At 35.3% G+C, this 72089-nt stretch overlaps 4 annotated features.

Moving 5' to 3' along the window:
* Positions 16101–16630: an enhancer, noted in NCBI's record as "OCT4-NANOG-H3K27ac-H3K4me1 hESC enhancer chr13:56157753-56158282 (GRCh37/hg19 assembly coordinates)". NCBI's record gives its function as "activates a minimal SCP1, AML or CMV promoter by ChIP-STARR-seq in naive and primed H9 embryonic stem cells {active_cell/tissue: H9 hESC(naive and primed)}" and the evidence as "EXISTENCE:reporter gene assay evidence [ECO:0000049][PMID:30033119]".
* Positions 21401–21930: an enhancer, noted in NCBI's record as "OCT4-NANOG-H3K27ac hESC enhancer chr13:56152453-56152982 (GRCh37/hg19 assembly coordinates)". NCBI's record gives its function as "activates a minimal SCP1, AML or CMV promoter by ChIP-STARR-seq in naive H9 embryonic stem cells {active_cell/tissue: H9 hESC(naive)}" and the evidence as "EXISTENCE:reporter gene assay evidence [ECO:0000049][PMID:30033119]".
* Positions 22461–22990: an enhancer, noted in NCBI's record as "H3K27ac-H3K4me1 hESC enhancer chr13:56151393-56151922 (GRCh37/hg19 assembly coordinates)". NCBI's record gives its function as "activates a minimal SCP1, AML or CMV promoter by ChIP-STARR-seq in primed H9 embryonic stem cells {active_cell/tissue: H9 hESC(primed)}" and the evidence as "EXISTENCE:reporter gene assay evidence [ECO:0000049][PMID:30033119]".
* Positions 23521–24050: an enhancer, noted in NCBI's record as "H3K27ac hESC enhancer chr13:56150333-56150862 (GRCh37/hg19 assembly coordinates)". NCBI's record gives its function as "activates a minimal SCP1, AML or CMV promoter by ChIP-STARR-seq in primed H9 embryonic stem cells {active_cell/tissue: H9 hESC(primed)}" and the evidence as "EXISTENCE:reporter gene assay evidence [ECO:0000049][PMID:30033119]".

Here is a 72089-nt window from a genome sequence, read left to right as displayed (position 1 = left end):
CTTTACACACAATTTATTTCAGGTAATATTGCTTTCTAAATTTTTTCAGTCCAGCCAAATCTCAGTCACTTATTTTGAATGAGAAAGCTACAGCACAGAACTAAGAGCAACAGTAACTAGTAACATAATTGATCATAATTTCCAAATTTGTCTACCACTTTTATTCATTTTGACCTTTTGGATAACTAGCAAGGTGAATGGTTATATCTATCCCCCCTCTCTCTCTCTGTCTCTCTCTCTCTCTTTTTTTCTCTCATATATCTATGTAGATATAGAAAAAGATAGATAAAATGAGAGTCTCTAAGAGAAAAGAGATTAATTATGTCTTATTGCTAATATATTTCCTAATAGCCTTCTGCTTTCTCAATATCTGCTTAGTCCAAACATTTAAATGTTCTGATTTACAGCACTACAGAAATTTTGTTTTCCCCTTTATATATTCATTATATATTTTTATTGTAATATATTCTATCATATATTTTCTTTAATATCATTAAGTCTTGTAGGATATTCAATTCAGTTATATTTTTTCTTGCTAGTAGAAATAGAAATAAGACCACCATCAATACACAAATATGTGTTTTATCATTCGTCTTAAATGTACTTAAGATTAGTATGAAAATAAGAACTTATGAGATATATATATACACATATAGTATGTATCTAAACAGACATGCCTTCTTTCTTGTCTTTTCATTCCAAAATAAAATTTAGATGAAAAAAATATTTTCAAAACACAATTTAAATTGTTGTGAGAAAGGCTATCATGTATGTTTAAATTAGGCAAATGAAAATTGAAAACCTAAGTATCAAATATGTTACAAAACTTTATTGAAGTTTAATTGTGTAAGAGATCCATGTCAGATGTATTTATCAACTCATTAAATATGTTTTAATTCTATGCTTATAAATTTAAGAAATAGATTTTCTTTCTCATGTTGGATCCTAGGGGAAATCACAAAGTAATAAGATAGTGTTTGAAGAAAACTTAATTTAAGAAATTAAATTATCAAATACAATAAAGTTCACACAAAGTGACATTTAACCAATACAACATAGTATTTAACATATTATGTGGTTACCATAAATTAATTCTACTCTGATTATTTTATTAATTTATCTTGTTCAGTAAAATAAAAACAACATACCACAGAGCTGCTAAAACCTTTGTCACTGATTAATAAATAATTCCGCTAGGTTGCAATTTTTACATAACCATCTACCTGTTATAAGTATTGCAGTTAGATTTTGTAGGCACATGGGTGCATCATAAGAATTTGGAAAATAAATGGTAACTTTGAAATCTGAAAAGGCATTTATTATTTTGCCCAAGGTATATTCATTTCATTTCTTTTCTGTCCTTTCTGTGTATTCCAAACATATTGTTACAGGAGAAATATTTCTACTTTTTGAAACGTATTTTAATTTAAATATTAGGTTAAACTAAAGGAGAACTCAAAATTGAACTTTTCTTCATTTTCATAAACCAGACATTTAATTTTTAATTTTGACATATGTGTCAAAAATAGCCTTAAGTACTTTAGTTCAACATATATTTATCGAATAACTACTGTGTTTCAAGCAATGTTTTAAACACTGGAGATGCAAAACTTAATGAGCCATATTCTTTACACTGTTGAGAACTAACATCTATGTAAAGAAACAAACACGTAAAGAGATAATTGGAATATGGATATGCTAAGACAATATTTTGCAAAGTAATTTAAAGTACTAGAGTGATGCACAGGTAGGAGAGTATGAATGAAATTAAAGAAGTTGGAAATAATATGAATATGAAGGATGGAAAAAATTCCCTATGACTAGAGTCAGAAGCTAAAGGAAGAATAGGCAGGTAAGATAGTGGAAGATATTCTTTTTAATGATGGAAATTTTTGAAAAGTAGATTGTGGTACTATTAACTTATATAAGCTATGTAAGAGAAATAATAGTGTAGGTGAGAACAGATATTTAAACTTTTGAAAAGTTATTTAATGAATATAACTGAAAAATACCAGAAGTGATACTCAGTTGAAATTTTACTATTGGAAATGTTCTAGGGGGATTAATTTGCCCTAAAAAAATAAATATGAACTCATCAGTGTATGAAGGAGTTTCACATGTCTTTTCCACTTACTTCTCAAAATATGCCTATAAGTTAAGCACCAACCCCTTTATTTGATAGATGAGAATGAATATTTAAAAATTAAACGGTATACCTGAAATCATACACCAGTGTGTTTCAATGAGGCTTTCCCTCCTGGTTTCTGATTCCAATCTTATATTATCCTCACCAAGACCTCTCCAGATACAGAGAGACAATGGATTATTTTATAAAGTTACTGGGATAATTAAAATATTTATTTACTAACACTTTATGATTTTATTTTATTTAAATACATTTACATCTAGAGAGGACCCCAATGTTAGCACATCTCCATGCTGTGGTTGAAGATATGCTAAATATTACTTCATGTTCTGTTGCTAATGGGTAATAGCATGATCCTAGCTACAAAGTTGAGTGAAGTATTTTCTTACCTTTGAGCAAAAAAATATTGTAAGATGTATCAACGCCCTTAGGTATAAAAGCAGGCCCATTTCCTTCAGTTTAAGCCCTAAATATAATCAAGCATTTTAAAAACAAAATAAAATCAAACCACATGAATGTATATGAGCCAGGTTTTCCCCAGAGCCTATGCACACAGCTTCAGTGTCCTTTACATCTGCTTACATCTGTGTTTCCTGTCTCTGGTGAACTGCAAAAATGTAGGAACTCGTGCACATTTAACCTTGGTAGATATGGAAATGTTGAATTGGGGTATGGAGCTACAGGGAAAAGGCAGTCACTATTTTGTCACCATGTAGTGATCTAAAATAATTACCATTGTGATATCAATAGCAGTTTCTTATATAAATGCTATGTTTGAAGCATTTTTATTTTCTCAAATATTATACCCTTATTAGCACATAAAGTTGCCTCTTTGTGTAAAATTTTACTGTTTGTTTTGTTCCTTTAATGAAGTCTCCTGGAAAATTCATTGTTGTTTTGGTAAATTTAAAGTAAGTATTAAGAACAAATTGGAACGATGATTTTAAAAAAGACTCCAAAAAGACAAACTTGATTTTCATTTCTCTAACCTTTGCAGCTCAGGTTTGGGCATTCTTTGATACGTAAATTATTTTTATAAAAAGATGAGCTTCCATTCTTCCTTTCTGCTTTCCTTCCTTCATTTTTTTTTTTTTTAACATTCTTTTGTTTTAAATTCTAAAGCCTCTGTAAGGTTAAATCTCATCAGCTTATTTGGCATATCATGCAAAATATATTATTGCTAGACACACTTTTTGTGTGTATGTCTGAGAAGCCTTCTCTCATAATTAAACTTGTTCTTTAATCTATTTATTATGGCTGTACCTAATTAGTATATAAGAACAGATATAGTGTATTAGTGCAGAGTACTGATACTGTCTTGAAACAACAGAGGGAACCATTTATGAGTACTTTGATTTTTTCATAGACAAAGAAAGAGGAGCAACTTCCAAGGACAGAATAACAAAAGTGAATCTCAGGACTAATATCTTTTGTTAATCAGTGTAGAAGTAAAAAGTCAAACAAATTTTATGATAAAATTTTAACTTGGAAACTAAATAATAAAACAGACTTGACATTGAAAGTGACCTATATTGTATTTAAACTTCTCCACTTCCTAGGACAGTGAACCTTGTGCCAAACAAGTAGACCTTAAGCACAGAATGATCTTATTTTTCACATTATAATATTTTTTACTAATATTATCATTGATTTGACATGCTCTTGGTGACAATACCTAATTTATTTTGAAACTCAAATGACATTAATGGAGAACATAAGAGTTTGATGTTTACCAAAATGGATCATAGGTTAAAACAAAGTTGAGATGTGCTCATTTGAACATACATTGGGACTTTAATTATAGAATGATTATAAAAACTTGAATGCAGTAATATCGTTCTCAGCTGGTTTACTTAGAAGGATGCATATTTTGTATGAAATTCATTAGTCAATGACCTTGAATGTACATAGCTCCAAAAAGGTAGGGGAACTCTGGGATCCTTTTCTGAAATCCCTACATACCATTGTTTTATCACATATTCATCTCTTTCCAAAGAAAAAAGTTAATTTTTCTTTTTCTTTTTAAAATATATAATACATTTTTATTTCTAAAATTAGTTAGAATTAATTAATATAATTGTGTAATTCATCTTTCAAAATTTTAGAATTTTAATTGATTTTCAGAATTTCTGGAATGGTGCTTGATTGATTTTATAAGGTTTGAATCACATTGGTGGATTGTTAAATTATAAATTATATTGGACACATTTACTTATATTTTGAAATTTGAACTATTTTTCTGGTATAAGTATTTTATTCTGAGGCATTATGCTTCAGGGTCAAAACAACGACCTGGTTTCATGTTGTTGAAATAGCAAGGCACAACACAACTCACTTTCAATGGCTATCATTTGTTTTCCATCAGCAAGCTAAGTGGCAACTGTGAGTAATGAAGAGGGGAAAGCGGGTAGAAAGTTTCTTCTCCATGCCTAGACCACCATTCATTCCCAGCTAATGCACTTATGGGTCCCAGCTGATGCATTTATGGGACATGTGTTCTATCATTTTCCCAAAGTCTGCACAAAAAGATGTAGCCACTGCACGGTTCATGCGACAGTCCCCAGGTCAGTTCAGTGCACAGAGAGAGATTCAGATGGTTGACTCTTATATCCTATTTGGAAGCCTGAGTGCTTTGGATAAACCTCGTGTTTTTGATTTACAGTTGCCTCAGCCCTATTATAATTGGTTATACCTAAAGTTGCACAGGACACTTCATTAGTTTTACAATTTAACTATTTTTATTGTTTTTTCATCAATACATTTATGGTCTGGCTAGTACTTTCCGAAATGTTTAAAACTTTAGGCAACAGAAAGTGCTTATCTCTTGGGCAAGGTAGCCACTTGCTGGTATTTGGGAGCACCAAATTTCTTACAGTGGCTTATCAATAATTTAAGCACACTATATATCAAACATACATAATTTTAGCATATATTAAATTATTTTTAAATGCATAATTTGACCTATGATTCTTTGAATTCATGTTTTTCAAAAAGTCACAATAATGCAGAAAATGTAAGTAAAAAGCATTATACTATAAGTTAAAGTAATGCTTGAGGGATGCTTATATTAAGGCTATTTTTCCAAAAGCTTACCCTTTCTGGTTTACTGATTCCAAAAGATTTTAGTTATTCAGACCTTTTCCTTGTAACATCCCAGATTTTAAATTTCCTCATTTCTGTTACTTTGCTGTATTGATGAAACTTCAATTCTCAGAAAATAAATGAATGAATCAATCCTTTCATGTGGGTTTTTTTCTCTCTTACTTTTTTAATGTGGTATATTTATTTTATTTATATAAATCCATAATAGTATGCTTTATATATGTGTTTGGAATAAACATTGAAGTTAATTTTAGCCTGAGCTTTCCATATTTTACAATGAGGATTGATATACTACAGATTAAAAATGATTTCTTTAGCTGTTTTGAACGTTCTTAAATATCTGTGGCTAAAATAGTTTCATTTATTCTAACTCATCAATTGTTCATTTGTCAGATGAACTTTTTCTGCTTGGATTTTTTAATAAACAGTTAATTATTTGATTTTTATGTGTAGGAAGTATATCCTATATGTGCTAAAGTAAATAATTTGTCTCTGTTTTTATCTTTCATCATTTAATCATTTGTAGGTAATTTAATTAGTCTTTTCAATATTGTAACCTTTAATATGAACTAAAATCAACCACAGAGATTATAAAATATGAATAAATATGAGTTTGAGTCATTGATATTAAACTTACTAACAAAAATATTCTGAAACAAAGATTATGAATAAAAGAAGTAACAATGTCTGCTGTTTATTGAGATATCAGTGAGGATAATATTTACTTTTTTCATTTATCAGCTAAGCTATTGTGTAAGAAATCTCTGACAATTCAGACATTTCAAAAAATTAAGGGGGAATAAAACAGGACAATGTCTAATATTTCACTGATACATTCAATGAAGGATACAATATTAAGCTGCATATTTAATATATTTGTGATATATTTATCACCAGTCTGTCAAAGACTCTTCAGTTTATTTAGTTTAAAATGGTACCTCATACATTTGACATGGGAAAATAAAAGCCCTCTCTGAAAAAGAAATTTAACAGCAATAAATAGCAGATGGCCTGCAACCAAAGCAAAAATAGACAAATGGGATCACATCAAGCTAAAAATATATGCACAGCAAAGGAAACAATCAGTAGAGTGAACAGATAACACACACACAGAATGGGAGCTAGAAAACATACAAGAATTAAGAAGTGTGGCAAATAGCTGGAGGATACAAAGACAACGTAAAAAATGTTATATTTTTATCTACAAACAACTGTCACTTTCTAATTCTAAAAAGTAGAAAGTAAAATTTATTTTTAAACAATATATTGAATGTATTCCCAGCAATTTGGGAAGCCGAAGCAGGCAGATCATTTGAAGTCAGGAGTTCGAGATCAACTTGGGCAACATGGTAAAACCCCATCTCTACTAAAAATATAACAATTAGCTGGACATAGTGGTTCACACCTGTAATCCCAGCTACTTGAGAGGTGAGGCAGGAGAATTGCTTGAACCTGGGAGACGGACGTTGCCGTGAGCCAAGATTTTGCCACTGCGCTCCAGCTGAGTGACAGAGTGAGACTCCATCTCAAAAAAAAAAAAGAAAAAGAAAAAGAAAAAAATAAACAATATACTTTTAAAAGCAATTTAAATTATTAAGTACCAGGTGATAAATCTAACAAAAGCATGTAAGACATGAAGAAGAAAGTTATAACATAGATGGATTTTTATTAGAAAAGTGTTGAGTATGTTTACAGATTGAAATACTTCATAGTATAAAGATGTAGTTTCTTCCCCAAATGATTCCATGTGTTCAAACAAATTTTAAAATAATAATAATATTTTTTAAAATGGAACATAAGCTGGTTATAAGTATATTTGGAAATTGGAAAGACTAAGATTAGGCACAATACTCTTGAAGAAAACTTTTAAAGGATTTTCTCCACCACATGTCAGGACCTATGAAGCTTTAGTGTTTAGGACTCCTAGGTACTGCCAGAGTAGAGAAAGAAACTGAAGGAATCAAATAAAGAACTCAGAAACAAGACTACATACTTCTAGGGACAATATGTAAATGAGGTTTGCAAATTAACAAGGAAAGAACAGACATTCTCATGCACAATACTAGGATATTTGGGTAGTAAATAAACAAGAAAGTTGGGATCTTTCTTTCTACAATATACCGTATTTAATTCCAAAGAGAATAAATGCTGAGATTTAAAAGACAACCTATCAAGCTTTAGAGAATAGGAATGATTACTATCTTCATAAACTTAGAGTAAAAATATGTATATATTAAAACAAAATATAAAAATTATTAAGAAAATGATTGCTTTTGACTTTATAAAAATTGAGAATTTTTGCTTATCAAAATTATTAAACACAATTAGAAAAAATATTTTCCACTCTTAAAATCAACAAATGAAAAAAAATTCAGTGTATATAAACTAACTCTACAAATTAATAAGAAAGAAAACAAACTAATCAAAAGAAATTATCAGCAAAATATTGGCATTTTAAAAGAGAAAATACATAGGCACAATTTTAAATGGTATCTAATATCAAACTTAATACAGATTATTAATGACAAAAATGAAAATTGGTAACACCAGTGTTTGTGATAATATGGAACAGAAACAAACTTTATACACTTTTAAGAGAAGAAATGCTGTAACTGATGTGGTGTGATGGTTAATACTGAGTGTCAACTTGATTGGATTGAACGATGCAAAGTATCGATCCTGGGTGTGTCCGTGAGGGTGTTGCCAAACGAGATTAACATTTGAGTCAGTTAATTTGTAGGGAAAGGCAGACCCACCCTAAATCTTGGTGGGCACCATCTAATCAGTTGCCAGCAAGGCTAGAATATAAAGCAGGCAGAAAAACATGAAAGGATTAAACTGACCTAGCCTCCCAGCCTACCTCTTTCTCCTGTACTGGGTGCTTCCTGCCTTGAACATTGGACTCCAAGTTTTTCAGTTCTGGGACTCGGACTGGCTCTACTTGCACCTCAGCTTGCAGACAGCCTATTGTGGGACCTTGTGATTGTATGAGTTAATACTTAATAAACTCCCCTGTTTACTCCTGATTCACTGCTTATAAAAGGCAAGGAGTTTAGTGCATCTATACATAATACCTTGACAATATGTGAAGAACCAAGGAACATAATGAAGCTGGTTAGTTGCTCCTAAGTTCAGTGGACAAAGTGATGAAAGAAATAATAAACTCAGAGATTCTAACTCCCAGCTTCGAAAGCAGACACGGAGCCTCAGATCTGCTAAGATTGCCCTGAGTGAGAGTCTTATCGCTTGTAGAGAAAGAGCTGAAATTGTGGAAAAACAGACACAAGCTCTTATCATATGAGTGGCTGACTTACAATGAAAGGTGCATCCACAGCCATGTCAGGTGTCTACTGTTAAAGTGAGGATATTGATTGGAAAAGAATGGGACCCTGCAATTTGGAATAGGGATGTGTGGGAGGACCCTGATGAAGCCGGGGACACTGAGTTTGAAAACTCTGATGAACATTTTTCACCAGAAGAAACAGCTTCCCCATCCCCAGTAATGGGAACATTCCCTCCCTGACCCATGCTGCCATCAGCCTTTCTACCTTTGTCTGAAGAGATAAACCCTGCACTAAGGCAACAGTAACACCCTCACCTGAGGCAGTTGCCAGGCAAGATAATGTTAATTCTCCTCAGGAGCCACCCCCAAAACCCCTGTTTGCTTCTAGACCTATAACTAGATTAAAATCCTGGCGGGCTCCTAGAGGTGAGGTTGAGAGTATGACCCAAGAGAAGATGTGCAACACTCAAAAATAACTGCTTGAGTTTTCTAATTTATATAAGCAGAAATCTGGAGAATAGGCATGGGAATGAATATTAAGGGTGTGGGATAATTGTGGAAGGAACATAAAGTTGGGTTAGGAATTTATTGATTTGGGTGCACTAGGTAGAGACTCTGCATTTAATCTTGCAGCTCAGGGATTTAAAAAAGATTCTGACAGTTTATTTGCTTGGTTAGCTGAAATAAGGATGAAAAGACAGCCCACTGTGAATGAGTTGGAAATGCCTGATCTCCCTTGGTTTAATGTAGAGGAAGGGATCTAAGGGCTTAGGGAAATTGGGATGCTGGAGTGAATTAGTCACTTAAGACCTACTAGTCCCAGCTGAAAGGGTCCAGAGGATATACCCTTGATCAATGCCTTGCAAAATAGATTTATAAGGGTAGCATCTGCATTTTTGAAGGACCCTGTAATTGCTCTTTTCTGTATGTCAGATCTAACAGTGGAAACCACAGTCACTCAACTACAAAATTTAAATACAATGGGAATAATTGGATCCTGAGGTGGCAGGGGCCAAGTGGCATCACTCAACCATCAAAAGCAAGGTGGCCGTAGCTACAGTAATAGACAGCAGAGGCAAATGGCAATCAGAATAGTCTGAGTCGTATAGCACTCTGGCATTACCTAATTAATCAAAGTGTTTCTAGAAGTGAAATTGATAGGAAGCCTACTGCATTCCTATTTAATTTATATAAGCAGAAAACTTCTAGGTCAAATGGACAAAAGACTAATTTGAATTATTAAAAAAAAACATGGCCAGTCAATAAATTTCCAGACTTGAGCCATTTTACAAACCCAGAACCCCTTAAGTGAAGGGGAAGCCGGCTCACCTTGAAGAAGGACCCCACTACTCTACTGATAATTTATGCAGTGAATCTTTCACCTATCCTTCCCCAAGGAAACCTCCAGCCTTTTATCAGAGTAACTGTGCACTGGGGAAAGGGAAATGATCAGACGTTTCAGGGACTACTGGACACTGGATCTGAGCTGACATTGATTCCAGGGGACACAAAACGTCATTGTGGTCCTCCAGTTGAAGTAGGGGCTTATGGAGGTCAGGTAATTAATGGAATTTTAGCTCAGGTCTGACTTACAGCGGGTCCAGTGGGTCGCTGTACTCATTCTATGGTCATTTCCCCAGGGCCAAAATGCATAATTGGCAGAGACATACTTAGCAGCTAGCAGAACCCCCACATTGGCTCCCTAACTGGTAGGGTAAGGGCTATTATTGGGGGAAAGGTCAAATAGAAGCCATTACATCTGCCTCTACATAGAAAATCAAAAGTAAATCAAAAACAATACCACATCCCTGGAGGGATTGCAGAGATTAGTGCCACCACCAAGGTCTTGAAAGATGAAGGGGTGGTGATTCCCACCATATCCCCATTCAACTACCCCATTTGGCTTGTGCTGAAGACAGATGGATCTTGGAGAATAACAGCAGATTATTGTAAGCTTAACCAAGTGGTGACTCCAATTGTATCTGCTGTACCAGATAGTTTTATTGTTTGAGCAAATCAACAAATCTCCTGGTATCTGGTATTGACTAGGCAAATGCCTTTTTCTCCATTTCTGTCCACAAGGCCCACCAGAAGTAATTTGTGTTCAGCTGGAAAGGTCAGAAGTATACCGTTACTGTCCTACCTCAGGGGTACATCAACTCTCTGACTTTGTGTCATAAGCTTAGTAAGAGAGAGCTTGATCACTTTTCACTTCCCCAAGATTATCACACCAAGGTAATTGACCAATGTAATGGTCCAATACATTGATGACATTATGCTGACTGGATGCAGTGAGCAAGAACTAGGAAATACATTGGACTTATTGGTGTGATATATGCATGCCACAGGATGGGAAAGAAATCAGACTAAAATTCAGGGAACTTCTACCTCAGTAAAATTTCCAATGGTCCAGTGGTGCGGGATCTGTCAAGATATTTATTCTAAGGTAAAGGATAAGTTGCTGCATTTGGCCCCTACTACAACCAAGAAAGAGGCACAATGCCTACTGGGCTTATTTAGATTTTGGAAGCAACACATTCCTCATTTGGGCGTGTTACTCCAGCCCATTTATCAAGTGACCCAAAAGGCTGCCAGTTTTGAGTGGGGTCCAGAACAGGAGAAGGTTCTGTAACAGACTTAGGCTGCTGTGCAAGCTGCTTTGCCATTTGGGCCATATGATACAGCAGATCCAATGGTGCTTGAGGTGTCAATGGCAGATAGGGATGCTGTTTGGAGCCTTTGGCAGGCGCCTACAGGTAAATTAGAGCAAAGGCCTCCAGGATTTTGTAGCAAAGCCCTGCCATCTCCTGCAGATAAGTACTCTCCTTTTGAAAGACAGCTCTTGGCATGTTACTAGGCTTTGGTGTAAACTGAACGTTTGACTATGGGTCAACAAGTCACCATGTAACCTAACTGCCTATCATGAACTGGGTGCTTTCTGACCTATCCAGCCATAAAGTGGGTTGTGCACAGCGGCATTCTATCATCAAATGGAAGTGATGTATACATGATCAGCCTTGAGCAGGTCCTGAAGGTACAGGTAAGTTACATGAGGAAGTGGTCAAATGCCCATGGTCTCTATTCCTGCCATCCTCCTTCTCTCCCCCAGCCAGCATTCATGGCTTTATGGAGAGTTCCCTATTAACAGATGACAGAGGAAGAGAAGACTTGGGCCTGGTTCACATACGGTTCTGCACGTTATGTAGGTACCACCCAAAAGTGGACAGCTGCAGCACTGCAGCCCCTTTCTAGGACATGCCTGAAGGACAGCGCTGAAGGGACATCTTCCCCATAGGAAGAACTTCAGGTTGTATACTTTTCATGGAAGGAGAAACGGAGAGATGTGCGATTATATACTGATTCATGGGCTGTAGCCAATGGTTTAGCTGGATGGTCAAGGACTTGGAAAATGCAGGATTGGAAAATTGGTGACAAAGAAATTTGGGGAAAAGATAAGTGGATGGACCTTTCTGAGTGGTCAAAAACTGTGAAGATATTTGTATTCCATGTAAATGCTCATCAATGGGTGACCTCAGCAGAGGAGTTTACTAATCAAGTGGATAGGATGACCTGTTCTGTGGACACCACTCAGCCTCTTTCCCAAGCCACCCCTGTCATCGCCCGATGGGCCCATGAACAAAGTGGCCATGGTGGCAGTGATGGAGGTTTTGCATGAACTCAGCAACATGGACTTGCACTTACCAAGGCTGACCTGGCTATGGCCACTGCTGAGTGCCCAATTTGACAGCAGCAGAGACCAACACTGAGCCCTCGATGTGGCACCATTCCTCAGGGTGGATAGCCAGCTAGCAGGTCGATTATATTGGATCTCTTCCATCATGGAAAGGACAGAGATTTGTCCTCACTGGAATAGACACTTTCTCTGTATATGGGTTTGCCTATCCTGAATGCAATGCTTCTGCCAATACTGCCATTCATGGACTCACAGAATGCCTTATCCACCATTGCGGTACTCCACACAGCATTGCCTCTAACCAAGGCACTCACTTTACAGCTAAAAAATTGTGGCAGTGGGCTTATGCTCATGGAATTCACTGGTCTTACCATGTTCCCCATCATCCTAAAGCAGCTGGAATGATAGAATGGTGCAATGGCCTTTTGAAGTCACAATTACAATGGCAACTAGGTGACGATACTTTGCAGGCCTGGGGCAAAGTTCTCCAGAAGGCCATGTATGCTCTGAATCACCGTCCCATACATGGTACTGTTTCTCCCATAGCCAGGATTCACGGGTCCAGGAATGAAGGGGTGGAAGGGCACCACTCATAATCACCCCTAGTGATACAATAACAAAATTTTTGCCCCCTGTTACCACGACGTTATGTTCTGCTGGCCTAGAGGTCTTAGTTCCAGAGGGAGAAACGCTGCCACCAGGAGACACAATAATGATTCCATTAGACTGGTGTTAAGATTGCCACCTGGACACTTTGTGCTTCTCCTATTTTTAGTCAATAGGCTAAGGAGAGAGTTATAGTGTGGACAAGGCTGATTGACCCAGACTATCAAGATGAAATCAGTCTATTACTCCACAATGGAGGTAAGGAAGAGTATGGATATAGGAGATCCATTAGGTCATCTCTTAGTATTAACAAGCCCTGTGATTAAGTTCAAGGGGAAACTGCAACAGCCTAATCCAGGCCGGACTACAAATGGCCCAGACCCTTCAGTAATGAAGATTTGGATCACTCCACCAGGGAAAAAACCACGACCTGCTGAGGTGCTTGCTGAAGGCAAAGGGAATACAGAATATGTAGAAGGTAGTCATCCTTACCATCTATGGCAATGTGACTAGCTGCAGAAATAAGTACAGTAATTGTCATGAGTATTTCCTCTTTCTTTTGTTAAAAACATGTTTGTGCATGTATACACTTGCACTAAGAAAATATCTTCATTTTATTTCCTTTTTCCTTTATCATGTGACATAAGATTTATTTACTTCACATCAGCATTTACATATTGTTAACTTTATGTAATAGTATTTGGGTTGGGGATTAATGTGTTTCCGGTTGTACAAAGGATAGTTGTATTATGTTAGATGTAACTACTACCTTATTATTGTCTTTATTTGAAGATTATGTATGATCTCAGGAGATGTGTATGGGTTCAAGTTGACAAAGGATGGACTTGTGATGGTTAATACTGAGTGTCAGCTTGATTGAGGGTTTCTCCCCTTCGTAGACCATATATGATAACTTTCTTATATTGCTATGGCATTTTTACACTGTCATGGCCCTGGTGGGAGTGTCTTTTAGCATGCTAATAAATTACAATTAGCATATAATGAGCAGTGAGGACAACCAGGGGTCACTCTCATTGCCATCTTGGTTTTGGGGTTTTATCCAGCTTCTTTACTGCAACCTGTTTTATCAGCAAGGTCCTTATGACGTGTACCTTGTGCCAACCTCCATGCTGTTCCTGTGACTTAGAATGCCTAACCTCCTGGGAATGCAGCCCAGGAGGTCTCAGCCTCATTTTACCCAGCTCCTATTCATGATGGAGTTGCTCTGGTTCAAACACCTCTGACAATTCCTGCACCCCCAATATATTGTAGAACTATTTATAATACCTAAGATATGGTAACAACCTAAATGTCCATCAAACGATGAAACATTTCTTTTAAAAAGGTGGTATATATACAAACTGGAATACAATTCAAACATAAAAAAGAATAAAATCCTCTCATTCACAGAAACATGGATCAGACTGGAGGACTTATATTAAGCAAAATAGGTCAGGCACAGAAAGACAAATATGCATGTTCTCATTCATACTTGAGAGCAAAACAAAAAACAAAACAAAACAAAAAACCCACTTGTCTTTATTGGAGGTTTTTTGCATATAAATCAATTTTAATTAACCTCAAGTGACTGCTGACTTGTAGATAAAAATAAAAGAGAAGCCCTCTACATGGTCTTGGTTTTATAAATAGGATAATAATTTTTTAAATAACTGTTAATTTAGTAGCTATCAAAATCATTATTCTGCCAAAAAAAAAAGCCTGATGTAATGAATGAAAACTTTTGTAGAACAAGTCTTTCTCTAATGAATAATTTTTTTTTTTTTTTTGAGATGGAATCTCACTCTGTCGGCCAGTCTGGAGTGCAGTAGCATGATCTCAGCTCACTGCAACCTCTGCCTCCTGGGTTCAAGCGATTCTTCTGCCTCCTGAGTAGCTGGGAATACAGGTGTGTGCCACCACACCTGGCTAATTTTTGTATGTTTAGCAGAGACATAGTTTCACCATATGGGCCAGGCTGGTCTCAAACTCCTGACCTCGTGATCTGCCCACCTCAGCCTCCCAAAGTGCTGGGATTACAGGCATGAACCACCACACCTGGCCTTCTAATGAATATTTTTATACAAGAGATCTTAAACACTCTGCAAGGCTTTTTCCTTCCCTCCCTCCCTCCCTTCCTTCCTTTCTTCCTTCCTCCCTCCCTCCTTCCTTTCTCAACTCAGAAGTGTTATCATATAAATAAAATAAATATAAGCAGTGTAATAGTATTATCTTCCACATCTCAAGGTTTAAGCCATTCTTGTAAAAATTAATGATAGAATAAGGCTTATTGTAAGAATCCAAATGTACTTATACAAGTGCTTATTTTCATACCACATCTTAATACATGTGTAGTGTCAAAAATGTTCTTCAGTCACAATCATAATTTTTATTGTAGACAAGAAGGTAATAGATTCTTCCATAGTGTCATATCAATGGCTTTTGAAAACCTAATAAACAGAGCTGGTTTCATCTCCGTGCCCTCTACTATGTTGAAGTAGAAAGATAATATGATTTACTGAAGGTATGCTAGGATGTCTTTGACAATTTTAACAACATTAGATTGTATCAACCAACTTTGATTTTGAGCTTTTTATGTATAAATCTTTTTGGCATGAACTATTCTTTATTTCATAAATATGAGATAAGTTTTAAACATGTACTGACTAAAATGTTACCCGCTCCTTCTTCAAACAAAATTATTGCTGAAAGTTTTTGTTATTCTCATTAGACTTTTTGCTTAATGGCCAAAGCAACCTTACCATTCCCCTCAGCTTGAACAAACTTTACGTTGTTTTTTTTTTTTTTTTTTTTCATGCATCTAGGCTTCTAACCTCTCTTTGCTTACAGTTTTTACTTTAGAAAGCTTGTAATTGTAAATTTTTCCTGTGCCCTTTGAGATATATGTAAATCTTTCTGAAAGCCTCTTGCCAGTTTTATAGCCAAGAATGTCTTTATCAAGGACCGTGGAGCCATTCTTTTGAAATGCAATCTTCATAGAAAATAGTATTCCTATATCTTTGTTTCTGTGGGAGGGAAGAAACCCTAAGTACAGTGAGTGCCTTGCTCCGTGTTCTAAAACCACCTCGTGTTATGAAGATAAGCAAAATATCTGCACATCTGACGTAACAGTCACTTCTTGAATTGACTTTTGTAGAGGAGAATTTCTTCCTGAAGATGTGTCTATGGTAATGACTGGGAAAGGTGCTTTAGCTTTGATTCTGGATGCATGCAGCAGTATAGTCTGTGATTTTTGGCTGTGAACAGCATAGTGGTATCAGTAATCTCTGCAGTGGTTGGCTACATTTTTTAGTGGAAGCTATGGTGAAAATTGTCAGGCCTCTGAGCCCAAGCCAAGCCATCGCATCCCCTGTGACTTGCACGTATATGCCCAGATGGCCTGAAGTAACTGAAGAATCACAAAAGAAGTGAATATGCCCTGCCCCACCTTAACTGATGACATTCCACCACAAAAGAAGTGTAAATGGCCGGTCCTTGCCTTAAGTGATGATATTACCTTGTGAAAGTCCTTTTCCTGGCTCATCCTGGCTCAAAAAGCACCCCCACTGAGCACCTTGCGACCCCCCACTCCTGCCTGCCAGAAAACAACCCCCCTTTGACTGTAATTTTCCTTTACCTACCCAAATCCTATAAAATGGCCCCACCCCTATCTCCCTTTGCTGACTCTCTTTTCGGACTCAGCCCACCTGCACCCAGGTGATTAAAAGCTTTATTGCTCACACAAAGCCTGTTTGGTGGTCTCTTCACATGGACGTGCATGAAATTTGGTGCCGTGACTCAGATCGGGGGACCTCCCTTGGGAGATCAATCCCCTGTCCTCCTGTTGTTTGCTCCATGAGAAAGATCCACCTACGACCTCAGGTCCTCAGACTGACCAGCCCAAGGAACATCTCACCAATTTTAAATCAGGTAAGCGGCCTCTTCTTACTCTCTTCTCCAACCTCTCTCACTGTCCCTCAACCATTTTCTCCTTTCCACTCTTCAATCTCTCCCTTCTCTTAATTTCAATTCCCTTCATTTTCTGGGAGAGACAAAGGAGACACGTTTTATCCGTGGACCCAAAACTCCAGCACCGGTCACGGACTAGGAAGGCAGACTTCCCTTGGTGTTTAATCATTGCAAGGACACCTCTCTGATTATTCATCCACATTTCAAAGGTGTCAGACCACGCAGGGATGCCTGCCGTGGTCCTTCACCCTTAGCGACAAGTCCCGCTTTTCTGGGAAAGGGGCAAGTACCCCAACCCCTTCTCTCCTTGTCTCTACCCCTTCTCTGCTTTTCTGGGGGAGGGGCAAGTACCCCTCAACCCCTTCTCCTTCAACCTTAGTGGCAAGTCCCGCTTTTCTGGGGGAGGGGCAAGTACCCCTCAACCCCTTCTCCTTCACTCTTAGTGGCAAGTCCCACTTTTCTAGAGGAGGGGGCAAGTACCCCAACCTCATATCTCTGTGCTCCAATCCCTTATTTCCATGCCGCGACCCCTTATTTCCGTGCCCCGACCCCTTATTTCCATGCCCCGACCCCTTATTTCCATGCCCCATCCCTTATTTCTATGCCTCAACCTCTTATCTCTGTGCCCCAACCCCTTTTCCCACTTTTCTGGAAGGTAAGAACCCCCAAACCCCTTCCCTCCATTTCTCTACTCTCTCTTTTCTCTAGGCTTGCTTCCTTCACTATAGGCAACTTTCCACCCTCCATTCCTCCTTCTACTCCCTTGGCCTGTGTTCTCAAAAACTTAAAACCTCTTCAACTCACATCTGACCTAAAACCTAAATGCCTTATTTTCTTCTGCAATGCCGCTTGACCCCAGTACAAACTTGACAGTAGTTCCAAATAGCCAGAAAATGGCACTTTGAATTTTTCCATCCTGCAAGATCTAAATAATTCTTGTCATAAAATAGGTAAACGGTCTGAGGTGCCTGACGTCCAGGCATTCTTTTACACATTAGTCACTTCCTAGTCTCTGTGCCCAGTGCAACTCGTCCCAAATCTTCCTTCTTTCCCTCCCACCTGTCCCCTCAGTACCAACCCCAAGCATTGCTGAGTCTTTCTAATCTTCCTTTTCTGCAGACCCATCTGACCTCTCCCTTCCTCCCCAGGCTGCTCCTTGCCAGGCTGAGCTAGGTCCCAATTCTTCCTCAGCCTCTGCTCCTCCATGCTATAATCTTTTTATCACCTCCCCTCCTCACACTGGGTCCTGCTTACAGTTTCGTTACGTGACTAGCCCTCCCCATCCTGCCCAGCAATTTACTCTTAAAAAAGTGGCTGGAGCTAAAGGCATAGTCAAGGTTAATGCTCCTTTTTCTTTATCCCAAATCAGATAGGGTTTAGGCTCTTTTTCATCAAATATAAAAACCCAGCCCAGTTCATGACTTGTTTGGCAACAACCCTGAGACACTTTACAGCCCTAGACCCTAAAACGTCAAAAGGCCGTCTTATTCTCAAAATACATTTTATTACCCAATCTGCTCCCGACATTAAATAAAACTCCAAAAATTAAATTCCGGCCCTCAAACCCCACAACAGGATTTAATTAACCTCGCCTTCAAGGTGTATAATAATAGAAAATAGTTGCAATTCCTTGCCTCCACTGTGAGACAAACCCCAGCCACATCTCCAGCACACAAGAACTTCCAAACGCCTGAACCGCAGCGGCCACGCGTTCCTCCAGAACCTCCTCCCACAGGAGCTTGCTACATGTGCCGGGAATCTGGCCACTGGGCCAAGGAATGCCTGCAGCCCAGGATTCCTCCTAAGCCGCGTCCCATCTGTGTGGGACCCCACTGAAAATCGGACTGTTCAACTCACCTGGCAGCCACTCCCAGAGCCCCTGGAACTCTGGCCCAAGCCTCTCTGACTGACTCCTTCCCAGATCTTCTCGGCTTAGCGGCTGAAGACTGACACTGCCGGATCACCTCGGAAGCCCCCTAGAACGTCACTGACGCCGAGCTTCAGGTAACTCTCACAGTGGAAGGTAAGCCCGTCCCCTTCTTAATCAATACGGAGGCTACCCACTCCACATTACCCTCTTTTCAAGGGCCTGTTTCCCTTGCCTCCATAACTGTTGTGGGTATTGATGGCCAAGCTTCTAAACCTCTTAAAACTCCCCAACTCTGGTGCCAACTTAGACAATACTCTTTTAAGCACTCCTTTGTAGTTATCCCCACCTGCCCAGTTCCCTGATTAGGCTGAGACACTTTAACTAAATTATCTGCTTCCCTGACTATTCCTGGACTACAGCTGTATCTCATTGCCGCCCTTCTTCCCAATCCAAAGCCTCCTTTGCGTCCTCCTCTTGTATTCCCCCACCTTAACCCACAAGTATAAGATACCTCTACTCCCTCCTTGGGGACTGATCATGCACCCCTTACCATCTCATTAAAACCTAATCACCCTTACCCCACTCAACGCCAATATCCCATCCCGCAGCATGCTTTAAAAAGATTAAAGCCTGTTATCACTCGCCTGCTACAGCATAGTCTTTTAAAGCCTATAAACTCTCCTTACAATTCCCCCATTTTACCTGTCCTAAAACCAGACAAGCCTTACAAGTTAGTTCAGGACCTGCACATTATCAATCAAATTGTTTTGCCTATCCACCCTGTGGTGCCCAACCCGTACACTCTTTTGTCCTGAATACCTTCCTCCACAACTCACTATTCCCTGCTTGATCTTAAAGACGCTTTTTTCACTATTCCCCTGCACCCCTCGTCCCAGCCTCTCTTTGCTTTCATTTGGACTGACCTTGACACCATCAAGCTCAGCAAACTACCTAGGCTGTACTGCCGCAAAGCTTCACAGACAGCCCCCATTACTTCAATCAAGCCCAAATTTCTTCCTCATCTGTTACCTATCTCGGCATAATTCTCATAAAAACACACGTGCTCTCCCTGCCAATCGTGTCTGACTGATCTCTCAAACCCCAGCACCTCCTACAAAACAACAACTCCTTTCCTTCCTAGGCATGGTTAGCGCAGTCAGAATTCTTACACAAGAGCCAGGACCACACCCTGTAGCCTTTCTGTCCAAACAACTTGACCTTACTGTTTTAGCCTAGCCCTCATGTCTGCATGCAGTGGCTGCCGCTGCTTTAATACTTTTAGAGGCCCTCAAAATCACAAACTATGCTCAACTCACTCTCTACAGTTCTCATAACTTCCAAAATCTATTTTCTTCCTCATACCTGACGCATATACTTTCTGCTTCCCGGCTCCTTCAGCTGTACACTCTTTGTTGAGTCTCCCACAATTACTGTTGTTCCTGGCCCAGACTTCAATCCGGCCTCCCACATTATTCCTGATACCACACCTGACCCCCATGACTGTATCTCTCTGATCCACCTGACATTCACCCCATTTCCCCAAATTTCCTTCTTTCCTGTTCCTCACCCTGATCACGCTTGATTTATTGATGGCGGTTCCACCAGGCCTAATCGCCACACACCAGCAAAGGCAGTTTATACTATAGTACAAGCCACTAGCCTGCCTCTTAGAACATCTCATTTCCTTTCCATCATGGGAATCTATCCTCAAGGAAATAACTTCTCAGTGTTCCATCTGCTATTCTACTACTCCTCAGGGATTATTCAGGCCTCCTCCCTTCCCTACACATCAAGCTCAAGGATTTGCCCCACCCAGGACTGGCAAATTAGCTTTACTCAACATGCCCTGAGACCGATAACTAAAAAAACCTCTTAGTCTAGGTAGATACTTTCACTGGATAGGTAGAGGCCTTTCCTACAGGTCTGAGAAGGCCCCCGCAGTCATTTCTTCCATTCTGTCAGACATAATTCCTCAGTTTAGCCTTCCCACCTCAATACAGTCTGATAACAGACGAGCCTTTATTAGTCAAATCAGCCAAGCAGTTTTTCAGGCTCTTAGTATTCAGTGAAACCTTTATATCCCTTATGGTCCTCCGTCTTCAAGAAAAGTAGAATGGACTAAAGGTCTTTTAAAAACACACCTCACCAAGCTCAGCCACCAACTTAAAAAGGACTGGACAATACTTTTACCACTTTCCCTTCTCAGAATTCAGGCCTGTCCTCGGAATGCTACAGGGTACAGCCCATTTAAGCTCCTGTATAGATGCTCCTTTTTATTAGGCCCCAGTCTCATTCCAGACACCAGACCAACTTAGACTGTGCCCCAAAAAAACTTGTCATCCCTACTATCTTCTGTCTAGTCATACTCCTATTCACCATTCTCAACGACTCATACATGCCTTGCTCTGGTTTACACTGCCGGTTTACACTGTTTTTCCAAGCCATCACAGCTGATATCTCCTGGTGCTATCCCCAAACTGTCACTTTTAACTCTTGAAGTAAATAAATAATCTTTGCTGGCAGGACTATGCCGAATCTCCTTAAGCACTCTCTAATCAGATATCCTGAGTCGTCCCAATTCTCAGACCTTTTATACCTGTTTTTCTCCTTCTGTTATTCCATTTAGTTTCTCAATTCATCCAAAACCGTATCTAGGCCATCACCAATCACTCTATATGACAAATGTTTCTTCTAACATCCCCACAATATCACCCCTTACCACAAGACCTCCCTTCAGCTTAATCTCTCCCACTCTAGGTTCCCACGCCGCCCCTAATCCCGCTTGAAGCAGCCCTGAGAAACATCGTCCATTCTCTCTCCATATCACCCCCCAAAAATTTTCGCTGCCCCAACACTTCAACACTTTTTTGTTTTATTTTTCTTATTAATATAAGAAGGCAGGAATGTCAGGCCTCTGAGCCCGAGCCAAGCCATCACGTCCCCTGTGACTTGCACATATACGCCCAGGTGGCCTAAAGTAACTGAAGAATCACAAAAGAAGTGAAAATGCCCTGCCCCACCTTAACTGATGACATTCCACCACAAAAGAAGTGTAAATGGCTGGTCCTTGCCTTAAGTGATGACATTACCTTGTGAAAGTCCTTTTCCTGGCTCATCCTGGTTCAAAAAGCACCCCCACTGAGCACCTTGCAACCCCCACTCCTGCCTGCCAGAGAACAACCCCCCTTTGACTGTAATTTTCCTTTACCTACCCAAATCCTATAAAACGGCCCCACCCCTATCTCCCTTTGCTGACTCTCTTTTCGGACTCAGCCCACCTGCACCCAGGTGATTAAAAGCTTTATTGCTCACACAAAGCCTGTTTGGTGGTCTCTTCACAGGGACACGCATGAAAAAAATGTGCTGGGAACAGGAGATACCAGGTAGTTCTGCCCTCAGGGCCCACTCATGGCAGGTAGTGGTAAGCCAAGCATTCTGGACCTTGGGCCACCAGGTGGCATATGCAAGCACAGTTTTAGTGAGTGCAGGTGGGCAAATTCTTGAGACTCCAGGCAGTCTTCCTGTATGCTGGCAGTGGGAGTGGTAAGCCAGATCCGTGGGTGAGTCCTTAGGCCCTTAAGCCGAATGTATGGCCTGGATTATGGTAGTAGTGATGGCAGGATAATTTTGGGGCTCTCATGTGGCACTCACTAATGTTAGCTGTTGGTATGATGGGCTGAGCAAGCTGGTCCCCAGGTTCCTTGGTTGTGCATGTGCATGGATGTAGTTGATGGTATTGATGACAGGCTATATGGGCTCACCTTCAGGATTCCAGAAGTAGGGTACAGATGCTAGAGGTGGTAGAAGGGGTTGGGTAATCCCCAGGTCCCTGGGAGGGGTGCTCATGCTTTGGGTGGGGGAAGCAATGGTGACAGGTCTGGTGGGCCTGATCTCAGGGCATCAGGGTGTGCAGAGCTCCAGGAGGTAGTAGGCAGGGCAGGCAGTCTGTGGTGTTGGTTGTGGAGAGCCTGACCTCTGGGCTGGTGCTAGAGTGTGGTGATCCTGCTGTTGAGTATGGGTGGGGTTGCTATCAGTGGTCCCCTGCAGGGAGCTCTCAGGTTCTGAGGGGTGTACACTTTCAACTCTGGCAGTAGCAGTGTCCACAGTGGTGTGTGTGAAGAGCCTGCACTCATGACATGCACTAGAGCACAGAGGCCATGCTTTTGAAGGGGGCAGGGTTGCTATTCAGAGCCCCAAACAGGCACTTCTCAGTTTCTGGGTAGTGTTTGCTTTGTCTCCTGGCTGCAGTCAGTGACTGCTATCATGTTCAAAGGGGTCAGATGGATCCTGCCTTTCTGGGTGTGAACTCAAGCACAGAGGCTGTGTTGTTGGTGGGAATGGGGTTACTATTTGCATCCTCAGACAGGCAGCTGTCAGGCTCACTCACTTTGGCTCCCCGTGGCAGCAGCACTATTGTGATATGCAGAAAGGGGAAGGGATCCATTTTCACATGAGCCCAAGTACTGAGAACATACTGCTAATAGGGATGTGGTTACTGTTTACATACCCAGACTCTCAGATTTAAGGTTTGCTTGCTTTGGCTTTCAGAGGCAGCAGTGGCTGCAGCAGTGTGGAGAGTTGGGGAAGGGATCTTGACCTCTGTGCATAAGCTAGAGCACAAAGGCCATGCTGCTAGTTAGGGCAGGGTGGTTCCCTGCCCTAATGGTACCAGGTACCATTGGTATCATTATACCAGGCAGGGAGCTCTTGGGTTCTGCCAAGCACATGCACTGGTTCCCTTTGTCTCAGGAGAAGCCTCCTTGATGTACTGCGCTATCATTTCCTTGAGGAGTTGTACTCCCTGTGGGTTAGAGTGCTGGGGACCCCACAACACCATCGGGTCCAGCCACCATTGTGCCACTGAAGCCCTCCAGGTGGATGCCAGGGAATTCTACTGGGGGTTCACAGGGTGTGAAGATGTGGAATTGTTGGTTCTCAGAAGAGGATGCAGTCTGGTGGAAGCTGGACTCTGGCCATAGTGCCCTACTGCAGCTGCTTATGTCTTGCTATGTGATGTGGTGCAAGTTTCCCGCTTGCAGCAATGCCCTGGCAGGCCTCTAGATCACCACGCTGTAGAGTCCCCACCTATGCTAATCTCAGAGCTGTATAGATGGAAGAGGTCTCCTGTGGTTAGGATTGCAGTAGTCTAAGGTAAGACTGTGTACCCCTAACGGCTCACACTGACCCTTTCCCTATAATAGGGAGCCGTTCCAGGATCCCAGCTGGTCCTGGCTGAGCTAGCTGCTAGCTTCCTCTCCTTCTGTGCCTCAGGTGTTTCCTGTGACTTCTCTCTTAAACTCTAGTGTTCTTTCCTAGATAAATTCTGTTCAATTCTATTCAGTGTGTGATTATCTATTAACAGTTTTACTTCTTTCTGGGGAGGAAGAGTGTCTGATGTCTCTAGTTAGCATCTTAAAACCTCTCTCCAATATGTGGTTCTATTGTCCACATGTCTGCTATCCTATAGGAAGATGCTCTGACATTTGTCTTTATTTTGATATCCCTCATGAGTTTTTGAAGTGGTTTTATAAAGTCATATCAAGGAATGGATATAGACAAAAAAGGAAATGCTATTTTTAATTGATTGATAGAATAATTATTGAAATACATTCTTCTTAAAATGGAACTTTAAGGGCATCTTAGCATGTGTCAAGAAACAAATAAGAGGGAGAACAGGGGGAGGGTGATGAGGAGATGTTAGTCAATGGATAAAAAATTTCAGTTAGATGAGAAGAATAAGTTCTATTGTAAAATATAGTGACTATAGTTAATGACAATGTATTGTACTTTTCAAAATTACTAAGAGTAGATTTTAAGTGTTTTCATCATAAATAAATGGTAAGTATGTGCGGTAATACACTATTAATTACCTCAATTTAGCCATTTCACTATGTATATATTTCAAAACAGCCTGTTGTAGAAATATATATAATTTTTGTCTATTAAAAATAAATTAAAAATAGAAACAAATGAGCAGTTAGTTGAAAAGAAACTAAACATCCTCATGAGATAGTAACTAAGTTTATGACTCAGCAGGAGCATTTTATTTTTTATAAATGCACCTTTGGTTAACAAAGAAAGCAAAAAGAACACTGATATTAACATGTAAATGAAAAATTAGCATAAAAAGTTGATATTTCTTCAAATTTTCCTGAGGTGATTTTTATCTGTTCTAAGACTTACAATTATTTGATAAGACTTTTAAAATTACTTACTAAATGCAATTTTAATATGTAAAAGTAATTTTTCAGCAAAATATTAACATATATTAAAGAGATAAAATACACTGATTAGTTTCTCAGTTTATCATTTTGTCACTTTGGAAGTAAGGCTATATTCACGTACTATGTGCTAGCCATTTGTAGGGAAATGCTAACAAATGACCACCTGAGTAATTTTCAGTTGTCTCAACTTTTAAACAAAAATTGGAGAACTTATAAAATGGCACAGAGGATTTGTTAAAAATACAGCATTCAAGTATTATACATATTAGGTCCTAAATACAGTTAATTTATGATGGCGCAATTTCATTATATAAATGGTAGTCCTGAATGGAATATGTTATATCCACTTATGTACAAATTATATATTTTCTCATGTAATTAAAGAAAGTTAATCACAGTGTATATCACTTGCAAATGGGTTAAAACAAACGGGGACTTCATGTGTAATGAATATAGCCAAGTATAATATTCAAATAAATTTTATAACAACATATGTAATAATATGCTGCTAATGTTCTTTTTATGTTTTTAAAGGTTTTCTTTGTTTTATTAATATAAAAATGATTAAATATACCCAGGCAACTTATGAAATTATACATTTTTGTAAAAAGTGTTTACAGGTAAAAAATGACTGGGAAAAGTTGATCTAGATAAGAAAATTATATAGTGGTAAAATATTACTTGAGTATTTTCTGTGTAAAGTGTTATGGTTTTATTTTCATTGTTGTAATTGTGTGTAATCCACACAATTTTTTTCTGGCATTAGAAAGGCAGAGATTACAACGAATGTGACAATGATTACTTGCTAGAGTGTTCGCTGATGAGATATAAATAGGTTCTATGTTGGAAGTACAGCTGCAGAGGAGATCAATAAAATTGTTGTATGGAATTTGTAATACAAATTAATTTGTACCAATGGTCACATTAATTATTCTATTTAACACATTCAAATATATTCTATTTCAGTAGTGTGCCTCTGTAACATTCTCAACACAAAAATACAACTTTGAACAATATCTTGCCTTTTCATATTTTATATTAAAACAGAATAACATTGTTCTGCCGTTTTGACCCTTCCAAGATTTCTCACAGATAACTGAGAGGATTGAGAAACAGCTAGGTTCCGAGTAAAAAGGGTTTAATGAATGTTGCAGTAGGGTAATTTTCATGGAAATGACATTTTTTTGAAGCCTAGAAAATGTAACAAAAAGAGAAAAGGAAACAGCCTATCTTCATGCTGATGACAATGTTTATAATGAGCCTGAATAATAGAAATTTAACCAGCTCCTGAAGTATTATAATCTGCTTTTGATTTCTATGGGAACTTTGCAAGTAGATATAGGTATAACAAAAGAGATTTTATTTGAAACTCTTCAATTAAACTAAGAATTGATAGAAAACAGTTCATATTTTATATTGAGTTAACCATGTATATGATCATTACTAATGAGGCAAATCTTTTGATACCTTCATATTCCATTCTCAAATAGAGAACAATAAATGTAATATTTTTCAGACAATTCTCTCTCACAACATGTTCTCACTCTCCATCTGTATGTACATGTGTATGTATATATGTATTTTTGCACAGATAGATGTACAGATAGACATACCACTCTTAGAAGAGGCAGTGGTGTTGGGAGACTGAGGAAGGCTAATTCATACAAACTATGTGTCTGGGAGAAACATGTAATATTTCAAACATTTCCAAAAGTTAAAATCTTTTACTGGCATGTATTTCAGAATATTATTAATAATTATTAGGTTGTATTAAGAAGCTTGAGATATGCTGAGTTTTTAAGTAATTGTTTTTGCTCAGCAAAGAGATTTTCCTGAATTTCCTAAATTTAAAACCTATGTTTCATTGTCAATTTTTTTTCAGGCATTATGTATTATGATAGATAAGCTGAAGCATGTTAATTTGTGCTCCAGATTAAAAAGTCTCAGTGCTACAGATTAAAGTGTCCCAGTTGATATGATAACATTCTTTAAATCATCTTTAGCTAGTACTACACACACAAACACACATACTATATTGTATTCAAAGGTGAAAATCCTTGTATCTTAAACTAAAATAAAAATAAAGAATTTTGTTGTCATAAAAGCCTGTATCCCAGTGTTTAAGGCACTCACCTGCTGTGCAAGACATCTCTTTTGGACATGTCCTATTATTAAAAGCCTTCATAAGGCTTTAAAGACTAAGAAAAGATCAATCAGTTTCATTTTTGTTTTTCAGTAAGCAGAGAAACGATTGGAAGCTCTAGTCCATCAGTGTGCTGTTGACACTAAGCCCAACATTGCCTTTGATCAGATGATGTTTTGCCAGCCTTTTTTGTGTCTTACTTTTAGGGACGTGGATTAAAACAAACTGCCCAACTTTCAGTCCAAACAAGAAAGAACCCTGATAGGCAGGAGGAATCATCTGGAGCATGTTAAAGAGCAGTCTTTCTCAGTTATTTTTTAGTCTTTGCTACTGATTCCTATAGTCTAATACTTGATTATTCACAGTACTTATCAATTAACACCACTGGTTAAAACGCAGTTTTATGACTTATGATTTCCATGTAGATTTGAAAGAAAACCCAGAGGAGTAACACTAAGAATATTGTGTTCTGCCAATTAAAAACAAAATATCTAATCAGAAAATTAATAGCCTCAGAATTTGATATCCAGGAGAAGAATTGGGAGATCCTGCTATGTTTTGCTCTGAGGGTCAAGTGAAAACAATAAAATGTAAGCCTTTGACTCAGTATGTGAGTTGATGATAAAGAGTGGACTGTGCTATGAATTTTGTACTGAAATGCTCTGAAATATGTTTACTGAGATCTAATTCTCTCTCACTTTTTCTCTACTCTTATTTGAATCACTGGATGCAAGGGATTACTTGTTTTCTTCATTTTCTCTCTCACTTTTTCCTCTGTCATGTAAAAATAATGATTGGGTAACTGCAAATACAAACTCACCTTTGTTGGCTCCTTTGCCTCTTCTTGGTAACTGTAAATGACTTATATTCTGATTCTTACTTGGCTATTACTATAATTGTGACTTTGAGTAAAAAACTTAACCTTAAAAACTTAGTTTTACCATTTGAAGAATGAAAAATTAGATAAGATGATGCCCAGTGACTCTTTGCCTCACATTTTAGTACAGTTTATTCATTTCTGTTTGATTTCATATGATGTCTCTTTGTGTGACTTTTTACAAAGAAACTACTAAGACTTTGAAATTGGATTGAAATTAAAGACAATTTCAATCCAGTCTTCTCCAGCCCATACTCTTGAGAAGATTTAGATGATTACAAAATGTTGGTTTTTCACTGACCAAGATGGCCTCAATGTTTCCCTTAGCTGGCCTGCTCTTTATACTGACCTTTTCCTAACTATGGAGTCCATCCATCTTTTCATTAGAAGATTTACTTTAGTAAACTTGCAAGAGTAAATTCTTTATCTGCCTTTTTCAAATGCATGTAAGTTTTCTTTCAGCCTCTTGCTACTTTGATAATCCAAAAAATGCTTTTTTCAAGTACATGGAAACCATTTCTTTGAAATGTGAACATCTAAGGAAAAACATCTGTATTAGTCTTTTTTCAAGTTGCTGATAAAGACTGAGAAATTTACAAAAGAAAGAGGTTTAATGGACTCACTGTTTCATGTGGCTGGGGATGCCTTAGTCAAGTTGAAATGTATGTCTCACATGGCAGCAGATGAGATGAGAGCTTGCTCAGGGAAACTCCCCTTTATAAAACCATCAGATCTCATGAGACTTATTCACTATCATGAGAACAGCATGGGAAAGACCTGCCTCCATGATTCAATTACTTCCCACCGGGTCCCTTCCACAACACATTGGAATTGTGGGAGCTACATTTCAAGATAAGATTTGGATAGGGACACAGCCAAACCATATCAGCATCCTTATCTCCCAGTCCCGGTGGACACCACTTAGTAAACACAGATGGCCAAATTGCAGAGAAAACCATTTTCAAAATGAGCAATAACTCAGTGTACTTCACCTATCCCATTGATTAACCTCTCTAAATTCTCTAGTACTTTCCCACAAGTTCACCCTAGTGCTTTACCTCCCACTCCCCCAAAACTTCATTTCAACAGTATTAAGTCCAATCTGTCTTCTCTACTGCTGTAGCCTGAATAAAGTCTAATTTGCCCATTTAAGTTTGAAGCAATTTTTGCTTCAATACCCTTTATCTTTGTGTGAAAATTTTGCCTGGTCTTGGAAGACTGGGGAAAAAGCTATTCTTATTTTTTCAGTTATTGCCTCAAGCATCTGTCTTCAAATTTCTAGAAAATCCTTTTTGTATACCCTGTACTCATATTCCCAAATTTTGGTCACTTTTGTTTTTGAATACTGCCATTACCTCCATCCTTATTAGGTGAAACATTGTTACTCTATCAAATTCTTGATCAAACAATGCCTACACCATGAAATATGATTTTCCTTATTTCTTTACTTAGAAATGATCTTCCATTGTCTGAATTCCTATTGTATATTTTATACTTCCTTCATGACTTAGCATTATGTCCTTTATATGCATAAGTATAAATATAACTATAACTTTTACATTATATGATCAGTGTTATTTAGATTTTTTAAATTAATGATTTTGGTTTTATGTTTGTGTCTTTCTTTTGCAAGAGCCTAACTTATTTTTATACCAGTGGTTCTCAAAGTGTTATTGTGAGAATCTCTTAGAAAAGCATATTCGGGGATCTAGCTCAATAGTCCAGTATCAAAAACTCTGGGGTGAGGCCCTGCAATGTGTATGTTAACAAGCCATTCAGGTGATTTTCATATATGTGGAGTTTGAGAACTATTGTTTATTTTTCTCACTGTCTTGCACTTCATAAGAGATAAAAGTGTTTCTAAATACAGAAAATGTATTCAAACATTCAAACATATCCAAGCAACATACATATGTATTTCACTTAAAATTAATGTTTATTTTAATTATATTATTTTTTTCTAGAAAACTCACTTGTTCTCTAGAATATGTATTATAGCTCAAAGTGTCACTAAAGATCATCTAACAATCAGTTTTCATTTTTGTAAATGAAGTGAGGATATACTGGGAGAAATTGAATAAAACATGATGTACTCTAATAAATTACATTGAGATTGAAATTTTTATTTTCCAAAGCCCAGTCCAACGTAATTTTAAAACAACATATTGTGGTTAATGTGTGGTTATTTCACTCTAAATATTAGATCCCCACTCTCCAACAGAATTTTTTGTAATAATAAAAATTTTCTACATCTTAATAGTCTCAAAATAATTGGACACTTGAAATGTGGCTAGTGCAACCACAACAAAAATCAACTCTTAATTTGATTTAATTTTAAATAATTAAATTTAAACAGCCACAATTGAATATTGGTTACTATCTAAGTGTAATTCTGGAGTTTTTAGATAATATATTAACAAAATGTACTAAAGTTGATCCAATATATATAATTAATTTTAATAATTATGTAATTATAAAACAAAGCATATTTGATTTTTAAAAAATTCTCCTCCCTTATTAGATAATAATTTACAGGCAAAATAATTATTATCAAGAGATAATATTGATAAGGACTTGTGCTGGGTTAATTAACTTCTTCAACTAATTAAACTTCATGTTACTACCAGCTAGAAGACAGGGACAATAGAGAAACCAAGAGAGAAGAGGTGCCAGAATTCTATTCTACTCTAAGTAATAACCTGGATTTATTATTACAATTAGCTAAGGTAGTCACTTATATGGAGTCAAATGGGAATAAAGTGAGTAGAGATATTATGGTATATTATAAATAGTATAATAGAATATGTATTATTTTAAAATGCTAGCTAAAAAACTTTACTAAAACTTAATTGCTATTTGTTGGAATATATATTTATATATTTTTAAGGTCTATCAAGGAGCTGTAATACTTATACAGAATATTGGTTTCATCAAGGTAGTTGACATGATGACACATCTGAAACCATTTTAGAGTAATATGGCCAGAGAAATGGTTTAAACACATAATTTTGCAGGAAGTCTTTAATTTTTCCAAATAAAGTGCTAAATACAGTAAAATATTTGAGAGAGGCAGAAATCAGAGCTCTTCCAGTTGAAGAGAATGAAGTTCTCCCCATTTAGTGTTCCTTGGTTTCATCTCCTAACACCCTAGAGGCTTCAAAATCTCAGATATAATTTGAAAAATCTCATGGCAATAATTTAGTTTACATGTCTATTTGAATTCAGGTTTAAGAGTGATTTTTTTTTAAATTTCATCAAATTTTAGGAAGTACCTTCTGCCTCTCCTACCATTTTCATCTTGACAGAAAATATCTTTATTTGCTTTTCAGGTTACTCAATCCCAGGGGAAATACTTAATTCCCTAACGACAAAATCACCAAACAGAATTGTCTTTTAAAACTATAAAAACAGTGAAAAGCCATTTTTTAAATAAATAAAGTTTTATTGCAACATAGTCACATTTATTCATTTATATACCATCCATGGCTGGTTTTGACTGTGAAGATAGTATTTAATGTCTGTAACAGAAATCTTTATGCCGACAGGAATAAACCACTTACCATCTGTCTGTTTAAAAATAATAATAGTAATAATAATAATAACAAAGTTTGCCAATACCTGGTCTCAACTAAAAAATACAAAGTGCAAATTAAATGAAGAATTTTAGCTACCCACATTTTGACAGGTCAGTAGGTTAAAGACAGGTCAAAACATACGCAGCAGTTAAACTGAAAAACATATTAAAATTTTGGTTATCTCTAAAGTCAATATGATTCAAATATTGTAATGTCCCCATTCAAAATGCACAGATAATTTAAAAATTATATTACTTTGATTAACTTTCTCAATCAAGAAAGCCTCCTTTGGTAGAGACCAGGGGTTGGCAAGCTAAAGGCTGGAGGGCCAAATCTGGTTTGCAGCCTGTTTTTATACAGCCTTTAAGCCATATAAAACATTTTAAAAGATTATACAGAATACAAACAAAGAATATATTACAGAAACTGCATATGACTGGCAAAAAGCTAAAATGTTTACAATATAATCCTGTACTGAAAAAGTTTGTTCACCTCAAGGTAAAACTATCTTTGTCAATGGTGCTCTGTACTAAACAAATCAGATTATGAAAAAAATGAAAAAAACAAATGTATACATAAACAAAGCAAAAACTAGCTTAAGAGTTCTCTTAAAATAACATTAGTTGATGGAACTACAGATGTATATTTTGGAAGAGACCATTTAGGGTAACGGAGCATTTGAAGATCTCTCCTGAAGACTTTTGTTGTTATTATTTTGTTGTTCTGAAGAGCTAGATTAGAGAGCAGAAACAAAGGTATGGAAATCACAAATATGCAGTCTTCACCACAATATAAGAAATAATGTTCTAAAATTACTCAGTCATACTTATAAATCACAGAAAGTTATCTATTAGTAAAATGGTCAAACCGAGTAAAATAGCGTAACACTGTAAAATACTTCACTTAGAGTGAAATAGGATTAAGGACCCAAACGCACATCTATCATATTTTTCATTTTCAAGAACACCACATTTTCAAGACAGTCTTTTATTGTTATTGCATCCTATTATTGTTTTTCACTGCACTATCTTTGTTTACTCAGTGCAAATATTAATATATTTTTTGAACTTTTAAAATTTTGTATGCTTTTATTTTTATCTATGTGATTTGGCTTCCAGCTTTCACATGAGAAGCTTTATCTGAAATGTCTATTAAATCTCTACTTTTTCTTATATTTGATCACTCAAAAGTTAGTTGGAAGCCTTGTACATATAAATAGAGCTTGTCTTCTCTAGAGGTTGATATAGCTGTGATGCTTTGAAATCCAGAATGCTGGTACTTTTAAGTCTTTTTCCTTGTGTTCTTAAGATATCTCCAGAAGACTCTTCCAGCCTTTGCATGAAAAGTGTAGATCTGTCTTCCAAAAGTCCCTTAGTTGAAGGCTAGAGGTTTCAATACTTAGTATATGGAATGAAACTTTTGGTAGCTGGTCTAGTCTTCCCCTAACATTAGGAATTCCTGAGAATTTAGCCCTTAGTTGAACCCCAATGCAATATTAATTCAAGGACTAAGTACTTTATTCTAAATCCAAGATAAATGAGGATTGTGTTAAAGTTAAGTACCAATCTAAGGAGTTTTGCCTGCTTAAAGATAGTATTTATTAAGGAACATGTAACTAATAAAGAGTCTATAATTGATGAGTAAGATATGCAGCTCCACCTAGGAATGGGAGCTTGTTATGTATCTTTCAGGGAGCATACGAGTAGCAAGCTCTAAAACCTGAAGGAACTCTTAAGGCTGATGGCTTCAATCCAAAGGAAGGCACACTCTGCCTTCTCTCCTGTGCGTTCTAGTGCAGTGTGATGGAGACATTCGGAAGACATGTCAGGGAGGCATAAGGATTGTACCATGCTGTTACAGAGCATGCTGTGTTGCTACCTATATTGTATACTTTTTCAACACTAAGTAAGTGTTTTGGCATTGCTTATTTAATCCTATGGGTTTGTTTGTGAATTCAAATCCAGAATCCCTGCTTGTTGGAGCAGTGTGAAGATTGCTGGATATAAACTTTCATCTACTTCTCTCATTTACTGTATGATAATGTCTCACTCCTGCCTGCCTTAAATTTAGGCCTTTATTGCATTATTCCAGTATCCCTTTCTTTTGCATTTTTCAGAAAATACAGCTGTAGGCTTCTGCCAGGTTTGCTATGGACAGTCACTAGTTCCGCAGAGTGGCAGAAAAGATAGGGTTGCTCAATCTTTTCTTAGATGGTTTAACAAGTGCCTTGTTTTAGTTTCACATTCACTACCCCACTTTCAGAGGCAGCTAACATTGCAAGTTCCTGAGTCTTTGAGAAAACTCATTAAATTGAGTTCTTTCTTAGTATTTCACTGTGCTGGTTTAGCATTCAGTTATCTTGCCTCTTCTAAGTTACCACTTGTCCACCAGCTTTCCAGCTACCAATATTGTATTCTCGATCTTTTTTTCTTCCACTTTTGTTGATTTTACATTTATGTTGAAAAAATATTTTTTTATTATTATTATTATTTTTTTTTTTTTTTTTTGAGACAGGGTCTTGCTCTGTCACCCAGGCCGGAGTGCACCCAGGCATGATCTTGGCTCACTGCAACCTTTGCCTCCCAGGTTCAAGCAATTATCCTGCCTCAGCCTCCCGAGTAGCTGGCACTACAGGCATGCACCACCATGCCCAGCTAATATTTGTATTTTTGGTAGAGATGGGGTTTCACCATGTTGGCAGGCTGGTCTTGAACTTCTGACCTCAAGTGATCTGCCCGCCTCAGCCTCTCAAAGTGCTGTGATTATAGGAGTGAGTCACCAAGCCTGGCTTACTGTTGAAAAAATATTTTAAGTATCATTTTGGAGTACATATTCCACATGCATTTGCCCCATGACTCTTTATGGCAAGGTAGTAAAGTCTATGGGCTTTTCAAAATAATGTTCTTAATTCATGAAATAAATTATATAGAAATGCAACAGAAAGCAGTTGCATTGAAAAGAAGTTATAAACATATTTTTAAACTATTTTTGATATAACAACAAATATATCTCCACTCATGCCTTAAGTAAAAATGTTAAGTTCATACCTAATATCTATCATAATTTCAAAGTATTGATCAATATAATCAAAATTCCTACTTATCTGCATTCCTACTTGTCTAAATTATGACATGAAACTGCCTATGATTTTTAATGATAATAGAAGCTATAAATATTGCTAACATTACTGGAGCTCGTTGCTTCCACATCTTGAAGGAAAGATAATTTTCACTCAAAAGTTACTGTAAATAGATATATAAAATACAAGATTGTATCCATTCAAGTTCATGTACTCTAGTTATGAACCCCTGATTTAGAGGGATCTCAGAGATATAGCAACTAAATCTGTGTTTCGGTGTTCTACCTTAAACTGGAAGTATCCTTATATTCCTTAAATCCGTTAAAAGAAAAAAATGCTTAAGATAATTCACAGTCACTGTATGTGATGTTTCACCAATCTTATAAGGAAAAAATGCACAATATAAATATATTTAATAGGTAATATGAGTTATTTTGTATGGGTTCATGCAAGCAGAAGGCTACTAGAATAAAGATGCAGTGCTGATATTTAAACTAAATTAAAATATATTCTTGCTATTAAAAAATGTCATGCTCCAGTTGTTGAGGTAAGTGGGATGAGAGAAGATAACATGTTTTGAGGTTGTCATTACTCACAGTGTGGAACTTCTAATGTAATACAATGGAACAGACAGAGTATGATTTTCTGGTGCATGGGCATTTCCAAATATGTAAAAGAAGGAGCTTCTCTGAACATTTTCTTTGTGGTTTTGAGAACAAAATTTTCCTGAGCTCACATACTGTAAGACTGTATCTTTATCTTTGTCTACCACACTATTTATATGGTTACATATGTATATGTTATTTCTATATTTTATTTTTGTATCTTAATCAAATACACTTAACTAAATATATTTATATTAAAAATAAGTGTCCAAAATGCCATATTAAAGCCTATAGGAACTTATTAGGATAGAAAAAGTTCCATATGGACTCTGGTTCAGCTAAAATATAATATACTACTTTCTCTCTGCTTCTCTTGGCTAAGTACAACTAAAACCTTAGAAATAATGCAACAGGCAACCAAAGAACAACTTCAGAGTAGTGTGAGGAAGTTGCACAGTTTTGTCACCCTAGAGCTGGAAGAACAACTCAGCAGGGTGTCTTCTGTCACTCCAAGCAACAAAAAGAGAAGACTCTGGCTCCGCATTGTCTATAATCACCAACCCAGCAACAAAGGCAGCCCAGATCATTTAATTTATCCCTTGGAGCAAATGGGAGCCTCTCTGGCAACAGGCAAGTGTGACACAGCAGGCCTTGGTAGAAAAAGAAAAAAAGAAAAGCAAGCAAGAAAGAAAAAATGTGCATAGACAAACTATTGATGTTTTTCTACTGCGTCCCTGAAGGATAGTGGGGGTAACCAGATGGCATTGGCAAGCGAGATCTTGCCAAAACAATTGGCCATTAATTCTCTTGGGTCTGAAAAATGCAACCTGCATTCAGAGAAACCAGGGTGACCAAGAAGCACTGCTAAGGAGGATCATAGCACAGCAAGCACCTACCAGGGAAGTGCTCTTCACGCCCCATATCAGGCAGTAGGGCCTCCCAAAGTGCTGGGATTACAGGCGTGAGCCATCGCTCCCGGCCCGAGATGTCTTTAATATAACCTGACTCTGGATTAAAACTGAATACATTTACAAATGTATATACATCTCAACTTTTGACCTAAAGAGATAAAATTGAAAATGGCACTGATGTAATGAATGAAAAAATTAAAAAATGTGTCGATCTCAACAACTTATAATTAAATTAAAATTCTTATACAATATTATATTATTGGAGAATCCCAATCCCTAGGGCTTGTAAGTATAATTTCCTGTATACTATTACTGTTTCTGTAATCAAAAGAAGGGTAATCATCTAAATGTTTAAGATTGACAGCAAATAATTCATCCTCTTTGTAAGCAATGAAGCAAATTTCTATTTCTAAGAACAGGAATGTGTCCTTTGAGATTCCAAAGCAAGGTATATGTCAAATTTGACATACCTAAAAACAGATGCCAGTATTAAAAGGAATTAGAAAAACAGGGAGACTATGATACTAAATGCAAAGATAGAAATTAGAGAAAAGGAGAGGAAAATGACAGTTGCAAGGTAGAGGCATTGTAACAGTAATAAACATTCTTCTTCCAGAAGAAAAAAAACAACCCTCTGGAAAGTGCTGCCTGCACTGAAGATATTGTAGCCATTTGGTGGTAGGTAGGAGAGAGTGGGCGGCTCACCAGGTTCCTCTGCTATGAAGTTGTAAAGGTGGGATATTTTTGGAAACTGTGAGAAAATTTCTTTTTTAGCTGTACTGTTCATACTGTTAATCTTCTAAAGAAATCCAACTGTTATTTCTCTTACTGCCAACACACTTAATTATTGTTGTACAGAGCAAAACAATGATGAGATCCGAACAAAACAGATGGCTCAGCATTGCCAGAAAACTTATGTTTTTACGATGCATTTTTATGATACCAAAGAAAATACAATTTTATTGAAAATGTCCAAGACAAATGAGTGTACTTTCACAATACATTGTAGTGACTAAAGCACTTTAACATCATTTTATATTTCTTCCACAGTGCTTTTCTAAGTACTTTGTAAAATCATAAAAGGTACACAAATCATTTCTAAAAGGTGGCATAATTAAGAATACTTACTTTATGAGTTTAGTCAACTTTATTCGATAATGCTCCTTTGTATAGTTGCATGCTATATTGGAAAATCAACCTTCAAGATGGGATATTAATTAAATTAGCTTGGACTTTATGACACATGGCTTTTTGTATGCACTGATTGCATTTGCGCTGTTAATTTTTAAAATATGAATTAACCAATTAAATGGAGAAGATTGACATATAAATTGATAATATAAATTTAATAACAAAAGTGAAGTCAGAGGTAAGACTTAGGGAGCATAATGATTGGGACACTAATGTCAGAATACAGGAACAAGAAAGAATTTCATCTCTATATGATGACATATTTATATTTCACAGAGAAATGGAGGTGTTATCAAGGCAAAGATTTGGTAAAAAAAAAAATTCAGTCCTTATCTAGTTTAGATAAAGCTGAGGATATAAGTGGTGTTCAGTCAATGTTAGGGCCTTGTTTGACATGTATATATTAAATATATAAATGTGTATAGAGGAGTAAATGAAATCAGAACAGACCAAATGTTGTCAGTAGTGATATATGCATGCTTGCATGATCAGTAAACAAATACATGAATAAAAGCATATTATGTATATTAATATATGTTAAAGCATAGCTGACTAAATGGAAACATTTTAATTTTATTTTCAAATTAAAAAAATGTTATTTTTTAAGAGATTAAAAAACTAAAGCACATTTAGCCTTTTTTGGAAGTTATTCTTGTATTAAAATTAGAAAGATTTCAATACAAAGATTTAGACTCTTATCCAGCCACTGAAAAAGCTAGGAAGCTAGGAGACATGTTCAGTGTTAAGATGAGGAATCTGAAACTCAGAAAATTTTCCTAAGGACACATAGGTAGTTAGGTCAGATTTGTCGCTTGCCAAGCAATTTGTTTTCCACTCTAATATTGTTTCCATTAAATTATAAAAGTAAAAATCTATCTCTACAGAAAATAAGTTTTTCTTTAAATATGCGGTACTCATTTTAGGTCCTTTTTATGCATGTAGAGTGGGATTTTAAATAATGTATCTGTTCAAACAGATCATTAGATTGATAAATAGGAGTTTTACATCTAATTACATAAGCCTTCCATTAGAAAACCTATTTATAAAACCACATGATATACTTTAATCTAAAGTTAACATTGATAGGTTAAAAATTGAATTGCTTCTTTTTAAGCAAATGCTTTTATTAGGATTTTTCTGTGCTTATTTGAAATCCTTACACTCAAAGTACTGTGCATATTAATTAAAACATATGAGACTGAGTTTCTTCCTAAATAGATACAGAAGACTAGTAAGTGGAATTTAATTTACTTTCTTCAATTTTTATTGGTTGATTTAGATTTTATGTTCAACAATAAGTAATGCTGTTGAGTAAAAACACATTCATTATTAATCATTTTAAATCTTAATATAAAGATCTTCTGCACATTTTAATGAAACTATCATGTGCTAATTACTAATACAGTGTTAAGTTCATCAAGCAATTTATTTCAAAAATACTTTTCAAAATCTGTCTGTCAAAGACATCGTATTTATTTTTATTTTATTTTTTTACTTTTTGCTTCCTCCCCATCACCTCTCCCATTAGGGAAATTTCCCATAGTTGGCCACTCTAATATGTTTCTCAGGCATTGTTAAATATCCTTGAAAATATTAATACTGTGGAATATATATATATATATCTGTGTTTTAATACATATTAATGTTAGAAATTGCATTTAATTATTCAATTATTTCTAACATTAATGATAAAATTTGCATTAAATTTTTTACTTATTTTACTCTACACAGTTTTCAAAATCTATTCATGCTGCCAGTAGCTTACTTCAGGACTTGTGTGTATTTTACACACACCAGAAGCACCCAACATATTGCTCCTATCCATGTCCTTGATGATGGATATCTGGGTTGCCCCTACCTCACTGCTACCACAGATAAGACTATAATAACACCTGGTTTCTCATAGGGAAAAAAGGATTTTTAAGTTCACTAAGTATGGTCAGATTGGTCTTCAGATTGGATGAGCTTAAGTATGGCATGATGGTGTCCATGTCCCCATAGACATTGATATTATCTTACTTTTACATCTAGGCATTCTAAAGCATATTTACTAGATCTTATGGCTGTTTAAAGTTACACTTTAAAAGTTACACTTCTGTGAAGGCTAATGAAGTTGAGCAGCTAAGTTAACATTTGTGTGTATCTATCTATATATGTGTGTGTGTACAGATTTATATAGATACATTTATTAATTAAAAAACCTAAAAATAAAATCAAAGATCTTTTTCTGGGTATTGGATTTCTGAACTACTCTTGTTAATATATAGAAGTACCTATATTGCCCAGTTGCCTTTAGATTTTACATATATCTTTTCTAGAATGGGACACACTTGCTAACTCCATCTATAGGCCAGACATGATGGGCCATGCCTGTAATCCCAGCACCTTGGGAGGCCAAGGCAGGAGGATTGCTTGAGTCCAGGAGTTTGAGACAAGCTTGGGCAACATAGTGAGACCCTGTCTCAAAAACAACAACAACAAATTAAAAACTAGCTGGGTGTGATTTTGGGTGTCTGTATTGCCAGCTACTCAGGAGGCTGAGGTGGGAGCATTGCTTGAGCCAGGCAGTTGAAGAAAACTCCTTCTGTAATGTTACACTAAGCAGATAAAATTACTTTTAACAAATTCAGATTCATAGAATTTTACCTCATTGTTGCTTCTTTTAGATCTCTTTTTGAAAGAACTAATCCCCATAAGGTGACAAAGATAATTTTCTATTTTTTTCTATCATGTTTTAAATTTGTCTTTCCTAGTTAGGCCTTCTATCAACTTGGAGGATATGTTTGTATATTATTTAAAAATGCATTTATAACAGTCCAAGTATTGGGCATAAAATTTAAAAATTTTATGTCAGTTTTAAAATAATGTCCTCACTGATTTGTAATGCTTCTCTGATCACACATTGTGTTCTTATATACAGAAAATATCTCTTGCTGAACCATTAATTGTACTGTACTGTCCACCTTTCAAGTCCTTTCTCAGTATCACCTATTTTCCTGTGCTTTTTTTTGTTTACGTATTTTTGTGTGTGATTTTATTAACATGTTTTTTTTACATCTTAACATTTGTAAATATTCCCTGTTCATTTTTTTAATTCCCAATTTTCATAGCTATTGTGAACCTTTTTTTGAAATCTGTTTATAAAATTTTTAAATTAAAAATTAATTAGATGTTTAATCAAAATTGAATTGGATTTCTAAATTACTTTGAGAGAATGTGGCATTTTTCCATGTTAATTCATTCCACAAAATGAGAATAACTATTTCTGTATCCTGTTCTTTTAAATTTTTAATCATACTCTAAAATTGTCTCAGCAGAGGTACTCATATTTAAATAATTACATATCCAGAAGCATTGCATTTAAATGCAAAAGATAATTTATTAAAGTTCTCTCTCTCGATATTGGTCACAAATACAGTCAACTTTTAGATTATATTATTCGACCACTCTGTATCATGCATACTTTGTGTGTTTGACCTATAACATTTCCTTTCTTTGGTTCATACGTTCCAAATAAATATTTTTCCACCCCATTATTTTAAACTTTTAAAGAAATTCTTGTATATAAATGTTTTTTTGCGGGGAGGATAATTGACTTTTTCTTTCTTTTTTCTGTCTGGCTAAACTGTTTTTTCTATAGTTGCTTATCTTATTTCCCTACACTCCTTTTTGTAAGATCTAGATTTATTTTAAATAGTTCAACAAGAGTTTTCAAAACTTGAGTATACTCAATTAAATGGATGAAAATAATTGTTATATCAACTCATTTTGCCTATCTAATATTGTATCTTCCATTCACCAACCTTTAAAAAGTGTTTTCTTCTTTCCCCATTCTCTACTTTATAGATCAAAATTTTTATGCTTATTTACATTTTATACATTATATTTTATTATTCTGGTGGCTATTTCTATCATATTACCTATACTTGCATTTATTCCCTCCTTTTTCTTAAATATCTCTATCTTACATTTACGCCACCTTCAATAATAAGAATGAGATGCTTTTATTGATTTCTGTTCTGCCCCCGTACTTTCTCTAATATTTTTATATTTTTGTACAATATTTATTCTCAATATTTAAAGATTTAGATTATTTTTATTGCTTTTTTTAGACGAGAACTTAGTATTCCTTTTTGTTTTCCATACATCTGCTGAAGTACTGTTGTAGTCAGTGTCCAATCAGAAAAGCAGATACTGATTATGGTGACTTAAACAGATGAATTTAAATTTGGAAATTAAGTACAAATGTAATGGAAGTGCAGATAGAGAAAAATGGAGCAAGTGTCTAAGTAAATGCAGGAAGCAGTGGCTACTCTAGGAAAATTACATTACTGAGTTCCTTAGATGCCTCTGCTGGGGAAACTTTTGAAACACTCAAGATTGTTAATGAGTTTATAACCAAGCTGTGTGAGTGAACCATAAGCCAGACACCTGCAAGGAAGTCTAGAAGATGTAGTTTGCTAACTTCTAACCCTAGCAATATACTGGAGACTATAAAAGAGCAAGCATGGTGCTGAGAAAAAAGAATCAAGTATTTGGCCCAGGTATATTTGTATGGGTATTTTCAAAGACGATCTTCAGGTGGTACATATTCTGAAGACTTGAATGCTTAAGATTTTTTTTTATTTTTCCAGCACATTTGAGCGGCAATTTTATTGGGTAAAAAATCTTGGTCTGTGTCTTTTTATTCAATACACTGGGAATATTAAGCCATCTTCTTAGTCTTTAAATATTGCTATTCAGAAATTTGATGCCAGTATACTTTTTGTTGCTCTGTAAATATACATTATCTATAAAATCTATAGAATATCATTTTTTTAATTATGATGCAATGTAATTTATCTATGATGTGTTTAAATTTACTTATTCTTTCTCTGGTACCATTTGGATACTTTATGTTTACTTTTATTTGGAGATCTCATATTTTAACTTATATTTAGACCGTTCTGATACCTTCAAGTTATTCTGCAATTCAATTTTATTCTCTCATTTTTTTTCTCATGTTATATGTACTTTAAGCATTTTGACATCTACATTCCAAATCTGCTAAGTTTTTTCCTTATTTTACCATCTTTCTTTACCGTTCTGATAATGCCTGGTTTGAATTACTTCCAGCTTAGTGACTTCATCTCTATAAAAATACCTTTTGCTACTGAACACATATTGGTGACTTGGTTGCTCTTTTACCTAGTTAACTTAGTTGTCAGTAGTATATACTCTATTTTCTTTTTTTTTGTTATTATACTTTAAGTTTTAGGGTACATGTGCACAACGTGCAGGTTTGTTACCTTTGTATACACGTGCCATGTTGGTGTGCTGCACCCAGTAACTCGTCATTTAACATTGGGTATATCTCCTAATGCTATCCCTCCCCGCTCCTCCCACCTGACAACAGGCCCTGGTGTGTGATGTTCCCCTTCCTGTGTCCATGTGTTTTCATTGTTCAATTCCCGCCTATGAGTGAGAACATGCAGTGTTTGCTTTTTTGTCCTTGTGATAGTTTGCTGAGAATGATGGTTTCCAGCTTCATCCATGTCCCTGCAAAGGATATGAACTCATCTTTTTTTATGCTGCATAGTATTCCATGGTGTATATGTGCCACGTTTTCTTAATCTAGTCTATCATTGTTGGACATTTGGGTTGGTTCTAAGTCTTTGCTATTGTGAATAGTGCCGCAATAAACATACGTGTGCATGTGTCTTTATAGCAGCATGATTTACAATCCTTTGGGTGTATACCCAGTAATGGGATGGCTGAGTGAAATGGTATTTCTAGTTCTAGATCCCTGAGGAATTGCCACACTGACTTCCACAATGGTTGAACGAGTTTACAGTCCCAGCAACAGTGTAAAAGTGTTCCTATTTCTCCACATCCTCTCCAACACCTGTTGTTTCCTGACTTTTTAGTGATCACCATTCTAACTGGTGTAAGATGGTATCCCCTTGTGGTTTTGATTTGCATTTCTCTGATGGCCAGTGATGATGAGCATTTTTTCATGTGTCTTTTGGCTGCATAAATGTCTTCTTTTGAGAAGTGTCTGTTCATAACCTTTGCCCACTTGTTGATGGGGTTGTTTTTTTCTTGTAAATTTGTTTGAGTTCATTTATACCATATTTTCTTTACAACTACTCATTCCACCTTACATTTCCAATATCATACACTGTCTTTTCACTTTATTGTATTTATTATGCTTACTGAAATTATTGTTCTGTCTATGCCACTTAGTCTGTTTTTCCCTGTTTTTTCATGTTTGTATTGTATGCTTTTTAAATTTTATAACATTTGTGCTCCTCATGGTATTCCACTGAGAACATCAGCTACTTTTACTCAATGTTATTTGGGTAAGGTATCCCAGTCCCTAGCCTGAACATGCCTATTTAGGTGAGAAAGAGAGAGAAAGAGGACAGAGAAAGAAAGAAAGAAAGAAAAGAAAGAAAGAAAGAAAGAAAGAAAGAAAGAAAGAAAGAAAGAAAGAAAGAAAGAAAGAGAGAGTAAGGAGGGAGGGAGGGAGGGAAGGAAAGAAAGAAAGAAAGAAAGAAAGAAAGAAAGAAAGAAAGAAAGAAAGAAAGAGAAAGAAAGAAAGAAAGAGAAAGAAAGACAGACAGACAGAAAGAAAGAAAGAAAGAAAGAGAAAGAAAGAAAGAAGGAAGGAAAAAAGAAAGAGAGAGAAAGAGAGAAAGAAAGAAAGAAAGAGAGAGAAAGAGAAAGAAAGAGAGAGAGAAAGAGAAAGAAAGAGAGAGAGAGAAAGAAAGAAAGAGAAAGAAAAGAAAGAAAAGACACTGGAAAACAGATATACCTTGAGGTGAGAGTCACTGATGTTAAAATCAAGACTCATCTATACCCTGCTTTCACAGTCCTAAATCTACCCATCTGGCCTTTTGTGAATTATCTGTGTCTGTAACATTAATTTAACGACTGCCTTTTCCCAAGTGATGCATCTGGGACAGGTTAGGGTGGGGGCAATTACAAATGTCTCCATGACTCCAACAGTTGTTAAGGGCTCCCTACTCTCACTGTGCTTCAGTGATGCCATGATGCCACTATCTACTAGAGCTTTGGTTTTACTGTCCCATTGTGGAGACAGGATGCACAATATATACATTTTTTAATTTTCTATTTTAGATAATTTTTATTACTATAACATTGTATTTCTGGCCGGGTGCGGTGGCTCACGCCTGTAATCCCAGCACTTTGGGGCGTGGTGGTGGGCGCCTGTAGTCCCAGCTACTTGGGAGGCTGAGGCAAGAGAATGGCATGAACCCTGGAGGCGGAGCTTGCAGTGAGCCGAGATCGCGCCACTGCACTCCAGCCTGGGTGACAGAGCGAGACTCTGTCTCAAAAAAAAAAAAAAAAACAAAAAAAAACAAAACAAAAAAAAAAACAAAAAAAAAACTTATTATTTCCACCATTTGAATTACGTTTGTTACTTTTTCTTCAACTTGTTTGTATAACTTTGAAATCTAGAAAGCAAAAGCTAAAAAACTAACAAGGAAGCAACAAACAAGCAAAAACTGTAAGGATATCCCAGGGTTATGAGTGGCTTACTGAACTTTATAATATCTACTTTATTACTCTTAGTCTCAAAATTCTTAAATAATGGATTAATTCAAATTATTGGAGAAATACAACTCAAACTGGATGATTGAGTAGAGGTCTTCCAGACACATCTGTTTAAAACAAAAGAATTCTCTCTTAAAATGAGATCAGACTGCATTTGACTGGCTTGAAGTTTTAGTATTGTTAATTTAAAATTGTTAAAGATAATTTTTATCTTAGTTTTCTTACTTTTTCCTCAGAAACTTTTTATTAAAAATAAAGAAACTGGTGATGCACAGTAGAAACTCATGCAAACACTTTAGCTTGTTAATAGTGTGTGTGAGTAGATGAGAGAATAACTTGCTGTGGAATAAATTCCAGAACAATAATACAAAAATGAAAAGGAGAAGAAAGAGTGGACAAGAAAAACTGACTCCTTGCTTCCATTCCTACAGGGAGATCACACATAAAGAAACTCTCCTTTCCTTCCAACTGGTGGGGTTCCTCATGTGATGGATGTCTCCAATTCCAAGCAATATTACAGCTAGCAGTTCAGTACCTCTCTGCTCAGCAGTGAAGGTAATGCGATGTGTTTTCAACAGGCACTGCAGGGGAACTGAGATTTTTCTTTTTATATATCATTTATAAATTGATGCTGTAACTTCACCAAACAGTAGCCTTTTAAAACTTAATGAGAATGAAAAATTGTGTGTATGTTCACATGTATATATGTGTGTGTAAGAGTGAGTTTATGTTTAACATTTGATGTTCCTAGGAAGTTTAGGGGAGCAACAGTTCAAGCACTTGAATATATTTTTATGCTTTGTTTCTTATTTCTTTGTAAATATACCTTTATCTTTAATTTGTATATTGATAATAGAAATGCAGGACAAATGATTTTTTAAAATATTTCTTTGTTTGAAATTGTAAAGCATCATTGCATTGTAAGTTTAATGTTTTAAGTACTCTGGTCTATTGCCTAGGATTGCTAGATTTTAACAAATAAAACTACTGGCATCTAGGTAATTCTGAATTTCAGATAAAAGTGAATACATTTTTAATACAAGTATGTCCCACTTATTGCATGGAAAAGCTTGTACTAAAAAATTATTTGTGGTTTATCTAAAATTTAAATTTAGCTGGGAAATCCTATATTTTATCTGGCAACGCTGATATTGTCTACTCCACATTTAATTGTCATAAAGTCTCATTTTAGGTAAAATATAAGTTATTTCGGTGTTCACATATGAATACAGAACAAATATGTAGGTAGATTAAATATATTCTTGAGCCTGGGAAAGCTGTCTTTTTTTTTTTTTCTTTCTCTTTATTTTAGTAAAGTCAAGCAGTGAACAATGTTCCATAAAGGTCAATTGGCAACTGTACCATCTGCTCTGGGTCCCTAGAATAAATCTCCTGCTGGGGCACTGATATACATGAGCACATGTTGTTTTCACAAAGACCAAAATCTTATATTGTATTCTTGTTTGATCCCCGCTGTGGATGCCAGCTTAGCAGTGTCAGTAATGGTGTTTGTGCCTGAATTCTGGACCTTCATTACACAGATTGCTGCCAGTCCCAGAAATAAAGACTCCACTAGATTAAAGAAACATGAAATAAAATGCTGGACTCCATGTGTAGTGGAAAAATGGGTAATGTGCTCCAATTATTTTAGCAGACCTGTTTACACATGCCCCAGGTTCCCAAAGGGTTGGCTGCTAACATCCCCCACTGCATCTTTCTCTGGAGAATTGCCCTGGGAAGAGAGAAATGCCAAGACGGTTTTATGTCTCCTATTATCTTCAGCTATCCACAGACAATGAGCGATTGATAATAGGTGGCAAAATATCTTATCTCAATGAAGGACAACTCTGTGATGTAACTAATACTCTTGAATTCCCTGTGAAATCAGGCTGATTTTAACTTTAGGTAAAACTACGCATTTCCTTGGCTTTTTCTCTTGCTTTGTCTTCACAAGTTTCACCAGAGAGCGCTCTGTCTATAAATTACCTACACATAAATCTCCATCTAAAATTCTGTTTTAGGGAGCCTCAAACCACTATACTATCCTATTGTCACAAAGGAAATTATGTATGTAGACAAAATTAAATGAGTGGGTGAAATCATATAAAAATAAGTATTCCTAATCAGTAATAACTATACTTCCTAAGCACAACACATGTGTTTCTGTTTCTCATGGTACAACACAACAGATTTGTAGGCCAGAAGAAAATCCCAGAATTATTGTCACTGTGATTGATCTGGTAGCCTACAAATGGCTGAGTTAATGACGTTGGTTGTAGAAAGAGTAAAAGACAAATCTAACCTTTTTTACTGCCTTAAGCCTTTCTCTCCTTTGTAGTATTTTACTTAATGAAACAGCACTAAGCTTTAAACTGCAGTTGACCTATGTTTGTTTTTCTGTTGACAGAACCCTTGATAGAGATAACCATAGGAATAGCATGCTATTGTTCTCAGTCCAAGGATAGGATAAACCACTCTCATGGTGTTAAATGTACACTGTAGGAGATATGTGTTACCCATGGATATAGTTTACTAGAAAAAAATTGTACTTACTTACAAGTACTGACTTCCCAACATGTAGGAGAACATTAATGAATAGCATATTGCAGAGTCACAGACATGAACATCCCTTCCCTGATGTACCTAGTAAACAAACGATGAAAACACAAGAATCCAGTAAGGGAAATCTCCACTGAGATTCCAATTCTGTTGAAAAAGGAGGCACTGTTTTCCATAGTAAGATGAATTTATAAAAGCAAAATTGGGAGTATGTGATAACAGTGTCCTCATAGGAAGGCAAAGGAAGAGAATGAAGGCTGGGTACCTTCACTTAAGAATTTAGAAAAACAAGGATCAAGTTATAAGATTAAATTTAAACACTCTTTTATGTACAAGATGTTGATAAGTAAATTTTTGTCCAAGATTTGAAAAGGGCTCAAATATATAATTACTTTCTTTTGATAAAAATGAGTTGCCTCCTCATTATCCTTTTATGAAAACTCATGGATGACAATCTATTGTACTGGCATTTTAAATTAAGTTACATGTCTTTTGCTTTTGAATCTTATCTGCATCCAAATAAGTAAATTGCATATTTGAGGGTTCATTTCTTAATAATTTAATCTAGCACCACTTGACAAAATGATTGAATCTATTATAAGACACTTTAATGTTTTAGAAGTATCTCTTATCTGCTGAAAAATAATATATTCACTTATTAAACTATACAATACTGATATATTTTAACATTTATGTTGAAAATACCTGTATTCATTTGTTCTTGCACTGCTATAAAGAACTACCTGAGACTGGGTAATTTATGAAGAAAAGAGGTTTAATAAGCTCACAGTTCCCTGGGCTATACAGGCTGCTGTTTCTGTGGAGGACGCAGGAAACTTACAATCATGGCAGAAGGCAAAGGGGAAGAAAGTACATGTTCACATAGGTGACAGGAAAGAGAAATCATGAAGAGGGAAGTGCTACACACTTTTAAACAAGCAGATCTCTTTAAAACTGACTCACTATCACAAGAACAGTAAGGGGGAAGTCTGTCCCTATAATCCAATCACCTGCCAACAGACTGCTCCTCCCACACTGAGGTTTACAATTCGACATGAGCTTTGGGTGGGGACAGAGAGCCAAACCATATCATTTCACGCCTGGCCCCTCCCAAATCTCACGTCCTTCTCACATTTCAAAACACAATTATGTCTTCCTAACAATAATACCCCAAAGTCTTAACTTATTCTAACATTAATTCAAAAGTCCAAGTCAAAGTCTCATCTGAGACAGGACAAGTCCCTTCTGCCTATGAGCCTGTAAAACAAAAAATAAGTTAGTTACTTCCAAGATGCAATAGGGGTAAAGGCATTGTGTAAATAGACCCATTCCAAGAGGGAGCAATCAGTCAAAACAAAAAAGCTATATAGGCCACATGCATGTCTGAAACCCAGCAAGGTAGTTATTAAATCTTAAAGCTCCAAAATAAGCATTTTTGACTCCATGTCTCACATCCAGGCCTCTTAGACACAATGGGTAGGCTCCCAAAGTCTCCCACTTGGGCATCTCTGCCTCTGTGGCTTTGCTAGGTATAACACCCATGGCTGCTTTCATGTGCTGGCTTTGAGTACCTGTGGCTTTACCAGGTACATGGTACAAGCTGTCAGTGGACTTACAATTCCAGGGTCTAGAGGATGGTAGTCCTCTTTTCACAGCTCCACTAGGCAGTACCCCAGTGGGGAATCTGTGAGAGGACTCCAACCCCACATTTCCCCTCCGCACTGCTCTAATAGGGGTTCTTCATGAGGGATCCATCCCTGCAGCAGGTGAATACCTGGACATCCAGGTGTTTCCATACATCCTCTGAAATCTCAGCAGAGGCTCCTCAGCCTTAACTCTTGCCCTCTGCACTTCTCAGGATTAACTCTACATGGAAGCCACCTAGGCATGGGTCTTGCACCCTCTGAAGCAACAGCCTGGGATTTATCTGGGGCCCTTGTAGCTATAGCTGAAGCTGGAGTGTCTGGGATGCATGGTGCTGTGTCCTGAGGCTGCACAGAATAGCAGGACACTGGGCCTGGCTCATGAAACCATTTTTCCCTCCTGGGCCTCCAGGCCTGTAATAGGAAGGCCTGCTGCAAAGATCTCTAAAATGCCTTGGAGATATTTTCCCCATGGTCTTGGCTAGTAAGATTTGACTCTTCCTTACTTATGCAAATTTCTGCAGCTGGCTTGAATTCCTCCCCACAAAATGGGTTTTCTTTTCTACCACATGGCCAGGCTGCAAATTTTCCAAATTTTTATGCTCACGAATGTAAGCATATACTATTAGTACCAGGCAGGCTACCTCTTGAATGCTCTGCTGCTTAGGAATTTCTTTCACCAGATATTCTAAATCATCTCTCTCAAGCTCAAAGTCACACAGATCTCTAGGGCAGGGGCAAAAATGCCATGAATGTCTTTGCTAAAGCATAGCAAGAGAGACCTTTACTCCAGTTCCCAATAAGCTCCTCATCTCCATCTGAGATCTTTTCAGCCTGGACTTTGCTGTCCATATCACTATCAGCATTTTAGTCAGAAAAATTTAACAAGTCTCTAGGAAGTTCCAAACTTTCCCTCATCTTCCTGTCTTCTTCTGAGCCCTTCAAACTGTTCCAACCTCTGCCTGTTACCCAGTTCCAAAGTCACTTCCACACTTTCAGGTATCTTTACAGCAATGCCCCATTTCTCTGGTACCAATTTTCTGTGTTAGTTCATTCTCAAACTGCTATAAAAAACTACCTGAGACTGGGTAATTTGTAAGAAAAAGATGAATCAGTTTATACTTCTGCAGTCTCTATAGGGTTCTGCTTCTGGGGAGGCCTCAGGAAACTTACAATCATGACAAAAGGTGAATAGGAAGCAAGCACATGGCTTGCAGGAGAGAGAGAGATAGTGAGGAGGGAAGTGTTACACACTGTTAAACAACCAGATCTCTTGATAACTAACTTACTATCACAAGCACAAGTCTGCACCCATGATCCAATCACCTCCCACCAGGCCTCTCCTACAACTTTAGGGGTTACAATTTCACATGAGAGTTGGGTGAGGACACAGAGCCAAACCATATCAATACCTTTTCTTCTATGACAACAAAAATCTCATTGCAAGATAATATGTTAAAAGTGTGTGTGTGGGGGGGCTTATTTTTGTTTTATTTTGTTTTTTAGTTAAACCCAAAGCACTCAGAGAATAATTGTTTCCAGATATTTGTGTTCTTGCAGGTTTTCAAATATAGTTACTGACTTCTTGATTGGGTAAATATGACATGAATGACACTGTAACTCACTTTCAAAACCTTTTTAATCAGTATTTTCTAAGGATACTGCTTGGAAATAAATTATAACAATAAAATATTTAAAAATTCATTTTGTTAAAGGTATTAACCTTAAGAGAATACTGCAATATATAACAAAAAGGAAAACTAGATAAAAGTCATAGAACCTTGAAGAAAACAGCTACAATAGATAAAAATCTCAGCAATACTAAAAGATTACATGACTTCTCAGTTGTGGATAATTGCATTCTGTATTGTGTCTCTGAGCTCATTGTGATATGCTATATATGTACATATTTGTTTGGTGTTTCTTTAATTTTTGGACAGAAAAATTGGTGAATCCCTGGAGACTAGAAACTCAGCAGGGCAATTAACTTTTACCTATGTAACTGAACACTATGCAGTGCTAATATCCATGTCAGCCAATTTCTGATGGCAAACCCACTATGCAATGGCTACACCTTCACCAACTTGGGCTGTGGAAACACATAGGGATTCAGCAGGACCAAATAATCTTTCTTTTTACATTAACGATAATTATGCTAGATAATTATGTCATTCAACTAAGAAAAGAAAAAATAGCTCAGAGCAGTCTGAGCTATGTGAAGTATGGAAAATTCATCAGGCCCAGAGAGACATGAGTATGAGGATTTGTTCACCCCTCCTTCTACCACTCATGCCTGGGGGCAACTGTTTAAAGGCATTTTGTTTTTGACTAGTTGCCTCACTCACCATTATCTTCATGCTTCTGAATTTGTGATACAAAGAATAATATATAGTCAATCAACATCTTGTGTTATTTTGATGTGAATTCTTGGTAAACAACCTAGGAACTTTCCCTTTAAAGACCTATTTGTTAACTGCTGCTAACTGGAGTTTTTATATTCAGGGCAACTTGTATCTATGCTCCTGGTTGCAGTCCTCAAACTTGGCCCAAATAAGCTCTCTACCTGTATTCATTTTGCCTCACTCTTTTCCATTAGGTCGACATACCCTAGAAATCTGTTAACCATCAGTATCTCTCTTCACTACAAACACATTCCTGAACTCATTCAATGTGCGGAAATATTATAAATAGGGTTAGGTTTGGAATTCTGTGGGATCTGCTGAGTGTGCCATGCACACTATACTTCATGCAAGACAGAATAAAATGGAGTTACAAAGGCCAACTCTTCCTAAAAGATTTTTTTTTTTTTTTTTGTCCAAGAATCCTGTGTCATTTAAAGGCAACTAAAATTTTCTGAAACTTATTCTAACAACCGTTGATCAAGATCCAATGCCCTTCAGATGAGCCTCAAGTGTCTGGCCTGTTCTAACAGAACCATTTTTTCCTTAGTGTCTCTTGTTATCAACATTTTGTCTTAAAAATTTGAGTTTCAAATGGTGTTGGGTAATTACTACTAATAATTTCCCATCACTTCTTTATAAATATTGGGAGTCCTACTTTTTTCAGATTTTTTTCTTTTGGATAAAATATGTATATATGTAAACACATTTGTGTCAACAGTTCCCATAATACAAAATAAAATAAAGTGCATAACTATAGAATACTCCAGCTCAAAGGAACACACATTCCAAATCTTCTTGGTTCAGACTACAACTTTACTGTCCAAATAAGATTTATGACTCCACTTGGGACTTGCATTACTGAGCAGTCAGGGAACTTTCCTCAGGAAGGGGAACGTGTATCTAAGTCACGACAGAGTTCTGACAGATTTTCTCCTAGAAAGGATGGTAAGATTGAGAGTTACCTTAAATCCCCTTAAGACTCTTTTGATGGGAACCAGTGAAGCAAGTTTAAGGTAATGTCATTTTCTGCTGCTTTATCAGTACTATCTAAGATAAATTTCACCTTCTAAGCTGCAATATATCAGCATTTTTAGTGACTGTGCAACAAATTTTTCCAAATAGAAAGTTGTTCAAAGTGCTTTACTGAAACTAATTGTTTTTCTGGTATTGTAAAAGACAGGTAAGCTGCAATTCTCTCAGTATGATTAAAATAATTTTTAAATTAAAAAAAACAACATTAAGGAGACCCAGGTTGCCTGATTTTTAAGAAATATATTCTGCTACAGTGATATATTCTGAGACTGAAAAGCTAAGCTCTTTAAATATTAAGTGTACAATATTCTTCATACTAGATTTATAAAACTGTACTTCACGTGCTACTACTGAGTTCTCCCTGCATATGGTTCATGTTAATTATTTGCTTTAATAAAGGTTAGGAGACAATGTTTTAGAAGTAAAATCTAACATAAGAAACAGTTCTTTTATCCTTTTCTGCATTTATTTTCTTTTATTATTTATCCTTACGGTTTTGTTCTTTTATGCTTTTCAACTGGCTATGACAATGGTACAGAATGTTAAAAAGGCATGTCTTGGTTCAATGTCAGATAATAATAACCTTCTCTGGTAATGATCAACATAGAAGCTAAATACTAACTATTTTCAAATTTTCCTTTTTGACTTTGCTGGAGGAAATAAGATATCAATGTAAAAGTCTCTTTTAATATTCATGCACACAATGATATGAATATGCAAAACTCCTCCTGCTCCTAGTACAGAACAACAAATAGCATAAAAGGAGTCTTACCTTGGATTTCACCCTTATCTTTTCTGAAGTGTAGGGGTATTTCAAAGTAACGTATTCTCCTGTGTATGATATATCTAGCTCAATTCCAAAATCTGTGACAATGGCTAAATGCATTTGAATAAGTAATAGATAGTACATTAACCTTCACAGCAAATGTTCTCATTTTGTGAGTTTAATCATAATGGGCTTTTTCAAACACTGAATATCTCTGCTTTACAATTAGTTTCCTTCAGAGGTATTTAAATATATGTTTGTTCCTGCTTCCTTTTTTGTTTTAATATAAGAATGGTAATCATGAAACATTTTCTAACCACCCTGACTCCATTTCTGTTTAGTAATTTTTTTAACAGTATTGCAACCAGTCCTAACATGTTTCCCAAAATAGGTCATATATCACAATTTTTATTAATAATTATTCTTTCAAGGTGAACTATTTCTTCCCCAGAATCAATTTTGCCACTGTGGACTGCAATGAGGGTTACAGAAGATAGGGTTATGTCACACTCAATATTGCAAAATTGAAGTTAAAATATTACATTGAATCATTATCTTCCCTACATATACTCCAAAATACTCTTTGATAACCAGGCTATTTCATCTTCCTCTTATGCTTCTTCTTCTTTTTTTTTTTAAATTAGTTAGTCTCCCAGACCAATTGATATTAGCCTTTCCATATTTTGGAACTCTCCCAGAAATTTTTACTAAAATCTGTACGGCTTGATTTTTGTAGTCAGGATTCTGCTAGTACTAGTGACCAAAATTCAACTCCATGCAGGAAAAAAAAAAAAAAAAAATAACTTAATTGGCTACGATCACCTGGAAATCCCCAAAATAGAACTGTGTTCAGGCACAAATAGACCCTACTATTGAAAAATGTCATGGTGATTTTTCACTTTAGGTTTTGCTCTTTGGCTTGCCTGGCTTGGGTGTTTCCTATAGTGGAAAGAATTACTCCTCCTGTCAGGAAATATGATCATTGGCAAGATCAACAGGAGGTTAATGTGTATGTATATCTATGAATTTTAAAGCCTAGTGCTATAATAACAAATTAATTACCTATAAAGACAGAAATTTGACTTGCAATATTCAATTACATTTTATAAGAAAATGATTGATATGGTTTGGCTCTGTGTCCCCACCCAAATCTCATCTCAAATTGTAATCCCCATGTGTCAATTGACAGATCTGATGGGTGGTGATTGGATCATGGGGGTGGTTTCCCCCATGCTGTTCTCATGATAGTGAGCAAGTACTCACAAGATCTGATGTGTTTAAAATGTGCTTGGCAGTTCCCCACTGTGCTCTTCTGTCTTGCCTGCTGCCATATAAGACATGCCTTGCTTCCCCTTCACCTCCCACTTGCCACCATGATTGCAAGTTTCCTGAGGCTTCCCCAGGCATGCGGAACTGTGAGTGAATTAAACCTCTTTCCTTTATAAATTATGCAGTTTGGATATTATCTTTAATACAGTGTGACAACAAACTAATACAAGGATATTTTAGTTTGTTTTCTTAGGTCTTGAAGAAAAATCAGTTTAACAGATTTTTAGACAAGATTTTATCGGTCATAAGGAAAAATCCTACCATTTTCTCCTTTTTCTCAGTATTTTAAATTGTCATTAAGTTGAAAAATAAGTACTTACCAATTTTATGACTCTATATAATGATCATGGTCATTAAAATACTTCTACATATGAATATGAATATGAATCAATGGCCTGTTTTGTACAAGGAGAAAACAGAAAACGTGCACCATAATTACATTCTCTCTCTTTACATCTTAATCTTAATTATCATATTTCTCCTAAACCTTTATTGATGTATAAACTTATTGATTTCACCTTGTTTTTTTGTCTTCCTTCCTTGCTTTCTTCTATTCTTTGTTTCTTTTACTTCTTTTTAGATGAATACCAGACTATGGCCTCCCATTTCTGAACTCATATAATCTTGAGTGATTATAAATTAAGATAATAATGAGAAAAATATAAATAGATGAAAGAAAGTCATGAAGAGATCACTGTTTTGGGGTTTATTAAATGAGACAGCTTCACTTGAAATAAAAAAATTAATTTAATTTTGTAATTGATGACAAAACAGGTCAGCAATTAAAATCTACCATATAGATTGCTTCAGTTCAATTAATTTGTTTTCTTTTATCCCTATTTTTTTCTTTTGAGACTGAGTCTTGCTCTGTTGCCCAGGCTGGAGTGCAATGGCATGATCTCGGCTCACTGCAATCTCTGCCTCCCAGGTTCAAGCAATTCTCCTGCCTCAGCCTCCCGAGTAGCTGGGACTACAGGCGCCCGCCACCACACCTGGCTAATTTTTGTATTTTTAGTAGAAACAGGGTTTCACCATGTTGACCAGTCTGGTCTCGAACTCCTGACCTCAGGTGATCAGCCCGCCTTGGCCTCCAGAGGTGCTGGAATTACAGGTGTGAGCCATCACACCTGGCCCCCTATATTCTTATAAAGAGAAATATACATCTAATTATTTCATTAAATTCAGGTATAATTTTTTGGTAATAACTCCATAGATGTTACAAGTCACCTTATGTTGCAACACCTCAAATATTACATAGTATCAGAATCTCAATGTTAATGATGCTAATGTATGATCACTTGATTAAAATGGTGGCTCAAGTTGTCTCTAATGTAAATGGACTTTTTTTTTGTACTTAGAAAGTAATCTCTGCTCTAACATACATTGAAGGGATGTGAACTATGTTTTTCTCTGGATTTTTCCATATTAATTCCAGTGGCTATTTTGTGTGAAATTTTATAGTCATAACTTTCTAGTCTAATCATTTCTTTTATATGATTAGCTGACGATCTTTTTTAAGCAAGTGATATCCTACATCAAATATGATCTTTCTTAAATGCGGAATGCATGCTTATTTCCTCCAACAATGAATCTTCTGAGTAAACATGTGGTGTCATAGATGCGTCAAATGGTTTAAAATGAGTCTTTATTAGCCCATTTTTGGATATTACTATAGACTCATTGGTTTATATTTTTAAATATTTTACAATACATTAGACTTATCTAATGCTTAAATATGTGTTTTGAGTACCAAGAATCTTGCCTCTGGATCCTTTTTAAACCTTCTTTCATCTGAGCCTTCCTTGTTCTCTAGGCCAAGGTGCTAAAGGCTTTTCTGGAACTCTTATGGCCCAGAACTGGCATAAACCATTTATCCTAGCAATGTTAGATCTTATTAGGGGAAAATTATACTATGAAACAAAATCTGTAAACTACACGTATTTATTTCTATTGGGGTATTTTTGCATCTAAACCTCGTCCATGAAAAAGGTTTGGAAAAAAATACACCTTTTAAAATTCACAGACAATTAGACAGATAAATAAAGCAATTTAAAATTAAATTGAGTATGTAGAAATTATTTAATTTGTTATCTGTAGTCCTTTTAACATATACCAATTTATGTGATCATTAATAACATGAATAGATTTACTTATCATGTCATGCAACATCACTTATGAAGTGTTTATTAAACTATAATTAAAATATCAATAATAAAAGACTGCTGAGAAAACTTTAGAATTTCTTTGTAGTTTTTTTCTTCACCCTTATATTCCATTAGGGATATACAGTAAGATCATATTGTTTAAAAATCACTTGAGAAGACTTGTATGCTTTTCTGTGTGTTTAGATCACCATTCTGATACATATCAATCAGATGTCACCCTCTCTTGCCAGTTAATAAACAGAATCCTTTCTTATGTCACTCTTGAGAGCATTTAACCTAGAAAAATTCTAATTACTCAAAAAATGTTTTCCTTAGAGGTTTGCTACTATACAAAATTACAGAATCCCATCAAGAAGACTATCATTCTCATTTATTAGCTGAAGTCCTATTATACTTATTAAGTGATTTCTGATTTAATAGAAACATAAATTCAGAACAATTAAGTTTAGTGATGTCCTTTCTGTAATAGAGTTTTTCAATCTGTACTGTTCAGGTTCAGCCATCTTTTATTTTAGCGAATGAGCCAATATACTGCACTTTCTTTCATGTGATTGCCTTGTGGTAATCTGTTTTCCTTCTTTGTTGCAGTTTGACTGCCTTTAACATCTTCTTTGTCTAATAATTGCCTTTAATATGCAAATATTTTTATAAACACATTTGTCAAAAGTTAAAGTAGATGTTAGGTGTAAAATTACAAACACACTGTCACTCTAGGAAGCTGGCACAAAAGAGAGTTGGGATGGAATGTGTACTTAAGCTATGATTTTTACTATTAGAAAAATATATAAGAGTATGAAAAAGCTGAAATATGACTCAATAACATTCTAATTAAATTTAGATCAAACTGATTAATAATTATGCAATAAAGTTTCCTTCTAATGTACAGACACAGACATACACATATATCCAGGTGTTCTGGAAAATACATGAGGCAAGACTCTACAGAAATTATGCTGAAAGAAAATAAAGCAAAATATGATTACTGACTAAGTCTAGGTAGGGTGATTTATTTGTACTTTTAAAAATTCTATTTATATGTGTTTTCTGTAACCTTTGCAGTAGGTACATATTACTTAATAATACAAAGGGGTTATTAATTGACCAATTAAGACAAAGTCACTTTGTTAGCAATGTTAAAATGCAAGGATAATGAATGACTAAAATAACAATTACACTATTTTAATTTCTCAGACACTGTTGCAATACTAATATATAAAAAGAAAAGACACTGTCAAGTGAGCTAGTACAACTAAAAAAGAGAATTCTAAAGAACCACTAATATAATAACTGTTTTGTTCTACCTAATGGTTTTAACCTACCTATGTTTGAGTTTTTAAAATATTTATCTGACTACTGTGGTCTGAATGTTTAAGTCTCCTCAAGTGCATAAATTGAAATCCTCATCTTCATCCCCAAGGTAATGGTTTTAGGAGCTGGAGCCTTTGGTTAGGTTATGCGGCAGAACTTTCATGAATTAGATTAGTACTTTTATAAAAGAGGCTTGAGAGGGACCCCTGGCACCTTCTGTCATGTGAGGTTAGAGCGAAGAGAAGGCTGTCAATGAGGAAGTGGGCCCTCAACCATACACCAAATCTACCAGGACCTTGATCTTGGACTTCCCAGACTCCAGAACTGCTTTGAATCCACCAGTCTATAATACTCTCTTACGGTGATTCAAAGAAAATAAGATATTATTATTCAGTTTCTTTAATCATAGACAATACAGTTAAAGTATATTTGTTGTTAGAATCATAGAACCTGAACATTTACCACCATATTTTTTCATAATAATAATCATCATTTGAATAGAAAATTTTGAAGTATTAATTTTAAAACTAATTTTTTGTCTTTTTATCTTGAAAGATATGATTTAAAAAGTTAACTACAAGGAAGAAATTAAAAGAAAAATAATAGGTTCCACACTGAGCACTGTCTCTTCACTAGAGCAAATCCTTGTTACGATGAGCAAAATTTTCATTAATTTTCCATTATAATAAAAAGAGCTAATTTATTCATTATGTTTACAAGAGAATGTTAATTAAGACACATAGCTCAATTTGAGGCTTTTTGCTGTTAAATTGTACATGTAGTCTTCTCTCAGTCTTCTATCTTTGAAGTTATGTTAATGTTCTACTTAATGTTTTAACTCAATTGAGATAATCTATCTATCTAATGGCTCTTTCTATCTCTTCCCATTCTTTCTTTCTTCATACTTATTTCAATTATTTTTCAGGTTTTCATACAATCACAACGATTTCTCCTAAGCTTGTCTTCTAATCCATGAATAAGGGATATCTTTCCATTTATTTAGGCCTTCTTTAATTTTTCTCAGTGATGTTTTGTAGCTTTCAGAATGCATGTTTTACACTCTTATAGATAAATTTATCACTGAGTATTGTATTCTTTTTGATTATCTTATAAATAAAATTATGTTTTACATTTTATTTTTTGATTGTTTACTGCTTTTGTATGGAAATACAATTGATTTTTCTATATTGTATATTCTACTGAGAGAGGAGGCAGTTAGAAGCCAGCTAGGCAGCTAGAGAGGGAGGGTCTCAGGAGAGGAAATACATCTGTGGAACCGCACCTGCACCACCCTTGTAGTTAGTGAAAAGAAATGTAGCTAAGAACTTTCTCTAGCTAGGATGTTTGCTCGGAAGGGACTGTCCCAACCTAGGTGCAGGGACAATAAATGAACTGAAATGTCTTTAACTTAACCCAGATAATTCCTCATTATAATATCATTAACATGACATTAGTTTTGTGGTTTTAGTTCCCTGTGGGTTTCATTTAGGTACTCATAATCATGGGTAATAACCAAGATGGGGTAGCTATAGCCAATCCCAGGCATGTGCAAATGCAGCACTCTTATGGGGGAACTTTACCTGTCCTCTTAGTATAGAACCCACAGAGGACTTACTTGTCTTTGCCACATAAAAGACCCAGAATTCAGCCCCACTTCTGGCAACTCTCTTTGGGTCCCCTCTCACTGCTGAGAGCTTTTCTGTTGCTTAATAAATCCTACGCTGCCTTACTCACTCTCCGGTGTCTGCGTGTCTTATTGTTCTTGGTTGTGGAACAAGAACTCAGACCTAGCCGAACTAAGGAGTACGGAGACTCAACCTTGTTGAGAATATTAGTTCCAAATTTTTGTTGGATTTCTTAGAATTTTTTTATAAGAAAACTTATCATCTGAAATAAAGCTAGTTTTAGTTTATCCTTTCTAATCTAAATACCTGCTATTTCTTTCACTTGCCTAATTGTTGTGGCTAAAACCTCTAGTGCAATGTTAAATACAAGTGGTAAAAGAGGACATCCTTTTCTTGTTTCTTATCTTAGAGGAAAGCCTTTAGCCTTTCACATTAAGTATGAGGTTATGGATGATTTTGTTTATGGATGCCCTTTATGATGTTGAACATTCCAAATTAGTTGAGTGTTTTGTCTAAAAATGGATACTAAGTCTCAAATGCTTATTATGTTTCTGTGAGATAATGTGATTGATAAATACCTTTATTATATCAATATGATACATTGATTTCTGTATGTAAAATCAAACGAATTGCTGGGATAAATCATACTTGGTCATGATATGTAATTCTTTTGATATGCTGCTGGATTAGATTTGCTAGTATTTTGTTAAGGGCTGTTTGTGTATATATTTACAAGAGATCATGGTCTGCAGTTTTAACTTCTTGGAATGTCTTTGATTTTATTATCAGGCTAATGCTGCCCTCACAGAATTAATTATAAAATAGCTCATTTTTTTCTAGTTTTTGAATGAGTTTATGAAGACTTGTTATTAATACTTTTTGAATGTTTAGTAGCATTCAGCAGTGACACTACCTGGTTTGGACTTTTTATACGGAAAGTATTAAAACTATTAATTCAATTTTATTGTTGTATTTGTGTTATTATTGCCTATTTCTTCTTGAGTAAGCTTTAGTAATGTACATCTTTCTATGGATTTTTATACATTTCAATTAACATCTAATTTTCTGTTTTATAATTACTCATAGTATTCACATATACTTCTTTTCTTTTAGGTAAAGTCAGTAGTGATTAACTCACCTAAATATAAAGGATGTCTTTTATTTATTATTTTAGTAATTTGAGTCTTATTTCTCTCTCTCTCTCTGGATTATGTTTATCTATTTTGCTGATTTTTTTCAAGAAGCCAATTATTGATTTTTAAAAGCTATTCTCTAGCAGTTTTTCCTAATCTCCATTTAATATTCATCTTGCTCCTGTTATCATCTTTATTATTTCATTATATCTGGTGACTTGAGGTTTAGTTTGTCATTGTATTTTCCAGTCTCTTAAGTTGGAATGTTATTTTGTATATTTTAGATACCTTTTAAATGTGGGCATTTACAGATATAATGTTTATATATTTTTCTTTGTATTCCCTCTTACTAACTTGTGTAGTTTTCTTCCACCAATACAACTTGGTCTAACTTGTCTTCATTAGGATGTAAGTTGTCAAACACATATTGTATATGTTATTGCCTTAGCATACAAATATATGCACATTGTTATATACAATTGCTTTTTAAATAAGTTAAGAAGAAAAATAAGAAATATGCAATCAGAATGTCTTCTACAATTATCTACACAACTATCTTTTATGTAACTCTTTGACCTTCTATGTGGATTCTATGTGGATTATCATCTAGAATCACTTGCATTTCTATGTTGATTCAGATTATCATCCGGTGTCACTTGCTTTGGACTCAAATAATTATTTTTAATATGACATACCCAGTAGCAGTGAAAACTCTTAGTTGCTGTTATCAGATGTAAGATTCTATTCTGACAGGAATTTTGTCTGTCATCTTTTTGCATTTGTCATACCACTGCCTTTTGGACTCCATTGTTTCTGTGAGAAATCAGCTGTTACTTTAAAGTTCGTTGTATGTGACAAGGCATTTGTCATTTGCTGCTTTCAAGATTTTCTGTTTCTCTTTGTCTTTCATATTTTCACTATAAAGTGTGCCTTGTGGATCACTTTATGATATCCCCCTTGGAGTTACTTGAGCAGCTTGACTGTACACATCAAAGTTTTCAGGAAATTTGGAAGTTTTCAGCCTTTAGTTATTTAATGGATTAGGAATAGCACTTCAAACTCTTTTGTTCTGTTAAGTACAACATTTTGACCACTTCAAAGACAGTGTGTTGCTTGATTTATATTTCTGTGTATGAGTCACACTTTCCTGTGTTCTTTTTCAATGTCTCTTGATTTTTCATTAGAAACTATTTGTTATGTCTTCTTTGTTTCTTTATGATTTTAATAGATTCTTTCAGTGCAGTGTCCATCCTTTGCAATATCAAGCCAATGATGTTGCGCCTCAGACGTTGCACCACCTTCCTGATACCCCATACGTTGTGGATGACTTTTTGCCTGGTTAGACTTTTGTAGTATTACAGCCAGTTATTTTTCTCTAATGATTATTAGTTGATTGCTGTGTTGTCTTTGACAATGCCCTGGTGCATAAAATGTTATACAACTGTTCAATTAAGTCAATCTCCTTTGCAGAGGTAGTCTTTGGGCCTTACTCCAATGCTAGGAAGGTTCTTTTTAACTGCATTTCCTTTCATTTTCTCTGATAAACAGCTGGCTAGTCTATAATTTCTCTTGGTGCTCTTAGGGACCTGTCAGTCTCCTCTTAATTACTTACCACCAACATCTCCATTTTCTGACTATGTCCTTAGGCTTGGAGTTTCCCAAGATCTGCTCCAAATGAAGTTAATTACTATATGAAAAAATGCAGATTTATTTGCAATTATGGCCTAATGCTCCACTTGGGAAGAACCAATGTGGTACTGCCCCAGAACTGGGTGCATGGACAGTGGCCCCTTTGTCTCAGTGATGCTGATACTCTGAAAGCAGGGTACTGACATGGATGATAACCCAGTTACTTGACTTGCTCTTCCAAACATAGAAAAACTGCCATATGAGCAAGTTGCGATAGGGATTCATCTCTGGGATTCTCAACCTACCACAGCTGGTATAGTCTTTCACACTAGGAGTAGGGTCTGGGTAGATGAAAGCAGACTGCTCTGCTGTATCCTGCTCTGCTTGCCTGGAATAAAGCTGCAGCACAAATCTGGGGAAGGAGATAAGAAATTCTTGTTTTCTTCTTTCACCAGAAATAAACTATTATATTGGCAGCTGCTGGAGACAGAAAGCCCTGTCTTCAGACTTATACCTACCCAAAGTATAGCTTCCATCACACTGCCAGAGAAGGAAGGAAGTGGCTCAACACTCACACACTCTAATTGTTTTTACGAGATTTAGTAAGAACAAATGAATATTTTATCATCAAAGTTTCATTATTGAACAAATATTCTTCATTTGTTGTTTGCTTATAGGACAATTTCAGAAATGTATTATTAATTTTCAGAAGTTAGTAGTTGTTTCACTGGAGAGAGCGTTCATGAAAAACCGTCCTCTGCCATTCTGGAAGTGCTTCTCTCCAAATTACATTTAATACATTATTTTCTGAGGCAATGAGTTAGTCTAAGTACAGGCATACCTTGTTTTATTGTGCTTCATTTTATTGTGCTTGGAAGAGTGTCCACTTTTACAAATTAAAGTCTCATGGAAACCCTGCATTGAGCAACTCTATCAGTGCCATTTTTCAAACAGCATATGCTCACTTTATTAGCGTGTTTTGTTTTTTTTTAACCAACAAAGTATGTTTTTATTTAAAGTATCTATTTTCCATTATACAAAATGTTATTGCATACTTAATAGACTACGGTAAGTATAAACATAACTTTTATGTACACCGAGATACCAAAAAAATTAATGTGACTCACTTTATTATGTTAACTTTATTGTGGTAGTCCAGAACTGAACCTGAAATATCTCTGAGGCATACTTGTATCTTGTATTTTGATGCCATATGTACGTGTTATTCAATGCTAATGTTATATGTTTGCTGTGGCCACCTGGGCAAGTAAAGCACAATAATCTTATCCTTTTTGTTACTTAATTTTTAATAAAAACAATTATAAAGATATTGGTATCATTCCTTCAACAACATTGGTGTCAATAATAAATAAAATAAAACACATATTTTCCTACTGTGTCTTGAAAGAAGAAAATAAAATTTAGTTACCTAGTCTAGAATTTTCTTCATTAAAGTAAATGTATTTTTCTTCCTCCAGGAAATCTAATGGAAACTTAGAAAAAGAATGAAAACTCTATCCCTAGTTTTCTAAGGAACACATATGGCACAGAGACAGGACTGGCAGCAAACAAAGATAAATGAAGAGTCACCCTCAGTGAAATCCTGACTGCTGCTTTAAGTTCTCTACCACATTTTGGATTTTAGTGTTAGGATTATTTCTGAAGGAGTCTTCTGAACCTCATGTTACTTACAGGAAAAACAATAGAATTTGATTTACATAAATGTCCTTCTCAAACCCTTTGATCAATGGTGCTCAAGTTCCATTTTATCTGTATACCCATAGTTATTCAATTGTTTAACTCATTTTCTGAGCAACCAAGTTCTCAGTGCAGAGAACTCAATTATGTTGTTTGCTTTTCTGATCCACCATCTTCTGTGTGCACTCATGATAGGATGAACATGGGATGAAATCATATTTGTAATGAATTATAGAATGATCCCTGAAGGTAGAGTACTTGTAATTATATTTATATATCTTTTGTGGTTCATATCTCATAAGCGATAGATCCATGCTTATCATGTTAATCGTGTTATTCATTGGATTTAGGATCTGACTTGCCTCCACCGGAGACTGCTTCCAAGTCTGATTTTTGCAAGTCACTGAACATTTCTTCCTGGTCGTAAAATATTCATTATTTCAACTAATAGTAATATGGTTTTCTTTCTAATGTATTCATAGCCCATAGCTTTTTGAGCTCTAGACAGACTGATTTGAACCTTTTAAGCAATAAATGAGAAGAATCATTTTTTGAAATAGATAATATTATTTTATTTAGAATAACAACATGCCACTTGGGGAGATATTTTTTGTATATCTAATTGCCACTTGGGGAGTTTTTTTTTTGTATATCTAAAAGTTCTCACCAGAATATACTTTATACAGAACTATTGCAAACAAACTTGGAATCATAAAATTTCGAGGCATACTTTGTGGAAATATACCATAAATTGTGTAAATATCTGAGTATAAAGTGGAGCTGTTTCGAGACTGACTGTATTTAAGTAATGGAGATGCATATAAAACTTAGATTTTAAATATTTTATTAATCTTGGCATAGTGCATCCTAATTAGGCAGGAAAAGACCTGGAGGGATGGAAAGGTATTCCCACACCTTCTTCTCATGCATATTGTCTTTAGTCATTACTTACAATTATTATTTTTTGTTTGGTGGTTTTTGGTTTCAAAGGGATAATTACTTAAAAGGAAAGATACTGACTAAAATATTTGCTTTGTGTTAGTTTAATTTAATGATCTAATATTTGTGTTATTTTATCCATGAAAGCAATACTTCTGCCTGCAAGTATCTAAACCAGTCATATATTTCTACCTCACCTTCTTTGGTAAACAGGCCTTCATTATTTTATTCTTGATCAGTTGAAATTTAAACTGAAATAAAATACACTTATTCAAAATATTTAAATTATATAAAAACAAAAATATTTAGAAAGACTGAGATCATTTATAGTATCCTTAGTTTTTCTCTAGAGGGTTTAGCAGCAGGTTGCTTCTAATTCGGACTTTATGTAATTATAAAATTCTGAAAAAAATGTTAACTAGAAACTATCTTGTGTTTATGTTTAATTACTTTAATAATAATTGTTGTGCTTCATTCATTATTGAGGAAAAATTGTAAGCCTTCTTTCCTAGTTCTCACATTATTTTACCAACTACGGGGCATTATGGCAATCATACCCTACTGAGGTTGAGTATTAAAAAATAAATATTTAAAATTAAAATACAGCTTGTCACATAGAATGAGCACCTGATGCCATTTATGAGGAACAGGTGGATGTTTATTCAGGCATGTTTTATGTACCAGCAGGAATTATTTCAATTAAATATCAATGTCACTGCCTTTAGAGAAGACTGAAACAAGAGCAAAGGATACACATACACACAGACACACACACAGGCATGTAGGTGACACAGGAACTTAAGGTATCTGAACTGAACCAGATTTACAAAAAAGATTGGTTCAATTTGTCTAGATTGCCTAAAGGAAGAGGTAGTTGCCTCTAAAATAGATCAAGAGATTTTGATCTTTGTTGTTGCATTGAAATGTGCGATTCTGCAGGTGCTATTATTCTTTGAAACTTTCTTTGGGTGAATTGAACATAATATTCTTAGGTGGGTTGGGAAATAAAAATGACTAGGAAAAACATGTGTCTTTGCATTCAGTATATAGTGTCTTGAATTAGCAAGTTATCTAAGTTGTGTTAATGGAGAAAAATACGCAAGATAAATATTTGGGTTATCACAAAGGCAAATATTCCTAATTAGTGAGAGTGAGGGAGGAGAAGGAGACAGAGAAAAAATATGAATAACTTATTCAAATATACTTCTATTTTTAAAATACTCCAAGATATTGTGATCTGTAAATGTGTATATATGTTTTCACATCAATTATTGCAACTTAATATGGGAAAAATTAAGGCTTGTTTTAATACCAAAATACCACTCAACAACACAGTACATGAGCAGCTGTTCACACTGAATGATGTAGATAATTAATCTAATTTTCCCTGTGCTTCATTTTGTGTTCTATTAGTTTTCTTATTCAAACTTTCAAGTCACAAATCTGATTTAAAACCTCTTAACTGGTCTAATGCATAATGTGTTCTCTCTGCATTCAGTGTCTAGCAGTAAGCCGCAAAGCTGGAATACTAATTTGTTTTGGAATGTGAAAAACACTCAATAATCAAATAATAAAATCCTGGATCCACCATTTCTTAATGACACGACCAAATGAGTCCAATGCCTTGAAATGTGAGCATAAGTTAAAAAATAGAACAAAGAAGAATATAACAATGTGAATGAAGAAAGGAGAACCATGCTAACAAGAACACCATATTCAATATATTTGGTCTCTATTCAAAATGGTCCCAATTCAGAATACAAGATTTTTAAATGAGCAAGACAAATTTTGATTAACAATATTAATGTTGCTATTTTAATATTTGCTACTCTCTATCTTCTCTCTCTTTTCCTATTTCTCTCTTCTTCTGTCAACACACTCATGATTATCTGAATTTACATTTAATATTCGAAAATTATTTTCTGTAGTCTCTTTGAAAAAGTCTGTATTGATTTTTCAAAACAAAAGAGCTTTGTTCCCTTTTCTTTTCTTGCAATGTTTGTACCTCCTTTGGCAAAATAAAGTTTATTTCCATACTTTCTCTTGAATTCAAGTAAATAAAAAAACACACACACACATTTCCTAAAATGAAGAAATAGGTTATGTCAGAAAAATTAACCATGTACTGAGTGATTAAACTATTTTGTGTAGAAATGTCATTTCTATTTTGTTTAAATGTAATGCAATTTACCAGACCATAAAGAACTCCTTAGATGAAATGGCTGTTTTCCAGGCAATGCTACTCTGCTGCTGATTGCAATATATTCTGACATCTATGACAGTTTTATAATTCTTCTATTCTGTGCTCTGAAGTGTCCCTACTTTGCTGAAGGTTTTCTCCTGGGAAAAGGCACTACAGTTTTGTGGACTGAAAGGACAATAAACAGTTTGATGGGAAAACAATATCACTTTAGTCTTGTTGCTAATTTATTTTATAATGTAGAAAAATATTTCAAAAGACTTTTACATTAAAATTTAGCGGACATTTTGTTGTTTATGTGAATACCTTAACCGAAACAATGGGAAGAAAATCATGACGAAATAAATAAGGATGCACCATAACTTTGATAGCTCTTCTGTCCAGTGCAAAATATGTTAGAACAAGTTATATTATGAGAACTATGCTCAAAATACTGATATCACCATGGGTCTTACTGCAATACTTTTAATAAAGAAGATCTTAGACTAAACAACATAAATGTATGATTGGGACAGTAGTTTGAGTAGTTTATTGTCATGTTGAAGGATTTTCTTATAATATATTCTCTTAGCGCATGTTTAATAAATAATATCTAGATCACATTTTAAAAAATTCTATGAATTTTCCAGTGACAAGTACAATATTTCCATTACAATAAATGCAGCAATACCAAAAATAAATTTTTATTTAAAATATATTATATTAAATAACAATAAGAGAACATTCACAGAAGAGCAAAATGTGGCCTATAATTTCTAATGGACAGAATTACAAAAAAAGAGTTTATAATGTTATCAAAAAATGAATCAAATAATGTTATCAAAAAAGATCAAAAAAGAAAAAATGGGTGTGTGCATGACACGTGTTTGTATATTCAGTATTGAAATAAGTTATAAAAAATTTTGGAATGTGCAAATACACAAATATTATTGTGATCTTAATGTATAGATCAATGGAAAATATTTTAGTTAGATTGGTATTTAATTTGAAAAAAGCTATTTCAAATGAAATTTTAAAATTCATAATTATTTAATAGTGACTTAATTGTATTCCAAAATAATGGTGCAGTAAATTTAAAGAACATGAAACATTAGATTGATAACTTTTTTATTACCGAAGTCTGAATTTTTAAAAATAAATTTTAAAAATGAAAAGTAGCCACAATCGATTATTTGAAAGAAGAATTATTTTTCATGCAAAATTAACTGACTGCGTGGAGCTCAGAATAAAAAGAAATACTAATGTAAGTGCACATTTGTTTAGTGATCTGTAACTTTCAAATTTTATATCTACTATTGTATCCCCCTTACATGAAATATTTATATAAACAAACGTGTTTTTAGATTAGTAACAAAATTATTTTCTTGTGGGCAGTACATATAATTTGTAGGCAGGAAATATAAATTGATAAAGAAGAAAAGTCAATTTTAGTAAAATTGCAAGTATATAAATATTGTAACTGTTGGATATTCCTGTTAATTTGCATTTTTTCAAATTATAGCCTGTTCTCTTATATTTTTTTAAAAGACTGGAAAATGGCCTAACAGCACCAGTTTTTCTAGCATTGACTTGTTTAAAGATCTAAGACAGGAAATCATAGCATTCCCATAATCTACCAGATGCATTACAAATTCTTATACAGTAAAAATTCTTGTCTGCTAGTTCCATAATTCTATCATCTGTGTTATACAGATCTGTGGGTCTGTTTTAATTTGCTGTTTGTGTTATTTTTTGGTTAGAGATCACATCCTCCTGCTTTTTGCCTTTACAATAGCATTTGATTAGATACTGGACACAAATTATACCTATTGTACAATCTCTGTAGATGTAATGCTAGAAGACACAACACTTATTTAACCATAATATTCAGGGTGTGCCTAGCTCTGTAAGTTGAGGAATTAATTGAAAAAGAAGGAGAAAGAAATATTTTGGAGTAATGAAAGTATTTTATGACTTAATTTTGTTGGTGGTTATCTGGGCGTATGAATTTGTCAAAATTTTTAAAAGATGTAGACATTCAAGCCACAGGTGTTTTACCATATGTGAAATATATATAAACAGAGTTTAGAAAAAATACACACACACATATACACATACAGTTGCATACTTTTGACCTTAAGTCATCTTGTTTTAGAAGGCAGAGTAGCATGTCAGAAGATCCCAGGCCTTGAAGTCATATGTAACAGGGTTCAAATCAACCCTTACATTTGTAAAAGTTAATCACCATCTTCAAGTCTCTGTTACCTCATCTAAAATGTTGAGAATGATGACTACATCTCAGACTGATTGTGAATAATAATTTTATGTAGAACATATATCACATAAGATATACTCTGAAGTATCATCTCCCTTCTCTCTTTTTGGTATACATTCTGATTCTCAGGTGTGATTTAAGTGATAGCAACCATCTACTGATAAGAATGTGAATTACCAGTCAAAATTATGCATTTCTCCATAAATGTAGCATTATATTTAAATTATGTTTTAATTAGTAAACTTAATATTTATATATGCCAAAGCTAGAGTTAAAAGAAAAAAAATACTTCTCAATCTTAGTATGTGTTTGATATTGACCTTTCCTGTAGGGTTAACTGTGGCTCTAATTTTGGGGGTTCAGGATGTTAGTTTACAACTGAGACTTTATTGGCTAATGCTAAACTGTCTTCTGGTTATGCATTCATAGTTATAAACTAGTTCTTAGTTTGTCTCTTCAATATTATATCTCAGAGTGGTTTCCAAAGACTTCTACTGTTCAAAACAAAATCGATGCAGAAAATATAGGCAAACAGGAAAAACACATGTGAGAGTGTGTGCTGGAAGCTCATAATGAAGTATTCATTGAAATCTGCAATTGCTGCAGTCTTTAACATTTGAACAAAGTTTAAGAAGTTATTTAACTATTCCATATAAATTGGATATATTTAGATTTTCATTTTCTTAGGCTATCCCATTTTCCAATAAAAATCATCACTGTGACCCTTCTTGCATCATTAACTGACATCTAAAATTCATCTGCTGGTGCTATAATAAACAGCCTAGGGAAAGGCTATATGGGAATGCATAGCACATTAAGTAAGCATCTGAACACAGAGAACTAATAATTTTATTTTATACTTTCCTAGACAGCAAATTGTTTAAAAGAAATAAACAAGTTTAAAGGGAGTTAATGAAAACTGTATCTACAAAAGAAATATACTATAAAATACATATCAACAATTTTATTATGCAACATCTTTTTATCTCTACCTATGATTCCCTAAATTATTTCTCAGCAGACTCTCTCTAAAGATGTAAATAAAATAAATAAAAATCCCAAGTAAAATCGTACATTTATTTTCTTATTAATCTCTCATAAATATGCAAAGGCGTATGGCTAGTAAAGATTCATTTTTTCATTCATAATTTTATTAAGACTAGCAAATAGCCACTGGGCTAACTTAATACTAAATACTAACTTAATACTAAAAAGAAGCCAAATGAAATAAACTATTAAAAGTAAATAATTAAACCTGGTGTTTAAATAAGCAATGTGAAAACATACATCTCCAAGTTTATGTATATAAAAGTGTTTAAAATGTTTTATTATCATGTATAGAATATAAGAACATAAGTATAGGACATAAACAAGAGACAATGCTTAATCATTTTCTATAATATGTAACCATTTAAATATGAAAATCTAGAAATCTTACGCATTATCACCATTCTTGTATATCTCTGTGTGTGTGTTCCTTTATCAGTCACAGTTTTCAAGTACTTGTCATTTTCCATGACAATTTGTCTGACATCTTGTAAAAATATGCTGAGAAAACACTGAAAAGAGTTTCAAAATGGATTGTTTACTTTTACTTATAATAAAATAAGTTTATTTAACTTAATTATGAATGGATTTGATATTCACTATTTTGACATTGTGAATAAAATAACACAAATGAGAAAGAAACCATATGCTTAAAATGCTTATTGGTTCATGTGGTAGGAACTTTGAATGCAAAATATGAAACAAGATCCAAAGGGGAAATAAGCATACATTTAAGAAAGTACTGTATCAGTGGCTTACCCATACTAATATCTTTGAGAATAAATACATATTCAACAACTTAGTAAAATTTTTGTTAATTTTAGAAAATTTGAATAGTTTCACATGTACTTACAAAACCAGCTAATATTTATTTATTTATTTAATACTTATACATTTATTACTTATAACAGGAAACAGGCTTTCAAAATGAAGGGAGCAAGGTGACTAAACATGTCAGAAGTGCACAGGGCAGGCTATACAGGAGAGAATATCAGGAGCAGTATAGAACCACACAAGTGCAAGGAGACATCTCTGCCACAGTGGAGAGTCACTGTCTCTACGGAGAGCCTAAGCCCTCTTTTAAAGACTTCCAACTGATCTAGTCAGGTCAGCCAAAGATAATCCCTCCCAACTGATTAATTCAAATACTCCCAAGATAATCCCCTAACTTAAAGTAAACTAATTAGAGAATTTAATTATGTCAAAATTCCTTTCCATTAGTAGTATAATGTAACCTAATCATGGAAGTAAAAATCTATCATGTCCTACCTATATACAGTTGAGGGGTGTATAAAGGGCATGTTTACAGGTCGTAGGAAGCTGGGGTGTCATTTTAGAATTTTGTTACAGAAGAATGCAAAGATGGTTAAGCTGTAGAAAACCAATCAATGTAATTAACTCTGTTATTGACCCAAAATAGAAAAAAATTATCAAATGTTTCATTATTTTTAAGCATTTGATATATTTTGTAATAAAAAGAAACTTTCCTAATTTGATAGATAGTGCCAATTGTTACCTGGAATATAAA

The sequence above is a fragment of the Homo sapiens genome, chromosome 13 (assembly GCF_000001405.40).
Source record: "Homo sapiens chromosome 13, GRCh38.p14 Primary Assembly".
Lineage (NCBI taxonomy): Eukaryota > Metazoa > Chordata > Mammalia > Primates > Hominidae > Homo > Homo sapiens.
This window is presented reverse-complemented; position numbering and strand designations above follow the sequence as displayed.